At 36.2% G+C, this 72089-nt stretch overlaps 3 protein-coding genes across 5 annotated transcripts; 1 reads left to right on the top strand and 2 right to left on the bottom strand.

Annotated features, from left to right (window-relative positions):
- Positions 1–14243: 14243 nt before the first annotated feature.
- Positions 14244–28410, bottom strand: st8sia1 (ST8 alpha-N-acetyl-neuraminide alpha-2,8-sialyltransferase 1). The gene is made up of 5 exons (XM_051108185.1): positions 27689–28410; positions 24423–24567; positions 20084–20193; positions 17224–17316; positions 14244–16016 (listed from the first exon to the last, which is right to left on the bottom strand). The coding sequence occupies exons 1-5, from the start codon at positions 27865–27867 to the stop codon at positions 15524–15526; spliced, it is 1020 nt and encodes a 339-aa protein (XP_050964142.1). The 5' UTR covers positions 27868–28410; the 3' UTR covers positions 14244–15523.
- A 10793-nt stretch (positions 28411–39203) lies between these two features.
- Positions 39204–43346, top strand: tnni1d (troponin I, skeletal, slow d). Its single transcript, XM_051107031.1, has 6 exons — positions 39204–39303; positions 39413–39454; positions 39537–39668; positions 39774–39863; positions 41868–42050; positions 42394–43346. Exons 1-6 carry the CDS (start codon positions 39292–39294, stop codon positions 42493–42495), a joined length of 561 nt encoding a protein of 186 aa, XP_050962988.1. The 5' UTR covers positions 39204–39291; the 3' UTR covers positions 42496–43346.
- Positions 43347–47680: 4334 nt separating this feature from the next.
- b4galnt3a (beta-1,4-N-acetyl-galactosaminyl transferase 3a) lies at positions 47681–65986 on the bottom strand. 3 transcript variants are annotated; one of them, XM_051107033.1, is made up of 20 exons: positions 65827–65986; positions 64880–64953; positions 64742–64783; positions 62749–62838; positions 62576–62666; positions 62373–62473; positions 59111–59178; positions 58913–58988; positions 58744–58810; positions 58355–58498; positions 58139–58245; positions 55848–55948; positions 55653–55714; positions 55197–55374; positions 53650–53873; positions 51290–51443; positions 51121–51193; positions 50835–50988; positions 49475–49601; positions 47681–48875 (listed from the first exon to the last, which is right to left on the bottom strand). In XM_051107033.1, exons 1-20 carry the CDS (start codon positions 65960–65962, stop codon positions 48782–48784), a joined length of 2163 nt encoding a protein of 720 aa, XP_050962990.1. In that variant the 5' UTR covers positions 65963–65986; the 3' UTR covers positions 47681–48781. The 3 variants fall into 3 exon arrangements, with proteins under 3 accessions (XP_050962990.1, XP_050962991.1, XP_050962992.1); XM_051107034.1 differs by having other exon boundaries at positions 53650–53870; XM_051107035.1 differs by lacking the exon at positions 64742–64783.
- Positions 65987–72089: the final 6103 nt, after the last annotated feature.

The raw sequence follows: 72089 nt of genomic DNA, 5'->3' as shown, positions 1-72089 counted from the left end.
ATTCCAACATAAGAAGAACCTTATCTCATCTGTGAAACATGGTGGTGGTAGTATCATGATTTGGGCCTGTTTTGCTGCATCTGGGCCAGGACGACTTGCCATCATTGATGGAACAATAAATACTGAATTATACCAGCAAATTCTAAAGGAAAATGTCAGGACAAGTGTCCATGAGCTAAAATCTAAAGAGAAAGTGGGTCATGCAGCAAGACAACGACCCCAAGCGCACAAGTCATTCTACCAAAAAATGGTTGAACAAGAACAAAGGTAATGTTTTGGAACGGCTGAGTCAAAGTCCGGACCCTAATCCAAATAAAATGAACCAACATCCCAGGGTTCAAGTGTTTCTGTACTAAAGAATGGGCTAAAATTCCTACAAATCATCGTAGAGGACTGATCAGCAGTTACAAAAACATTGCCTGCAGTTATTGCTTCAAAAAGGGGCCACAACAGATACTGAAAGCAAAGATTCACATACTTTTGCACCTCGCAAATATTTAACACTGGATCATTTTTCTCAATAACTAAATGACAAAGTGATGTGTTGGGATTTTTTAAATTTACATACTTGTACAAGAAGTTATGTATTATGAACTATGCAAATGTTTATGAATTATTATTGTTAACAACTCATAATTCTTATAATGCTGTATTAACAACTCATAAGAATCATATACTAGATGTACTGAACATAATGAGCTCTTTGTGTGACTATGGCACGTATATAATAGACCCGTACAGTCTGTACTTGGCCTATGTCCTTGGGTTAGCTATGTCTAGTTTTAATTCCGGCCTAACATACGTCCTGTGCATAGCTCTGTTATTTTCAGTATTAAGAAACTTCACATGTCTGAGCTTCAGCAGCTTTTAGATATATGAACCAAATGTCCATTCTGCACTTCTGTAGAGTGTAAAAACCACAGAGAAAACCTTCAGCTTCTTCTTCAGCTTCTTTCCCTTTTCTGCTCTGAAGCTCACAGGCTAGCCTACAACTTCTTCTATAGACTTAACCTTCTCAGATTTGTAAGACTTATATGATTGATACAGTTTATAGATTTCTCAGATTTATGTTAACTTAATTTGATTTGAACTGATTAAGTAAGTTTGCGTTATGCAGTTTATTTGTGAAATGATTGGATTGAACGTTCTTATTGAAACTTAATTTTATTTCCTCATTTTTAAGTTATTAATAATTCTGTTACTCATTTGCATTTGCATCTTAAACATTTTGAATAAATTTGTAACTTCTCCAGCCCACCCGTCTGATGTGGATTCGATTTTGCATCACAAAGTATATATTTTTGTCTTGTTTGTTTGATTGGATTCTCTTTGTTAACATTAAGGACTTGTGTGTCAAAATCTAATGATGTTTTGCATTATATTTATGCAGAAATATAGAAAATTCTGAAGGGCTCGCAAACTTTCAAGCAGCACTGTATGTTACACTGTCACATTAAAATACACAAGCGTTACATTATTCTCCTGACTGTCTGGAGACATTTGCAGCTTCTTCAGTCAAACTGACAAATAAGTATTGAAGTATATGTGGTAGATAGCTGCTAGAAACCACAGTGATGTAGCTGTGCAACGACGCCACCTTGTTCGATTGTTACAGAGATTATTGCATTCTGGTGTCATTTAAGAATGACATTTGAGATGTTAGGATGGAAGGAGAGATCTCTGTTTAAGGAGCCTGATTTAACCCTGGATTCTTTAAATAACTACAGAAGGCATAAGAGTGACTTGGCTTGCAATACAGTACATGTAAGTCAGGAGTGACTGCTGACACAACTGCATTATTTGTGTTGTGACCTTTTGCCATCCACCATACAGGATATAGAGAAGTCACAGATAATGTGAGAGACTTCAGCTGACTGAGAAAGATGTCATGTGTCAATAGTCTTTGAAGAAGCACAAGAGTTCATTTCTGCTTCATCATAAAGAGCCCCACTAACCCTTCAGATATCATTGCTATTTACGTCAGAGTGGAAAAAGGGGATTTTTTTTTTAAAGTAATCTAACCTCTGACTATAAAAGTGTATAGTACTCCTGATATGGTTACCTGAGGGTATAAAATAGAGGCATTGTGCCATCACCTTGTTTTGATGAGCTAAAGTCCATGTAGTGAGATATAGTAACAGTCATCATATCGTATAGCATTGGCTTCATAAAGGCAGTGTTGGTTTGGACAACTGAACTCTTTTTCATAATCTTTATCTGTTACAAATGTAATTGTTTTTTTTTGGGGGGGGGGTACGAATGATTAATGATTTTTGGAGTGACTAAAAAGAATTAAAATTCTGACATTTGGGTAACCAAACTGTCGATGGGCCCAATTAAAAAAATTAAAAATACTATGGAATCAGTGGGGACCATCAGTTGTTTGGTTGCACACATGCTTCAAAATATCTTCTGTTGTGTTTAGGTAAACTGAGTAATACACAACTATCATTTTTGGGTGAAGAATCACTTTAAATTTCAAGTGTGATAATATAAAATTCTTTTTTATAAAAGTCCACTTCCAGAACAACAGTTTACAGATTGGTTATTTTATATACTTTTTAATCTCAAATGCTCGTCTTGTCTTGCTGTCCCTGAACTCTGTGTATTCTGGTTCAAGACAGTTAGGGTATGTCGAAAAACTCCAAACATATTTTCTCCCTCAACTTCAAAAATCGTTTCAAAATCATCCTACATCCCTGCAGAAGTTCCGACCCAGTCTTTGCCAAGTGAACATCCAAAGAAGATTAAACACCCTTTAAAAAAAAGGTAAAACAGTGATATAGGGCGATTTTGAAATTGAGGGAGAACATGAGATGGGAGTTTTTCGGCATACCCTAACTGTCATGAACCGGAACAAAAACAGAGGTCGGGAAGAGCAAGCGAAGACAAGACAAGTGTTTGACATTAAAAAGTATATAAATTGTATTATTTTTATGAAAATAACTGATTGTTTCGCTAGATAAGACCCTTCTTCCGATCGTTTACAACCGCATTTGGGATCGTTTGAAGCCACATCTAAGCTGCATTTTGTAAGTTCAAACTCGGGGCACCATATCAGTCCATTATATGGAGAAAAATCTTGAAATGTTTTCCTCAAAAACCATAATTTCTTTATGACTGAAGAGAGAAAGACATGAACATTTTAGATGACAAGGAGGTTGAGTACGTTATCTGTAAATTGTTGTTCTGGAAGGAGACTTCTCCTTTAAAATTCACATTTTTTAATCATTAAAATAACAATTTCGGGTCAAAGTGAACCGGAAAAGGGAATGAAGGTATAGAAGTTTTTCAAAACCATCTAAAACCAAAATTAATACAATAATACAAGAGTATTGGCATGTTTTAAACAAGTTTTTTTTATTTTTATTTTTTTTAAATGATACAAAACTACTAACAAAAAGCTCATAAGTGGACACTCTTATTTGTCATTGACCCTTCTGCCTTGCAATTGCTTAATGCCATCGTACAAATGCATACATAAGTAAACGGGTACGTACAGGGTGACCATACGTCGCCTTTTTCCTGGACATATGCTGGCCAGGATTTCTATATTGCCTAAAATATTGCCAGGTTTTGACTTTGTTTTCCTGTTTAATGAAGTTTAAATAGAAATAAAGCCGCAGTTCTGAGGAAGGTAGTCAGAATTGCAATATGAACTCAATTCTGACCTTTTTTTAAGTAAGAATTGTGAGTTCTAAAGTCAGAATTCCAAGATATAAACTCACAGCCCTGACTTTTTTCCTCACAATTGCGAGTTTACATCTCACAATTCAGATTTTTTTTTTCAAAACTGATATAAAGCAAGCAGAATTGCAAGTTTATATCTCGCAAGATATATCTCGCTGAGAACATATCAGTCTTTTTTTTTCCCTCAAAATTGGACTTTATAACTCGCAATTGTGAGTATATATCTCACAATTCTGAAAAAAAAAGTAAAAATTCTGAAATAAACTCACAATTGTGAAGAATTGCAAGTCATAATTGTTTTTATCTCACAATTCTTACTTTATTTTTTGCAGTTGCGGGTTTTATATAATGCAATTCTGAAGCACATGATACTAACAAGCAAAGTCAGAATTGCGAGATAAAAAGTCATAATAATTGCTGTGGGTAGAAACAGGGTGATCATACGTCCCCTTTTTTTCCCAGACACATGCTGGCCAGGATTTCTATATTGCCTAAAATGTTTTCATACTTGTTAAAGGATATTATCGAAAAGTAGTTTGACCAAAAACATGCAGGCATTGTACATAATCAACCATTTGCATGAGGAGTGTGAGACGATGGGATCTACAGAAAATGGTCAAAGTGATGCAAATACACATACATGTTAGGTGTGTTAGACTTGAAACCGCTGATCGTTTTATGACATGACAACGATTTTAAAGCATAGGAGCCATCTTCCTTCTATAGCTTTCACAATACTTTTCAATCATTACCTTCAGCAAGTATAAAAACAGTCAATACAGTAATCCTGGCCAGGACGTGTCCGGGAAAAAAGGGGACGTATGGTCACCCTAGTTACAAAAGAATTCAGTCATATGACAGAATGAATCAGGAAGCCACAACATAGGCCATCCATCAAAAATCCTAGCCTTATTACAACTACTGTCAGATGCCAACAAGCATCTAAGGAGTTTGTTTGTTAGTAGTTTTGTGTTGTAAAAGTGCATCATTTTAGTGAGACAGTGTTGGTGTACAGTATTTGGCATGGTATCATTCAAATGCCAATTAATTTGCTTCCCCCCCACTTATCTTGGATTGTGGAATAGAAAAAGAGTGCAGTGACTGAAAGAAGTCAGGGCATCTTCCCAGCTACTGAGAAGAGGGTAAGTAGAGCACAAAGTCTGCCACCACCTCTAGGGCAAGTGCTGAGTATTTTAAACTGACCTCTGCCATGATTGGGCACAGAAGAGGAAGTGTCTCTTCCACTTATGCATCCTGTCTACATGGGCATATTATGGTCTGGCGAGGCCCGCGGGGCACCAGACACTTTCTCTTCTTAATAATTTCCAAAGCTGCAATCAGAAGAGTAAACACAGCCATTTAATTTTTTTCAAATGGGCAAAATCTAGCCATTTCAATGGGAATCCATTTGATCAGGTGTTCTGCATGATGTTGATTGGTTTGAAAGTATCTTCTGTGTGAACTCTGCTTCATACATCACTACACTAGTGACAATGAACTTTTTATGTCCTGCACCGTAACATTCACAATCCTACCTAATCTCATGAAGGAAACCTACCTGTGGGAACTTTTTCGCAAGACGCGGAATATGTACCAATATGTACATATCACTGCAGTTTCCATTAGAAATAAACACTAGAGGTGGTAAAACAGTGTGCACTTGTAATTGTTTTTGTACACATTTATGATTACAGCTCCATATGTTACGCTTTCCAGATGTAACAAGCTTGCTCGGTAGCTCAGCCAGCACAGAATTGGACTTGCAGAGTCCTTGGGTATGAATCCCATGAAAAACATGACTTCCAATGAAAGATCTGAAAGACAAGAGACTGAAAAAAAAGCTAAAATGCCATGCTTGTGATTTGCATTTTTACATCACATTCGCTTTTGTTCATATTATCGGGTAGGTTTAGGTGTAGTGCAGATGGTACATTATTTTAAAACGTCACAGAGCGTTAGACCTATAGCGCAATTCAACAGACATTTCAAGTCAGAACTGCGGTGACCATGTACATTGATCTGTTCCGGGAAAAAAAACAGTCTTTTAGCACCACTCAATGGACATTTCACATCGAATATGTCACGAAACGCATATGGCATGTATTTCGGATGAAACACAATGAATGCGGTCATTACTTTTGGAGGTGGATGCCTTCTGTTTAGGAATGCAATCTTGTAAGACAATATACAGAAATACTTTGATGACAGACAACATTTCAGATGCTATGCAACAAGATCGGTACGCTGGTTTGTCACATGACTTTTAGCACAAAGTCACATGACTTTTTTGATTCACATGGAGGATTTATTATTTATCGCATAGAGATTTTATTTCCATCTCCCATTATTTTTAAGGTTTTTTTTGGCATTTTTTGCCTTTATTGTGATAGGACAGTTTAGAGCTGACAGGAAGCAAAGTGGGAGAGAGTTAAGGAGGTGGGATCAGGAAAGGTCCTTGAGTTGAGATTCGGACTCAGGACACCCGTAGCACAATGGCGTTGTGTGTCAACGCACTACCCACCAGGCTATCGGGCCAAGCATTAACTCTTTTTCGGCAAGTCAAAAACCATCTCAAGTTTTTACGAATTAAAGGATTTTGTGGGAGAGAGATAGGAGCCGGATTTGGGACATTCATAGTGCAGTGTCAATGTATGTTAGCGCACTGCCCACAAGGCTATTGGCGCCAAGCTGTAACTCTTTTTAGCAAAAGTCAAAAACCATCTCAAGTTTTTGCAAATTAAAGAATTTGGTTGGAGAGAGATAGAGACGGGATCAGGAAAGGTCCTCAAGTTGGGATTCGAACTTGGGACACCCATTGTGCAATGTTAGTGTATGTCAGCGCACTGCCCACAAGGCTATTGGGGAGAGAGATAGGGGAGGGATCAAGAAAGGTCCTCAAGTTGGGATTCGAACTTGGGACACCTGTAGTGCAATGCCATTGTATGTCAGCACACTGCCCACAAGGCTATCAGCACCGAGCTTTAACTCTTTTTCGCACAAGTCAAAAACTCTCTCAAGTTTTTGTGAATTAAAAGATTTTGTGGGAGAGAGATGGGGGGTGGATCAGGAAAGGTCCTCGAGTCGGATTCGAACTCGGCACACCCATAGCACAATGGCATTGTATGAAAAACCATCTCAATTTTTTGCAAATTAATTTTTTTTTCCAGAATTTGATGTTTCCATCACACGTTTCTGATGCGATACTTCAAAATGTGCATAAAAACAGGGTAATGGAAACATAGCTACAGTCTGACTATCTTGCATGGCTATTGAGGAGGTCTGACCTGAAAGAAAATGTAAATTGAACAAGCTTATTACACAAAATTAGAATGAAAGATCTAGACATGAAAGATGAAAGACCACACATATACCTGGCCAAATACCCTCCTCTTAAAGAATTCAGGAAAGTGGTCAAAAGTGGACAAAAAAGGTGAAATAAACTAACAGGTGTAAACCAAACTGCATCTTAATACCAGGGGTAATGGGTTTCGCATTCACAGCTTTCTAACCTATCCTAACCTCAATTTGCTTTTTTAGGAAACTTGTAAAAAAATTGTAGAAAACAACCAATGGACATTATGATTGTGCTTAGTGTAGAGCAGTGGTTTTTAACTCCAGTCCTCGGGGCCCACTGCTCTGCACATTTTGTATGTCTTCCTCATTTAACACACCTGATTCAGATCATCAGCTTGTTAGGAGAAAGATCCATGAACTGAACTGAGTGTGTCAGATTCAGCAACATACAAAATGTGAGGGCAGTGGGTCCCGAGAATTGGATTTGAGAACCACTGGTGTAGAGTAGTGGATCTTAGGATCAAGATGTCAATAATCAGTATTAAGATGGCCTACTTGACTCTCATGTATGTCATTTAACACTAAAATTTAGCCAGTGCAGTTGTTTAAGTACAAGATAAGTGAATATGCTTGTGCATTCTGTTGCACGGATCCCACACAAGTTGCATGACAGGATTCTCCTTGTCAGACTTTGCTTTTCTCATGCTCTTGCTCATAGATGAAAATAAACCAGACCTGAACTATAAACATTGCATAGACACAAAATGGAATTTATAACATTTTAGCTACATTGCAAGGAACAGTGGCTAACCACAATCATATATAACTGTTAAATGCATTTAACATGACAAAGTGTGTCACTACTTAATAATATTGCCGACAGCAAATGGAAAGGCACTTTAGAACGATTATGTGGGTGTTTAAAATTGCTTCTACTTATTTGCATCGCCATCTTTTCACAGCTCTCAGTTGGCTTATTTAAAAGGAAAAAAAAATCATTATAAGCGTTCACCTCAGTGGAGCCTCCGTATAGCTGCAAAACCTCCAACCTGAACACCCACGCCAGTACGAAACACATTATTATTCCCGAGGACAAAACCATGGTTACAGACTTGGAACATTAGGGAATAAATTGAGGAATGGAACACTGTGAAATAAAGTTAGCTTTATATCTGATTTGTATATGCTGAATAGAAATACATAATTTTTTTGGTAAGCACGTAGATACTTATATACTGATAATCAAGGAGAGTACAAACTATATACAGTAGTTTTACAGTTTTTTTTAGCACCAAAACTGTGTATTAATGTATTGATATCTATTGTTTTTTTATTTCTAGTCCTCTTTGTTCTGTCTCTCAGAAGCCCGTCCAACAAATAGGGCCTTTGATCAATATAATCTTTTGACCATCTGCAAGGAGACAGCTGTGTCCAGACATTAAAAATGTCTTGGACAGGAAATTGTTCCTCTCCACCCCCGTCCGATTTAAAGGATTAGTTCACCCCAAATTAAATTTTCTGGTAATTTACTCACCCCCATGTGATCCAAGATGTTTATGTGTTTCTTCAGTCAAAAAGAAATCAAGGTTTTTAAAGAAAACATTCCAGGATGTTTCTCCATATAGTGGACATCAATGGGAATCAATGGGTTGAAGGTCCAAATTGTAGTTTCAATGCAGCTTCAAAGGGCTCTACACAATCCCAGCCAAGGAATAAGGGTCTTACCTAGCAAATCAATTGCTAAATTTCTGAAAAAACACAATGCACAAATTCTCGTCTTGCACTAGCTCTGCGAAGCGCGTCTTCACGAATTACATAATCACGTTGAAAAAGTCACGCACGGTTAGTTCTTCGTCTGTGTTCTTTGATTCAAAAATGTAGGTTAGGCCGAAAAACTTCATCTCATTTTCTCCTCCAACTTTAAAATCATCTGACATCGTTGTTTTACCTTTTTTTTTATTAAAGGGCGTCTGACTTTCTTTGCACGTTCGCTTTGTGAACACTGGGTTGGTACTTCCGCCTACGTCACACGTGTCCTTTCCAACGTGACTATGTAAGGATGCAGAACTATACGGTGGCCGAGACAGCTCATCGCGCTGCAACTTAAGAAAACACATGCAAATAGAAAAAAACGACAACAAATTAAGAAAACATCTTCATCAGTTTGACAACACAGGCGCTGCAAATCCTCGCAACGCAAACACAAATACAGAAACGCGCTGCAAATTCTCACAACACAACCAAACACAGAAACGCGTTGCAAACACACGAACGCGCTGCAAACACACAAACGCGCTGCAAATAGCACGGAGCACAACGGAAATGTTTCGGGGGGTCTCAAAAAGTGACGAACCCAGCTGGGACCTGATTATTTGTTCAGTGGCTTTTGGTCAGAGTAGAGGTGTTGTCGTTGAACTAAAAGGTGATCATACGATTCATTGGTCTTTTGGATATTATTAGACTAATCTGACGAATTTCACTGAACAAATAATCTGGTCCCAGCTGGGTTCGTCACTTTTTGAGGTCCCCCTGAAACATTTCCGATGTGGTCCGTGCTATTTGCAGCGCGTTTGTGTGTTTGCAGCGCGTTTCTGTGTTTGGTTGTGTTGTGAGAATTTGCGGTGCGTTTCCGTATTTGTGTTTGCATTGCGAGGATTTGCAGTGCCTGTGTTGTCAAACTGATGAAGACGTTTTCTTAATTTGTTGTCGTTTTTTTCTGTTTGCATGTGTTTTCTTAAGTTGCAGCACGCTGAGCTCTCTCGGCCACCGTAGAACTAGTGCTAACTATTTTTTTTTAGAATATGACCAATCGTTTCACTAGATAAGACCATTATTTCTCGGGCTGAGGTCATGTGGAGTCCTTTGACGCTGCATTGAAATTGCAATTTGGACCCTCCACTCTCTGATCCCCACTTAAGTCCGCTATATGGAGAAAAATCCTGGAATGTTTTCCTCACATTTATTTTTGACTTAAGAAAGAAAGACATGACCAGGAAATTACCAGGAAATTTCAATTCTGGAGTGAACTAATAATTCAAAATTGAGTGCTTCCTCTGAGGTCATTTAGACAGACTGTTATTCATAGACTTCACACATACTGCAGCAAATGAGTTGACAGGAGGTCTTTATTGTTTAAAAGCAGTGTGTTTGCTTTTTTTCTTCTCATATTTTCAATATTGGCATAACCCAGGTGGCACGTAAACAACGTCCAGCCTTGTTCCTGTTTATTTTTAGTAGATTGTGACATGCTCAAGTACAAACACCAACTGCTTGAGCCAAGAAGATTGACATGATTGGACACACTTACAGCTTAGTGGAGTAAAACGTACTAAATTGTCTAAGATCCAAGCTCCAGTGAGCTTCATCTATGTTTTTAACAGTGAATAGTACAGTTGAGGTAAGCTCAGTTTCAGCAGGGCACACACCCTCATATGGCTCAAAGGGCAGAACGTAAAATACAGAATTGTTTGTGAGTTTCTCACTCAAAATCAGTTTCAAAAACCAATTACATTTCACAGTCGTGCATGCCTACTTACAAACTACTACCTCACTCATTCACAATACTGAACAGCACAAAAAGGTGCAAAAAATATCATCAGCTCCAGCATTTAACACTTTCCCCAGCTTCATGTATACTAAACTTGTGGTTTTCTGGCAATTAAGCAATGTTAAAAAATTACAGTAATGTACGCTGGTCCTTCTACAACCGCATGCTAACATATTTTGAAACCCACATCCATTCACTTTTCATAAATCATAATAAATTAATAGGTCTTTCCACATTTCTACACATCAGCCTTGCTTGAAAAATCAGTTTGGGGGATAAAATAAATAATTCTTAGATTTGGTTAAAAACTTGTGCTTGATAAAATTATGTCCATAGCCTTTTAATACTGATAAAGGCACTCATTGGCTTAAAGTGTGAAAATATGGAAATGGGAGTTACTGGAAATACTCAAATGAGTGCACATGTTTCCTTTGCTAACAGGCCGAGTCTCAAAAAACTTGCTAAGAACAAGCCTGGGTCATAGTTCACCCCAAAGTCTACCATTAAAACTTGTAAATTATTTATGCACCATTATTTGCCCGTAATTTATTCCATTTTTTAAAATGATCATTTCAAACACATTACGATAATGAGAACGTGGAGGGGAAGTGTGCTCAGTTGTCTTTTTTTTTTCTTTTGATTGGGGTGAAATGTGACCTGGTTATGTTTGCTTGTGAGATTCAACCATTACATTTCCAACATTAATGCACATTATGTATACGCAACACCTTCTAGCTAAAAATGGGTCAGAACTCAATGTTTCAATCAGTTTCAAGTACACATTCTCAGTGTTACCATAGCGCAAGTAATCTTACACTACATTCAGTTTTCTTTTTTATGTCAACTACAGTAGAGGAAATGAAAGAGAAAACTGAACGTTTGAAGAGAATCTCGCAAAGCAAGTTAGTTAAGCTGTCTTATAGCTAGCTACCCGAATACTAACACACCTGCTTTAAATGGCAGACACATTTAAAGGCAACTCTGTTCTCCCTTAAAGGGATAGTTCTGTCCCTCTGAAAAAAAATCTGTAGATTTCTGTCCCTCCACTGAAAGTCAATTATATACCAAAACATTTATGTTCAGAAATTTCGAACAAGAACCAATAAGGTTTGTTTCATGCCATTAAGGAAGTGCCCATTTAACATATTCAATTTGCTCACAAGCTCATGTATGTGCGCTGGTGTGCATATCCTTATGTATAAATTAGTGCTGTCAAATCGATTAATAGCGATTAATCGATTAATATTTCAGAAACATGTAATATATATATATAAATATACACAGTACACATATATTATGTAAACAAACTTATTTCGGATGCGATTAATTGCGATTAATCGATTTGGCAGCATTTGATCAAGCATCTTCAAAAGGACTGGATTAAACTTGATTGCTTTTACAATGTCTTTGATGCTTCAGAAACAAGCAAACAAACAAGATAACGTTTGGTGAAATGGACTTTCACTGAAAAACACTCAGGTTTCATTAAAAGTGAAGATAAATCTGAGAGATTTCTGAAATCTGAGAAATTTGAGAGATTGAGAACCAATAAGATTTGTTCCCAGCTATCAAGAACGTACCCATTTACCAAGTTGAATTGCTCACAAGCTCATGTATGTGCGTTGATGTGCGTATCTTTACGTATAAATTAGTGCTGTCAAATCGATTAATCGCAATTAATCAATTAATATTTATCAAATATATGTAATATATATTTGTATTCATATATATATATATATATATATATGACAGTACTCACACATATATTATGTAAACGCAAACTTATTTTGGATGTGATTAATTGCGATTAATCGATTTGGCAGCATTGATCAAGCCTCTTTAAAAGGATTGGATTAAACCACTTGATTGCTTTTACAATGTCTTTGATGCTTCAGAAAGAAACAAACAAAAAAGATAACGTTTGGTGAAATGGACTTTCACTGAAAAACTCTCAGGTTTCATTAAAAATTAAGATAAATCTGAGAGATTTCTGAAATCTGAGAAATTTGAGAGATTGAGAACCAATAAGATTTGTTCCCAGCTATCAAGAACGTACCGATTTACTAATCTGAATTGCTCACGAGTGCATGTATGTGCGCTGATTAATTGCAATTAATCGATTAATATTTATATATTGATATACACACAGTACTCACACATATATTATGTAAACGCAAACTTATTTCAGATGCGATTAATCGATTTGGCAGCATTGATCAAGCCTCTTCAGAAGGGTTGGTTTTAAGCACTTGACTGCTTTTACAATGTTTGGATGTTTTAAAAAAAAGATAACGTTTGGTGAAATGGACTTTCACTGAAGGGACAGAAAACGCTCAGGTTTCATTAAAAATTAAGATAAATCTGAGAAATTTGAGAGATTTCTGTCACTCCATTGAAAATCGATTATATCAAAACTTTGACATTTCAAAAATTTTAAACGAGAACCAATAAGATTTGTTCCCAGCTATCAAGAACATACCCATTTACCAATTTGAGCGCACAAGCTCACGTACGTGCGTTAATGTGCGTATCTTTATATGTGACCCTGGATCACAAAACCAGTCATAAGGGTCATTTTTTCAAAACTGAGATTTATGCATCATATGAAAGCTGGATAAATAAGCTTTTCATTAATGTATCGTTTGTTAGGATGGGACAATATTTGACGGAGATACAACTATTTAAAAATCAGGAATCTGAGGGCGCAAAAAAATCTAAATATTGAGAAAATTGCCTTTAAAGTTCTTCAAATAATGTTCTTAACAATGTTTATTACTAATCAAAAATTAAGTTTTCATACATTTACAGTAGGAATTTTACAAAATATCTTCATGGAACATGATCTTTCCTTAATTTCCTAATGATTTTTGCCATAAAAGAAAAATCAATAATTTTGACCCATACCATGTATTTTTGGCTATTGCTACAAATAAACCCCAGCGACTTAAGACTGGTTTTGTGGTCCAGGGTCACATATATAAATTAGTGCTGTCAAATCGATTAATCGCGTAACATATTTTGATACTCACATCCATTCACTTATCATAAATCATAATAAGAAGGGTTGCCAGGTTTTCACAACAAAACCTGCCCAACTGCTACTCAAAACTAGCCCAGTCGTGTTTTAAAAATTGCATTCGGGGAGGATAAAATACACGTTTATTGTCGGGGTTCCCCTGGTAAATTCGTATTTCAGTGGTTAAATCTGACATTATTGGGGTCGCTTCAACCCTCAGACATCAAAAACAACCTGCGGTAACAGTGTCAAAGTAGCCCAATTCCGAGGGAAACCACATATCCATATATAAATTACTGCTGTCAAATCGATTAATCACAATTAATCGATTCATATTTGAGAAAAACAGTAATCACACATATATTATGTAAACACAAACTTATTTTGAATGCGATTAATTGCGATTAATCAACTTGGCAGCAGTGATCAAGCCTCTTCAGAAGGCTTGGATTAAAACACTTGCTTGCTTTTTTTGAAGCATCAAAGTTTTGGTGCAACAGACTTTCTCTGGAAGGACAGAAATATCTTTATTTGTGGTTCAAAGATTAAATAAATTCTATGAGTTTGGAATGACATGGGGTGAGTACTTGATGACAGTTTTCATTTTTGGCTACTAACCCTATAAATACTGAGGTTTCTGGCTTTACATCAACATAATAGTGCATCCTCCTACCAGTCGTACCTATTACAACTGTCTGTCAGCGATGATATATAAAGACTAAGCTGGAGTGCAAGTGTTACAGCTAGCACCTACAAATTTAAACCTAATTCCCTGTGCAGTTTAACAAAAAAATAAGTCAAGGAAACAAGTTACTGGGCAGACTACCAAAACGGCTGCCGTTACATTCAGAGAACCCATGATCCTTGTGGAAACAGTAACGAAACTGGTGATTAAGTATTTACACGTTCCGGACCAGGTGTCCAGCACCTTAGCAGGCAAAAAAAGTTTATCTTATGATTGGTGCCCCTTCAACCGTGTGACGGGGGCTCGTTCCACCACTGCGTAACATCTAATGACTGAATTCAAACACATACAATTACACAAATAATAATTAAAGATGCTGCCACAAAAGTCACCGCGAATCGTACTTTTTCCATTTGTACACAAACAGTTCACTCACTCTTCTACAACATTTGGCCTCCATCTGGTTTGTGGAAGTCTTCCAAATAAATGTGGAAACCTCAGCCCACGACTTTCCATTCAAAACTTGATGAAACACTATGGTCGTGTAGGAAATGAGTGTCACAACTATTCTAGACTGACAAAGATGATTCTCAGTAAACGTCCTACTTCAATGAATGTTACAAATAAATAAAACTAGAAAACTGCTCACAATAATACATGAACCGCAGTTTTCACTTTAAACCGGTCTCAAAATTTGAAACAGGTTTTTAAACTGTGGCTGTACATTCAATGCCCAACTTCCCTTTTCCAGGCTAAACCTGTATTTTTACACTGATTTGTATTTTTGCGAACGCTGGCTGAAAGATTTTCACATTATCCCTTATTTCCTCAGAAGAATCAGTGTTCAAGACAAAACAAAAATATACCACGATCAAAGCATTGCTCCCATTTAACGTTCTTAAGACATTGTTTGAAGCAGCCCCTCCCCTTTATATTAAGCGAACAAATAGTCCTTGGATTCAAGGGTTCAACTGCTGGTGGATGCAGTTTAAATAGGTCACATGACACCTGAGCCCCTCATCACCCTGGTACTTCTACAGACGGACACAACAAGCTTCCAGTGAGCGCATACGTGAGGATGGGTACACATGCAAGTCTTTAAAACAGTCCCTTGGCAACAAGAGGGCGGAGTGTGTTGGTAGCAGTTGAGGTTCAAGCATATAGACACCAAAAGAGAGGCCCAGCTTTGGGGGTTTGAGTATCACAACCCACAGTATTCTCATGCTAATCACAGGATGGCCGTCCTGCTCCTGTGGGGATATAATGGAGTTGCCCCTGGCAACACTTCCACTTATTTTTCCCGCTTAGACTCCTGTCCTTCTCTCGCACAATCGCCAACCCGCATACGCAGCGTGCCGCTCTTGTGCAAGTGCCAGAGTTGCAGGAACTCCTCAGGCATGGCGTGAAATCTCGAGGATGGGAGAATGTTGTCGTAATAGTGGTGGCTGACCGGTCGCTCGTCAAGCCCTACCGAAAACGGCCAGAAACCGTAAGCGGTCACCTCTTCACACAAGCCAAGAGCAAGGCTCACCAGAAACAACCCTGTGGACAGCCGTTTCCCATGGACGCCGTGGTTCTTCCAGAATCGACCGACATTTTTAAGGAAGTCCGGGTTGGCAAAGAGGACAGTCTGGTTGGAGGCGGAGTCTGCGAGGGCGTGGTATGCCCGCAGGGAGGGGTCAGTGCCAGGCTTCATGGAGAACGCTGGTAAATAGATGTAGCTGGAACCATACACCTTCATACTCTCTACGAAGGGTTTACGTGACCATAGTAGGTTCTGAAAGCTGATGGGGAAAAAAAGAGGAACGACTTTTAATGCCAATTTAGAGTGATGTGTAAAAAAAAATTGTTCTTTCTGTAACATACTGTTTTTTTAAAGATACTGTGGCTAAAAAAAAAAATTCAAAAATCCCTAACTGAAATCATGAGTCATAGTTAACTAGCTCTTTATTCATACTGTGTTTTGTTAAACATCCTGTTATTTCATTGTGTGAAAAGGCAAGTTATAATAAAGTGTCTAAGCTTGAGTTTATCTCTGAATGTCTTATATATTTTTACGAACATTTACATTACAACACGAAGCATATTAACATTCTGTATTTAAAAATGTAAAAAAAAATGTATAAGTTAGTACTAACAAGGCACTTTGGAGATGTCCTGCCAGCTAATGCAAGAAACAAACATGCTAATCCACTAAGAAAGGTCGACATTCATCCCTTAAGACATGTAGTCAGCTGTCTGGAGAACTGTGTGTCTTTTTCTGACCATTCTGTCTCTGGTTTTCCTGCTGTTGCCGCATGCTGCTAACTTCCCCACAAACCACAAATAGCTACCGGCTGTCTCACATAGAAGGGCTTTATGAACTCTATCAGACAAAAGAATGCACTGTAATTGTAAGCTAGGATGAATAAGACATGGAAAAGTTTGTAATGGAAAATCATGGTATGGCAGAATGAGAGAAATAATTATTTTATTGAAACACAGTATTGCAGAAAAACAAATTTATAAATAAAATTTTTTTTGTTTCCATTGTTATCGGTATTCACTACTGAAATATTGGTATTGTAATTACATAAAGTATAATCAGTAGCGCTGTCAAACGATTAATCGCGATTAATCGCATCCAAAATAAATGTTTTTGTTTAGATAATATATGTTTATTTATTACATATGTATAAATACACACAGATGCATATATATAAATTTAAGAAAAATGTTATCTTCATATATTAAATATATTTATATATAATATAAATTATGTAAATATAAATATATACATGTGTGTATATATATATATATATACAGTATATATATATATACACACATAATAAATATCCACAGTACACATATCTATATTATGTAAACAAAACTTTTATTTTAGATGCGATTAATCATGATTAATCGTTTGACAGCACTAATAATCAGTGAATCCATAACCCCCCAAAATAAAAAAAAAGACAATAAATAAATAAGTGAGGAAAAGACACGTACTTCTTTTCAATAATGCTAGGATTCGCGCTCACCAGGTGTGTTTTTGTACCAACGTCAGTAGTGTACTCTTTGGACAGAGGAGGAAGGTTACATCTAGAAGTAGAAGAGATGGAGAAAGATTGCAGAAATTGTTTTATTGAGAGTGATGTTTCTCAGTCTGTGTCACAAGAAAGCATTGTTAATGTCATTGTTTCTTAATAAAGTGAAACAAACTCCCAGGTCTTACTGTGATGCTACTGATACTTCCAGCTCCACATAAACATCTTAATTTGAGAATATTTGTTCTATCACAGACTAGCAACCATCTAATTAAGGTTTTCAGGGTCACTTAATCTTCTAAGCATATGTGTTGGAGATAAACCCCGCAAGCAAATTTTCCCTCCAAGAAAAGCACTGGACACCCCTAGGTTAGCACTTGCAACACCCTCTAGCCCAGGGGTTCTCAACTCTGGCCCACGAGATCCATTTTCCTGCAGAGTTTAGCTCCAACCTTGATCAAACTCACCTGCCTATAACTTTCTAGTGATCCTAAAGACCCTGATTAGCTTGTTCAGGTGTGTTTGATTAGGGTTGGAGCTGAACTCTGCAGGAAAATGGATCTCGTGGGCCAGCGTTGAGAACCCCTGCTCTAGCGCACTAGTCACCAGACTTGGTCCTGAAGAGTTTAGATCTAACCTTATTTCCAACCCTACTCAAACACACCTGAACCAGCTAATTAAGGTCTAACTAGGAATATTAAAAACTTCCAGGCAGGTGAGTTGAGACAGGTTGGAGCTAAACTCTGCAGGACACCGACCCTCCAGAACCAAGTCTGGTGACTCCTGCTCTAGCCCCTGGTTCGCTGATACTCTCTGTGAACCATCAGATCAAGATCTGAGCTACTGAGATGAAAATGCCCAATTCAAAAGACCAAGCTGACCTGAGAAAGTATCAATCTTTCCTGTCCTCTTTCCTGCTGCCAAATAGCCTTGTCCTTCCCACAACATTTACTGACCACTTTCCTACACCACACCCACAACCGACCAGCATGGAATCCCCTATTCTTTTTTCCCCTCTTCTCCCATCCCTTAGACCAGGGGTGGCGAACGTCGGTCCTGGAGAGCCGCAGCCCTGCAGAGTTTTGCTTTAACCCTAATCAAACACACCTGAACAAGCTAAGCAATGTCTGAAGGGTTACTAGAAAGCTACAGGCAAGTGAGATTTTATTAGGGTTGGAGCTGAACTCTGCAGGGCTGCAGCTCTCTGGGACCGGAGTTCCCCACCCCTGGACTAGACCCTTTGCCATCTTCTACAGGAGATCATCACATCTTTCATGACTTGCAACTTCCCCTCCAAAATTACGTAGGCTTGGGTAACTCCAATTCTACCCTAGTAGTCTCTTTCTTCCGTTTTCTCTCAAAATACCTAAGTATTCAATCAGTTCTGTGACTTTCTCTCACAGGACAAGCTACTCGATAACAACCAATCTAGCTTCATCGATGGATATTCCACTGAGACCACCTGCTTGCTGTCAATAAAACTCTAAATCTGTCAAGAGAGAACTGTAGATGATCTGTTCTCATTCTTTTTGGCCTTAAATACTGTAAATAACCAGATCCTCCTGTCCACCAATTCTGACAAGTATGGCACTAAAGTGTTTTCAGTGTTTGCAGGCAGATCCTTTATGGTTTTCGGGAGAGGAAGGGTGTCTGCGCTAATCACTGGGGTGCCTCAGGGTTCAGTGCCTGGTCCTCTCCTTTTCTTGATATACACAACCTCACCCTGCTTGATCAAAAGGCACATGGCTCTTCCCTACCTGATCTTATGAAGAAAACGTACCTGTGGGAACTTTTTCGCAAGACGCAAAATACGTACCAGTAAGTACATATCACTGCAGTTGGCAACAGAAATTAGCACTCGAGGTGGTAAAACAGTACGTGTTCCACGTCTTGCCAAAAAGTTCCCACAGGTTCGTTTTCGTCATGAGATCAGGTTTGCTCTAACTGTTGTTCCAACCTGATGACCCTACGGTCTCAGCTTGTATCTCTGATTTCCCTTCAGACAAGTCCAGTTCGATGTTGCATTTGTCAATGCTAACAGCAACCAGGACAAGGAATCTGGTGGTAGTGTTCGATGGCCAGCTGGGTAGTGTTCAACTACCCAGATCTCAACAAAAGCCTGGCCATGCAGTTCAGTGCTTTATAATATCAGGAAAATCAGGCTTTTTCTTGTGCACATTGTGCAGCTCCTTGTCCAAACACTTGTCATTTCAAAACTAGACTACTGCAATGCTCTATTGGCCAGCATTCTAGTCAGCACATATATGCCTCTGCAGATGATGAGGAACTTCTGCTTTTCAATCAGACAACAAGGTTCCTCATTCTTATCTTGGTTTTCTTCCACTGTCTTCCTGCCTACTTCAAATTCAAGGATTTGATGCATGCTTTGAGGACTATGACTGTAAATGGAGCCTTCTACCTCAATGCTCCTTTCTGCAATTAAGAGTCAGTGAATAAGGGGCACAAAACGTTCCTTCACAATGAGGTACCTTTACTCTTCTGTGATGGGACGAACTGTCTACCTTCACTCAATCTCCAGAGACCATTACTACTTTTCAAGAGTTTCAACAGTTGAAGACATACCTATTTCTCAAGCACCTTTTTAACCCACAAAGGCACTTGAGTTTTTGCATTTCACCTTTGCTTTAGTTTGTGTGCCAATGTACTAATAGTTATAATAGGTTATATTCAAACTTGACATTATATGTTGCAAATATTGCTGGATATAAGCATTTTCTAAATGAATATATGTATGTAAAGCCAATTCTGTTTGAATTTGGATATGATTTGACACTCACAAGCAAATATTACCATCTTCTCACCTCATGATAAAGTCAGCTTGGTCAATTTCTTTTCCACAACCACTGTGTTTTAGGACCCCTCCATTGCCCACAACCGAACACTTCTTCAGAGGAAGCTGCAATGGTGTATCCTAGCAACACAAAAACAGTGGGAGTTACACAAATGGGTCGAAGCAATAAAGAGTCACACACACACACACACACACACACACACAGAGTATACTTCCAATGGATTCTTTTGATGAATACATATTCAAATCAAGGTTACTTCAATATTCATACGCTTCAAAGAGCATTGAACCTCTGAGTAAAACTGAATTGATGAAAAGACCCTTTTTAAGACCCCCTGGCGATTAATTTGCATTACAGGCCACTAATTTCATCTCGCACATATATAATTAAAAACTCAGACATTTTCCTTCTATAGGAGTTATAGATTTAAACCTAGAAAAACACAAAAAATCAAAAGCAGAATAATACTTTTTTTTTGGTTTGTTTTGCTTTTTAGTTTTTAGAGTATTGTTGGTAGTTGCTAAGCTGCTGAGTGGTTGTTAGTGTATTGATAAGTGGTTGCAATGGATTTCTAGGAGGTTTTTTTTACTGGTCCAGGGCAGAAAGGCTTACCCCATAGTCTGTATCACATTCTGTTCTCTACATATGGATTAGGTCTACTGATTTATATATGTAAATCAACAGACTTGGTGTGTTAATACAGAATTTATCTGTTATGTAGTCAAACATATGCAGATATATTACATATTATACTTGAGAATGTAGGTAACATTTACTGAATATGTGCAGTTATGCTATATATCAGCACTCTCTAAATAAATTAGAGGACAGGAATAAACTACTGTACACTAGCAGTCAAGATTTTTAATGATTTTATAAAAAAATTCTCTTCTGCATTTATTTAAGCCTGCATTTATTTGATCCAAAATGCAGCAAAAGCAGTAAAATTGTGAAATATTTTTACTATTTAAAATAAATTCTGTGAATATATTTGAAATCACCATCATTACATTAGTCTTCAGTATCACACAATCCTTCAGAAATCATTCTAATATGCTGATTTGCTGTTCCAGAAACAGTTTTTTTAATTATTATTATTATCAATATTTAAAATTAATTAGCACTTTTTTCAGGATTCTTTGTTGAATAGAAAGGTCCAAAAATCAGCATTTATCTGAAACATTGCCATTCAAAAGTCAGTATAATTGTTTCATTTTTTTATTTTATTTTATTTATTTATTTATTTGGGTAAAGAAATTATAGAAATTAGTACTTTTTTAGCAAGGATGCTTTAAATTGATCAGAGGTGATTATAAAGACATTTATAATGTTACAAACATTTTCTATTTCAGATAAATGCTGTTCTTCTGAACTTCTTTATTCACTGAAGAAACCTGAAAAAAACTGAATCTGCTCAGCTGATTTCAACATAATAATAATAATAATAATAATAATAATACATGTTTTTGAGCAGCAAATCAGAATATTAGAATGATTTCTGAAGGATCATGTGACTGGAGTAATGTTGCTAAAAATTCAGCTGTTGAACATTTTAAAATATATTCACACAGAAAACAAATATTTTAAATAGTAAAAATATGTCAAAATTTGGATTTACTTTGGATCAAATAAACGCAGGCTTGGTGAGCAGAAGAATCTATTTAAAAAAAAAAAAACATTAAAAATCTTACTGTTCAAAAACTTTTGACTGGTAGTGTATATTTCAACCTCAAAAAATGTCTTCATCTTTTGTTTCAAGGTTTGTGATTCAACACTACTGGAAGATGTTTTTTAATTAATGGAATGATCTAGAGATAAATCCATTTTAAATATCTAATCCTTTGGATACCAGTTTAGTGTTAATGGGGTAGTTTTGGGCTAGTTTTGCATAGCAATTGCACTGTAAAAAACAATATGTTGAGTCAACTTAAAATAATTTGTAACCTGGCTGCCTTAAAATGTTAAGTTCAGTCAACTCAAAAAAATGTTTATTCAACTTGAAATGTTAAATTATACTAAGTGACAACTTAGATATTTAAGTTGAATCAACTCAAAATTTTAAGGCAGCTGGGTTACTTACCCATCTGTTAAGTTTAGCAAACACAAATATCTAAGTTGTTAGTACAACTTAACATTTTAAGGCAGCAGGGTAACAAATTATTTTAAGCTGACTCAACAAATTGTGTTTTTTATTTTTTACAGTGTGGGCAGGTTTTGTTGTGAAAACCTGGCAACCCTGTACCAGTACCACTTGGTCAAACGTCATGTAAAAATCCCTCAGAAAACGAAGCTCTAGTACAGGCGTGGCGAACTCCAGTCCTGGAGAGCCGCAGCCCTGCAGAGTTCAGCTTCAACCCTAATTAAAACTCACCTGCCTGTAGCTTCAAGTAACCGTTTAGACCTTGATTAGCTTGTTCAGGTGTGTTTGATTAGGGTTGAAGCAAAACTCTGCAGGGCTGCAGCTCTCCAGGACCACCTGCTCTAGTAGGATGATATCAGCGCTCTCTTATCTGTTATCAGTAATACGTAATGTACTGATAAACATTACATGCAGATAGCTAAATGCACTTACAGTAAGTAACGTACAGTGTACTGAAACATAACACTGACAATGATAGATGATAGTGAACGTCCTTTAAGACTATGTGTGTAAATGTAACATTTTTTAATGGTGTCTCTGGACACCCATTCACGACTAAATCTACTATGAAAATATTCCCTCTCAGCTAAAAAACCCCCAACTGTGTCCATAGTAACATGGCTGCATAACCCTTAGATCTCATTGAATAAACACACTAAATCACAGTGTAACTACATTGGAGTGAAGCGGGGGTGTTTGTGAGTGTGTGTAGGATATTAGGTTGTGTGCTTGTGTGTCCATTAATAATAAGCGTGGGCTCTGAGACAGTGTAGGAGGAACACTGCGACTGAAAGGCGGCATGGTGCCCAGTACAGGACAATCAGGACCCGTGCGGGTGTCTCTCCCATGCCTGTTTATTTTTAGAAGGCAGAGTGCTGTGCTGAGCTTCATGGAGAGTGGGGGTGGAAAGAAAGAAAAAAAAAGGACCAACTGCTTCACTGTCAAACACTTAAAAAATATTCTAGACACTTATTTGTAAGTTCAGGTAACTTTTAGAAGATACGAAGGTCTTCACGTTAGGGCTGCACAATTAATCGAATTTGTAATTGTGATTGCAATTACAGATGCCACAATTATGTAATCGTTAAAAAGCACAATTACAAAAATAAATAAATAAATAAAAAAATCTGCTTTCTTAAGATGTGTGTGTACTTGTTTTTGCTACAAGGACAAGGACAACCTAAAAAATGATTGAAACCTATGAAACCAGTGGTCCCCACAATGTAAAAACAATGATTAAAAATAGAAAATGATGTTTATCTGAAAATGTAACAATGCAAACATATTTTCTGTAAGGGGTAGGTTTAGGGTTAGGGTTGGGTTAGGGGATAGACAATATCGTTTGGTCAGTATAAAAACTATAGAAGTCTATGGAAAGTCCCCACAATTCACAAAAACAAACGTGTGTGTGTGTGTGTGTGTGAGTGTGTGTATTTTTCCTACAGGTTATCTTAAGTTTTTTTCTTAGTGTTTTAATTTTTACATTTACTTTTTTTATTTAAAGAAGAAACTATATATAAAAAATGTGCCATGCAGTTGCTTCAAACAATAGTATAAAGCTATTAAAAACTGTGATCATCGTAATTAATAATCGCAATTACAGTTCTAAGGGAATAATTGACAGTTGTGATTTTTGTCACAATCGTGCAGCCCTAGTTCACATATAAAAATAAGTGCTATTACTTTTGATTTTCATTCGGTGTACAATTAAATGGACAACAAAATACCTGTAACACTGAAAGAAACCAACAATATTTGCTCTCTTATGATTCAAAACTCTTTGGTTCTGTTGAATTTATGGTTAAACATACTTGTGTTCACACGTTGAGAATATAATCTTAAATTAACAGCAATTTGGCACAGTTTACAGGCCTCTGGAAAAAACTGTATTAGGAATTTAAAGTTGATGACAGAAACTAAGGATTGTCAGAATGTTGTATATAATGTATGACAACAGAAATGCGCAAAAGCAAACCTAATGTGAAAATACAATGATGCCAAGGAAGAACACAAGGAAGTTTTATGTTTAACATTAGCTAATTTTCCTTTTTGAGTCTTATGTTGTTACAAAATCTAAAGCTGATGCCAGTCTTGGATTCAGTAGTAGAATCCCCAGAAGCCCCTACTAGATCTATATCCAAGGATAAAGATGTGTCAGTAAAATCTAGTCATATTTTTTGGCTCATTGACTTTTATTAAAGACAGTACCTGAACAAAGAATGGGTAGGTTTCATTGGTGACCGTGTGATAATGGTAGATCTCCCCATCGTACCACAAGACTTTGCCTAGTGGCGAGTTCTCCTTAGTAACAGCGAACATCCTCTTTGGATCACAGCATTCTGTCAACAGTTTCCTGCCAAAAAACAATTATGACACTGATTACAGTATGCAGAAGCAAAGGCTTTCGGTCCTTTCTAACTGACTTGGAACAAACACACTTACTAAACATACTTTACAAAACAGGGCGTATTAGCATTAGAGCACAATTATATAAAAGCACCGATAGAAAGGGAAAACAGCTGGTGATTTTGTGACAATGCGCACATTAAACAAAGACACAGCCAGATCATTTCCATAATGGCCAGCGCAATCTACCTAGAGCAGTGCAAATTAGCGCCTGCTTTAAGACATGCTTTAAACAATGGCGCAATACCAGTGATTTGACGAGCACAGACGTTAGTAAATCGCATTTGCGTGATTCATTTTATTACTCTCCACCCATAAATTTTGCATCTGAAAAGGAAACTCCTACAAATGCATATTCAGTAAGGTCGGGCGCAAAAATAACTGTGTCCACGCCTTTTCAGCGCTAATTCTTCAGTAAATCCTGACAGTACTATTTTAATGCCAAAAGACAAAAAGAACAACTGTTTGTAAATCTGGCCCAAATTCTTACACTTCAAATAATTTAATTGCTCATATGAAAGCGAGCATAAATGGAAAGCGTTTATTAAAAAATAAGTAAACAAAATGAATAATTAAATAGGCAAACAAGTGAATAAATGAATGAAAGCAGGTTTTGTGAAATATGAAAGCAAGCATAAATGGAAAGCATTTATTAAAAAATAAATAAGTAAACAAAATAAATGAAGTAACAATAAATGAACAGACAAATGAATGAATGAATGAATGCAGGTTTTGTGAAATTAAATTTTAGACTTTTTAGGACCAAGTAAAGAAAATTGTAAGGGGCCACAACGAAATTGATCAAAATTAAGTGCATTTATGATGAAGTCATGTTTTCTTAGAATTTTATGAAAATGAAGAGTTTATGAACAAAGTTTAAGAAGAAATATCTGCCAGTGGGGTCAGAAAAATGACCATTTCAAAGGGGAAAATAGGTTTATTTTTCTGACCCCGTTGGCGGATATTTGTCCGTAAACTTTGTTCATAAACTCCTAAATAAATTTGTACACATTTCTAAGAAAACAGTATGAGAGTTAATATCTTAATTTTGCATCTCAAGCAAATGTGTCTTGACTTAAGAAAGTTTCAACATTTGTAACTGGAAAGTGTAAGATTATTATTATTATTGTTATTATAATTTTTATTAGAATTATTATTCCCCCTGCATGCAACATTTAATGCCATAATTTTGAATTTAAGCCATAATTTTGAATTCAGTCTGTGCCAGTTTAATACCTTTTTAAGGTCTTCATTTATGGAAAGGTGAATAATAGACTTTAACTGCAAAATTTTGTTTTTTTTTTCAATATTTAGATTTTTTTGCACCCTTAGATTTCAGATTTTCAAATAGTTGTATCTCAGCCAAATATTGTCATATCCTAACAACCCATCAAAGGAAAGCTTATTTATATGATTTTTTTCAAGATGTATAAATCTCAGTTTCAAAAAAATTGACCCTTACGACTGGTTTTGTAGTTCAGGGTCACATTTTGCAACAGTTGTCACAAAAGCAAAAGAAAATATAGCTGCAAGCAGTGATGACGGGCCCTCGCACCACCGCAATCGCCACGCCAATAGAACTAGGAAAACGGTGCACAGCGGGCAACATCACACAGATATAAATATATGGACTTCTCTCTCCCTGTCTGACTCTCTCTCTCGTTTCCCCTATCCCCCCTCCTCCCTACAGTCAACCTAACAGTCAACACACACACACGCACCCACCACAAACACATAGAGGCAGAGTGAGATAAGATGTCTAATTGTTTTTTAATTTTCATTTATTCATAAAGTTTTGGATTTTCATAAATCTTAGCTTATTTCCTCAGAATGACTAGTTGTCTGTATGAAAAATGTTTTGAAGTGTTTGGGATGCTGCACTTCTAAAAATATAAGAAAATGACGGTTATCTTTTTTACTGCTACTTTAATCAATCACCACGTCAAAACCATTCAAGATATTCCAAATCCACTCACAATTTAGCATCTTTAGTATCTTAGCATCATATTGACAAAGTTTGGTGTAAATTCCATGATCTTTGAAAGACTAGTACACATTAATTCACAGCTCTATTTTTTTCTAAAAATCCACATTCAAATCAAAATACCTGGCTTCCTGTTGGTTGCAGCTAATTAGTGTAAATTAGAAAGTTGTCCGGCTTGATGAGAACCATATATATACCACGTTTGGTGTCTGTAGCTAAAACTAACCCCCCCACTTTTGACAAAAGGTGGTGCTATATAATGCCTCCCCCACGCCCATTTATGAGCTTTTGCCAGTGTCTAACTATCATTAATACTGATGTGTGTTGAGTTTCATGAAAATCTAAGCTGTGCCCCAAAAGCACGGGAAACAATGTTAAAGTTTGACGTTGCCATGGCAACGGCATTTAATGTATCAACGACCCCTTTACAGATTCTCATCGCCCGTGTTTTGACATTATTCTGATGAAGTTTGAAGCAAATCGAGTAAAATTAAGAGGCTGATTTAAAAGCATTTTGAAAACGACACACTCCCTGCTGCCAGTTGGTGGCGCTATAACCTTGACTCCTAATAGTCACATCTATGTGACTGGCATCATACAATGAACAAACTCCTGAAGTTTCATCAGAATCAGACAATGTGTGCAAAAGCCCTTTTAGGGCTCGGGCCCTAATAATAATAATAATCCTTAGAAAAACAACAGGGCTCTCGCCCTTTTAGGGCTCAGGCCCTAACAATGTAACTTTTTTAATGTAACAGATCTAAGAACAGAATTAGCCTCTTTGTGACGTCACAAAGACCGGCCTTTAAAGAGTTCAGAGCGGGGACAGATAACGTATCAAACGCGTCTACCTCTCTGCGCATGCGCGTTCTCTTAATCGGTTTTTCTAGGGAGATGTCTGCGCTCTGCAATTCCCATGTCTGCATGGGAGCCAGATTATATGAACGAGATCCTGATTGCAACAGCTCCATTTACTTAAGTGCAGCTAGAAAGAGCACCAATTAATCTAATATATGTTGCACATTATAGATACGCTCGCAGTGATTAATAACGGAATGCGACGAATCTAAACGCACTGAAATACCTGTACAGATCCACTCCTGTTTGGTTTCTGGTCCACGTTTGTCCCTGCCGCAGAACCTCGTCCACCATTTCTTTGTCGGTGGGTATCCGGTACACGGGGAAGATGTAGAGCCACAACAACGCCAACACACCCAGAGTGGCCCATATATACTTGCTCCGGTGACATCTCAAAAACATCATTCCGCCGAATCTGATCAGACAAATGCCTAGTTCAAAAACACGTGCTCACGGCTGACCCGTTTATTTCGGTGCCGCTGCCATTCGGAGCAAAAAGCCGCTGGAATACCGTTATCCTGCTATTTCCATTACGCGGCGTGAAAGAGGCCAGCAGTGGTGCACCAGTGTCAGATTTTCATGCATGCATCAAATTCCTCCTCATTTCATTCACTGCTGCTTTGCTGATGGGTGAGCTCTCAATCACGGTCGAGTTATTCTGGGATGCGGCGGATGCGGTCGCCTTCATCGGTTCCGTCTGACCCAGCAGGAGGAATCTCACGGGTTTCAGAAATCTTCTGCCCCCATCACCCCTAATGCAAACGCTCTTGAACTCTCCAGCAATTCTGATCCCTGCGCTATCCAGCTTCATATCGCCTTTAACACCACATCACGGCCCATTTCTGCGTCCCGCTATGCAAATTAATTTGCAAGGCCTTCCCTCCCAATCTGCCCGTCTCGGATGTAATCTTCCGAATAGGTGAGAGACAAACCTCAGATTGTGAATGCTTTAGCACGCATCATTGCCCTCATTATTTGTTACGGTGCTGCCCCCTTCTGGTTAATGTAGACACATGACAACTGCTGTGTAATAAATACTAGCATACACACTGCGCGATTTACACAGTATGTTGTCTACAAAATGGTATGTGTGAACAGTACGTTCATATTTTCCTAAAGTAGATATACTACTTTTGAGTCATTCTACAGTTTAGAGTAATACCCCCCAAATCCCCCCCCAACAACATATACATGTTTTTGTTGTTTGTGAAGTAAAAGTTGTAGTTTTTTATTTTGAAGTAACAGAATTGGCAGATGAAGGCCCCAAAGTGTTTTTAAATTGTAATTAATTACTCAAATACTGTAATTAATTAAATTCAACATTGTAATTAATGGGTTATTACTTACATTTCAGACATCTTGGTTTTTATTGAAACCTACAGGTTGAGTGAAATATTAAATATGCTTTCATACTATTACTATTATGACATATTCGATTAAAATATGGGCATTAAATATGTAAATATTCATATGCCTGTATATGAGTCATTTGTTAATTATACTTTTCAAGATAAATCTCTTTTACTAGGATTCTGGTTTGTACGTCGTAAGTTATTTGATTATTAACTAAATTGTCGAAATAAACCCGTCAATGACGCTTTAAAAATGTACAAATATTAACAGGAATATTTGACGTCATTTATATGATTATACAGGGGGAATGTTTACCCAAGGTAGGAGGTATATTTTGTGCTATAGCAACTAAATAAGCAAATGTTTCTGGTTATTTTCTATAGTAACACATTGGATGATGCATCGTCATCCTAACATGCTAAACATATAAATATGTTCAAATTTCAAAAGTAAATCCACATTGTTCCTACATTTTCCGCATCCTCCCTACTTTTAATATTCATTGATGATAATTATACTTTTCCATAATTTTCTTTAGAAATGGGCTTATAAAAGCATATTATAATCTGTTTTAAGCACCGTACAATGTAAGAAAAAAATAGAAAAATTCCTTCTTGAAGAACCACTTCCTTAAATAATATAGTGTAGCTGTCATGACCCTATGTGTGACTTAATAATTAATAATAATTAATCACCTATCTATCTATCTATTTATCTATCTGTATAAATAAATAAATACATCTTAACAATAGTTTTAAGCTATCACTGTACACATGACGGAAAAAGTTCTTTTGTACTTTTTGTTTGTTAACGTGAACCGTTCTCCCAAACATGAGGCCCACATGGACCCACAATGCAATACGCTTATTAAATTACAAGTAGTATATACTCCTTGCTGCACGCTACTCAAGAAGTTTTAATTAAATAAATGAGTAACAATAACAAATGGAAGTTCAACTGAAGGGCAAAGCATTGTGAGATATGCCGGTAGGGTACAACGGGGCTAAAGGCGTAAAAGGCACCTTTTATAATAAAAGGCACCTTTTATAATATTTTCCTCTAAACCACTTGATGGCAGAAAAACGTGGCGTAGCACTTTCCAAAACATCCGCTTTTCAAGATACACGTGCCTGATCTTTAGGCAATGATTTTCAGTCAAAAGGCACAATAATTAACATGATAATTAATAGAAGACTGACTTTTCCATTTGTTGACATGACATTGTTAGATTCAGATTGCAAATATTATGTTATGTTGGGTGTCCATCTTAGAAATAATCACCATATTTAGAATGAAACCATCATATTTAAAAACATGATATTTATCACATCATATAATAAAATATAATTTGTTGTTACTATTGTAAATCAATGCTTTCAGAATCATTTTGTTTCTGTATTTTAAAATATTGATTGAACAAAAATGATCAAAATAAGCAGAAAATAGTACAAACTTTGCTAAAGTTTGATTGTTTTTTTAACAAGTATTAACTTGCTAAGTATTTGTATCAGTACTGTGTTCTTTTTACCCCATGCTGGTGAGCCTCTTACCCTATGTGTGGAGTAAAACACATACAATGTATTTTTGGCTATTGCTACAAATGGTTTTGTGGGCCAGGGCCACAAATAGTACAAGTAATATGTTACTGTAAAACTTTATTGTGCACACCCTTCTCCACCAGCAGAAGGAGATCTAGGACTATAATGTGACTTACATGATATAATAAACATGCTGTGTAAGGGCTTCAGATGATCTTTTTAGTCTATGTTAATAATCTTCCCCTCCACTGAAGAGCTCCTAAACTTAATCTGTACAATTTATTATGTGCATATTCAGTACACAAAAGTATTCATTTACATACATTTTGTACATGAGATAACATTAAGTTGTATTTAAAACCCAATAGTTTACCTTACTTATATAATTATATAATATATATATAAGATATAATTTCACTGTTTTTTTTTTTTTTTTTTTTTTTTATAAACAGTGTAAGATGCTTTTAACTGGGTTGATATAATCTTTTAATTTTTGGGGTGATGTGCATGGGTCACACACAGACTTCAACATTCAGCATGTGAATCACAACAATGGTAAAAACTCAGTTTTATTTATTTTTATTAACTGTATCAATAACCATTTTATTAACTTTTTGTTTGCTATTTGTTGTGCTACTGGTGACACAAGACAACAAATGAAATTGGCAAATACAAACAACAACAGTAAAGCAAAGCAAAACAAAGCAATTGCATAATTTTTTCATGTCGCAATGCATTCTGGGAGTCAGTGAGTAGCTATACCAAGTCGAATAAACGTAAAGTAAAGAAGTTCTTTGTTAGTTACTACAACTCTTATGTAAGTAAACTATACTAAATAAGCATTTGTCAGTACAACATACTATTCCTATTTCATTTTACTTAGTTTTTTTTAGTGCAATCTGTTTCCACACTTTTTCTAAGTAAAGTCAACTATTTACATTTTACAGTTCCATTTCAGTTTTGGGACTACACCCTGAAACTTGGCAGTAACAGTCTAAACCACAACTATTTTCGTCATTAAGCTGTACAAGATAATTTGTGTTAATGTCATGCTAACATGTCAAAGTGTACAAACTGAATCTAGGCGAATGGATAATCTAAAAGCTGCCTGCAGATGATCGTAAGAGCCTGATTAGCAACAGGAATTTTTTTAACAAATCTGAGTGTTGGTGGGAACTCTCTTAAAGAACCATTTTTGGTACCACAAAGAACCATTTCTTGCTTACCTTTTTAGAATCTGAAGAACCTTATTTGCCACAAAGAACCTTTTGTAAAACAGAAAGGTTCTTCAGATGTTAAAGGTTATTTATGGAACCATTTAGACAAAAAGGTTCTTCTATGGCATCGTGAAGCACCTACGACGCGAAAGTAAACAAATGTTGCTAAACTTGTCAGGGTTGGGGTGTAGGGAAGAAGCGAGGACTTCGTGGTGCAAGAGAAGGGGTTTTTATTAATAATGAAATAAACAAAACAAGCAACAAAAACTACCCAGAGGGGAAAAAAGCTAGCTGGCTGGCAAGACAGGACAGGGCAGGGCAGGGCAGGGTACAACCAGGGAGCGTACAATGATGATTTGGCCCAGGACTGACAACACAAGGACAATAAATAGAGAATAGCAAATGAACCAATAATCAGGAAACAAGATGGGTGGGATCAAGACAATAGACATGAGAGCACATCGCACAAGGACTAGCAAAACAGTTCACCGACCATGTGCAAAACAAGACATAAACACGCAGCTAATGAGAAAACTCATAAGCTGCGTGTTTACACTAGAGGGTGACAAGGGAGTGGATTTTTAAACCTCTCCCGTCCCACTCCTACAAAAAAAAAATTCCGTCCCATCCTAATCCCATGAAAAAACTGGGAGAAAATCCTGTCCCATCCCAATCCCAGAAGAATGACTCCCATTCCCTCCCACTCCCATATTGTGTTTTTTTGGCCAGAATCTGCCAATTACAGTAAAGAATACAGTACAGATCACATGCCCACATTAGTTAAATAAAAATCCAAAATGAAGGATTTTTTTTAAATTATTGAACTGAAAGCCAGCTTAAACAAATGTATAACACATGTAGCTAAATCATCCATGCAAACACACTTTTCCTGTTTGAATTGGTTCATTTAAAAGTAAACATTTCACGTTCTATAAATATATTTTTCATGTCTCTAAAGCAAGACAGACAGCAGAAAGCGCGTCCTTTTTGCTTTAATTAGTTTACACAAGAGCAACGATTCCTTGTTTTTCTGAGTGCACACAAATAAACGTAGAGTCTTTATGGATTCGAAAGATGCCTATTACTCTTATCTGTATGACAAAAATGATGGTATTTTAAAGGAGAAGTCCACTTCCAGAACAACAGTTCACAAAGAATTTACTCACCCCCTTGTCATCCAAGATGTTCATGTCTTTCTGTCTTCAGTCATAAAAGAAATTATGGTTTTTGAGGAAAGCATTTCAGGATTTTTCTTCATATAATGGACTTCAATTGTGCCCACGATTTTGAACTTCCAAAATGTAGTTTAAATACAGCTTCAAAGGGCTTTAAATGATCCCAGCTGAGGAAGAAGGGTCTTATATAGCAAAAAGATCTTTTTTTTTTCGGAAAATAAAAATGTGTATACTTTTTAAGCACAAAGATTGTGTAGCACAGGTTCTGGGATGTGCGTTCACTACGTATTATTGAATCATGTTGAAAGGTCACGCCGAACGTAGGCGGAAATACAGAACCAGTGTTTACAAAGCGAACGCCGCAAAGACTAAGAAAGTGCAAGTAAGTCAAACGCTGTTTACAAACAAAAAGGTACAACGTGTCGGACGATTCTGAAGTTGTAGGAGAAAATAAGATGGAGTTTTTCGCCATACTCTACCTTTTTTAGCCGGAGTACACAGACAATGAACTTGGACGTGATTCATAGTAGTGATGGGAAGTTTGGATCATTTTACCGACTCTGACCTTTGAGTCTCGTTCAGCAAAATGAATGAATGAATTAATTTTGGAAAATCAGCACCACGTGACAGCCCCATAAGATGAACAAATGACTCGAAAAATCCTGAACTAATTCCAGTACAGAACCTAATAGGATGTTGCGCATGCGCGACTGAACGAATCACTCCCTGAGACGACTTGTTCTTCGCGAGTCACATTAAAGATTCATTCAGAATGAACGAAACGTTCAAGAACGACCTGTGGACGAGCATCCGAGAGCCTGTGCTACGTGAGCTTTTGTGCTTAAAAAGTATACAAATTTTTATCTATTCGTTAGATAAGACCCTTCTTCCTCCCCTGGGATCGTCTAGAACCCTTTGAAGCTGAATTGGAGTCCATTATATGAAGAATAAATCCTGAAATGTTTTCCTCAAAAACCATAATTTCTTTACGACTGAAGACAGAAAGACATGAACATCTTGGATGAACGGGGGGGCGAGTAAATTATTTGTAAATTGTTGTTCTGGAAGTGGACTTCTCCTTTAAGAGCAAGTGACCGCACCGGCGCCTCTGTCATGCATTAGCACGCTACTATTCAGCTTCCACACTTGCACTGACACTTCAATAGCACACGTTTTTCTAGGTTAACATTAGACTGAGCAGCCATGTAAAGTTGCTACTACATACATCTTTCAGATGAAAAGCCATATCTGAGGTTGATGAATAACAGGTGAGCATTTGGATGTCCTGTCTGATGTACTGTATTACCACATAGACCAGCTGTTAATGATCTGTCCATCACAATCTCACTCACTTAACCAGCCACACCAAATCTAGAAAACTAGACATGACAGGAGTGCCAGGGCTCTGTCACAGAACCACAAGAAAACTAGGCTGAAGTGACAGAACCCTGACAAAACTGGTATATTTAAAATCTGCTAAATTGGAACAACTAATTTTGCACTTAATGCACTTTCATTGTGCTGAAGTACTGCTTAAGTCCACCTAAAGATATACTTAAGTATATCTGATTGTGCTAAAGTGGAACTATTGCAAGTATACTTTAGGTACACTTTAAATATTTTGGATTACAGTTGGTCATACAGTCCTCATCAATAGTGACATTAAAAGATATTTTAACCTTAATATTAAGAAATGTGCATTGTGCGCTAGTCCTCCAAAATAAAGTTTAACTACGATTTTTATCAGTAAGTCTTGATATGTCAGTAAATATGTTAATAGGCTTGAACTACACTTAGTAAAAAATAAATGCATTTTAGATCTATTACTTTTTTACTAGGGTATAATTTAATGACTTTTAAATTATGATTTTATTTTATTAGTAAAAATGTACAGTCAGCCCAGTAAGGTTTATTTTACAATACTGACTGGCTTACTTTTTAAACAGCTAATTAAACTTAAACTTAAAATTAACCAGGTAAATACAGCTTAAACTGTCTGCTAAAATAAACAGTCCATTATAATATAGACAAACATTTGTATTATGTGCCTGAAAAACTATAGTATTTTACAGTTTAATAGAATAATATGCAGAAACATCACATACACCAAGAATCTTTTTGGAATTTTCGTGTTCAAATAAATGGTGATTAAACAGAGTTCTTGGTAAATCTGAGAAGGTTTTAAAGAATTGGCCAGGTCGAGTGAAACTGGTTATGTAAATGCAAGTTAGGTTAATGTCTATTAAAAGCTGTCTTTAAACAGTAAACCTTTTTGAACAAAAGAGTATTGACATAAATCCAGTTACACTGGAATAGGTAGATTGTAAATATGCAAACATGTTATCTCTTGTGCGATGGATTTTGCACACATATGCTTTGTACATTGCAAACTAAAATTATATGTGTTAATGATATATCATGAGCACATCACAGTGCAATGGAATAACTTTTGAGTCAGAAATAAGTTTTTTTCTATAAAGAAGTAATTACCTGTCAATATGAGAAGATAAACAATAAAAGAGTTTTATGTTTTATTTTGCATAGATTACAGGTGACAGGTGTTAAAAGGCAGTGATGCATTGAGCCATCAGCGGACATTGAGACTATAATAACAGTGGTGAGCAAGTTCTCTGTAACTGCGTTGGGATCACATTTCGGAATAAATAGCTGAAGCACCTGCTCTGGACTAGTGGCAGCATGTCAGCAATGTCATTTTTCTGCTTCCACCTATTGTTTTCTTTCTTCTGCAAACATGCTCTTACATAATGGCAATACAAAGGAACAATAAAGCTTATGAAGCAGAGCATCGTAAATGGTTGCCTGTACTAATGGTTTCTTGCATTCACAGTGAATACGGTAATGCATTTGTTGGTAGAGCAGAAATGGTGGCTTTTTATATACTACAGACATTTGACCTCTAAGTTGATAACTTCCTGCTCAAGCATAACATTAGAATAGGATTGTGGTTGGGACTGTATACCTTTCTGCAAGATCATTATCTGATAGTTTGGCAGGTGAAAACAGTCACGTTGTCTTTAAATATGAAAGCCTTTTCAATGTTCTTGAACATCTTGAAACATTGTTTTAATTTACATTACTTTATGATTTAGTTAAAAATCGATTAACTGCTGAAAAATACCATTTTATGTTTATTACTTATGTTCAGTTTTTTTTTTTTTCAGAATTGTCATTTTGATTGAAATTAATGATGAACAGAAATATCTTTAAAAGATAACTTTAAAGAAACAAGCTGGATTATGTATGAAACGTATTAAAGAAACAACATGTATTATGTATGATTTATTATGTTCTGACAACAAAATGGCTGCTGCATGTAATACCAATGGAACAGACTGTTTGAAAAAAAAAAAAAAATCATCCAATCTCACAGCAATTCGTACATATTTTCCGAAGTGGCAAATTCATATGAAGGACCCCCCTAAGCCCACGCCTAAAACACAAACTTCACAAATCGTATGAATTTGTACAAGTGACGTCATATGAATTTGTATGATTTGTGAAAAATCGCATGTGTTTTACGAAGTGGCAGATTCGTAGGAATTTGTATGAAGGACCACCCGTAACCCCGCCCCTAAATCACAAACTCGTCCGAGTGAGGTCATACAAATTCATACGTTTTGTCAAAAATTGTTTGTATTTTACGAGATGGCAAGTTCAGAGTCATATGACCTTATTTGTACGATTTGTGAAATTTGTGATTTAAATTTGTACTTATATTACAAAGTGACAAATTAGTAGGAATTTGTATAAAGGACCACCCCTAACCCCGCTCCTAAATTACAAATTTTGTGAAAATATGGTTGTGAAAACTCATACATATTTTTCAAGGTGGAAAATTAGTAGGAATTCATATGAAGAACCACACCAACCAACACCAACTAAATCACAAATTTCACAAATCTTAAAAATTCGCCCGAGTGACTTCATATGAAATTGTACGCATTTTATGAGCTGGCAAATTTTTAGGAATTCATATGAAGGATCACCCCAAACCCAGCTCCTAAATTACAAATTTCACAAATTACATGAATTCGTACGAGTGAGGTCATACAAATTCATACAATTTGTGAAATTTGTGATTTAAAGTTATACGTATTTTACAAATTTGTAGGAATTCGTATGAAGGACCACCCCTAACCCCACTCCTAAATTACAAATTTCACAAATTGTACGAATTCGTATGAGTGAGGTCATGCGAATTCGTACAATTTGTGAAAAATTGTATGTGTTTTACAAGGTGGAAAATTCGTAGGAATTCGAATGAAGGACCTCCCGTAACCCCACTCCTAAATTACCAATGTTACAAATCATACAAATTCGTATGAGTGAGGTCATGCAAATTCGTACAATTTGTGAAAAAGTTGTAATTTTACGTGAAAATTTGTAGGTTGTATGTGTTTTACAAGGTGGAAAATTCGTAGGAATTCGAATGAAAGACCTCCCGTAACCCCACTCCTAAATTACCAATGTTACAAATCATACAAATTCGTATGAGTGAGGTCATGCAAATTCATACAATTTGTGAAAAAGTTGCACGTATTTTACGAGGTGAAAAAATGCGTGGGATTTCGAATGAAGGACCTCCCATAACTCCACTCCTAAATTACAAATTTCACAAATCGTACAAATTCATACGAGTAAGGTCATACGAATTCGTATGAATTGTGAAAAATCGTATGTATTTTACAAAGTGGCAAATTTGTAGGAATTTGTATAAAGGACCAACCTGCCCCTAAATCACAAATTTCACAAATCTTTAAAATTTGCATGAGTGAGGTTATTTGAATTTGTACGATTTGTGAAAAATTGTATGCATTTTATGAACTGGCAAATTTTTAGGAATTCTTATGAAGGACCACCCCTAACCCCACTCCTAAAAATTTCACAAATTGTACAGATTCGTACAAGTGAGGTCATACAAATTCATAAGATTTGTGAAAAAGTTGTACGTATTTTACGAAGTGGCAAATTTGTAGGAATTCGCATTAAGGACCACACTTAACCCCGCTCCTAGAATTTCACAAAACATACGAATTTGTATGATTTGTCAAAAATTGTATGTATTCAATGAGGTGGAAAATTCGTAGGAATTCGAATGAAGGACCACCCATAACCCCACTCCTAAATTACAAATTTCACAAATCGTACAAATTCTTATGAGTGAGGTCAATTTGTATTAAGGACCACCCCAACTCCGCTCCTTAATCACAAATTCCACAAATCGTACAAATTTGTACAAGTGAAGTCAAATGAATACGTACAATTTGTGAAAAATCATTCGTATGAAGGACCAACTCTAACATGCCCCTAAACCTACCCCTCACAGAAATCATACAAAAACTAACAAGTGAGGTCGTACAAATTCATATGAATTTTCCACCTAGTACAATACGTCCGAGTTGGTTGTAAGATAGCATTGCAAAATTCATAGTATTTTTGTGTACTAAAGAATAAAGCCATAAATTGTATGCCACTATTAATAACTAATAAAGTACCATAGTGCCAAATACCACAAGAATACCTGAACACACTGTCTGAATGGGAAGACAATCAGTAATATGGAAAACTGACAATACCCTTACTACGTACAATAATATAGTGTTACATTTTATCATTAACATTACATATCATTACAATGTTTTTCCCTTCTGTCTGTGACCCAAGAGAATAGATGTGCTATCCATTTTTGGGTCGCGACCCATCAGGGAACTATTTTAAGAGGGTGTATTCAGCATGTGGATGATAAATGTTAATGGAGTCAGTATTGTATTTGTTTATGTGGGTGTGTGTGTTTATGAACTCAACTGCAGTCCAAAGAAAAGTCATTGTGTATTCTTATGTATTGCTGTATTGTCACAGCTTCGTGGTTAGTGATATTTCATTTGTAGAATACTGCCAAGGCATTCCTGGCGACAGACACTATATCTGCCAGCCAGTGGTGGCTGGACTATAAAATCCCTTTGTCTCAACACCCTGTTGTTCTGACTCTTGTCCGTGACCATTAGCCAGACAGAAAGCAGGTATGACATCCACACTTTAAATAATGAACTTGTAAAACTGCTGTAAAATGATAATTAGAGTCTGTAAAGTTTATTGTGTTTATTTTGTACGTTTCAACTAAAATCTCTGGTTGAATTTCTTTTTTAGTAGCTCAGCAAGACGGCAAAATGGGCGAGTAAGTACAGCTTTTTTGTATTATTTATTTATTATTTTTAATCATCATTTGATGTACACAGCATTACATTCTATAAGTATTTCATCATGCATTTCATCATTATAAATGTTTTGAATTGCATAGGTCAAAATACTCAAAATACTTTAATAAATGCTTAACTGATGATTGTTTCCTCTTACTTTTCTTCTTTACCAGTCCGGTAAGCAACTGTTTTCAATACTATTTTCCAATACTAGACATTGCATTTAGTATTTACACAGATATCAAACTAATGCATAATTTTCGCATTTAAATGTTGCTGCTTGTTTTAAATTGTCATTTGCCAGTTGCGAAGGCCTGGAAATCCAAAAATGGACATCAAAGTAGGTCTTAATCATTTTAAAAGCAATGCCAAACAATATTTTACTCAAAAATATAGTTTTTTTTTTTTAATCTACATCTCATTTCCCTTTCTTTTCTTTTTCCCCACAGCCTAAATCAAAAATTTCAGCATCTCGAAAACTTTCGCTGAAGGTTGAATTACCTATTTTGTTGTACCAATATTATTTCCTACTTTGTTGTGAAAATGTTATTAAAGCTCCTCTTCCTTCTTTAGATAATGCTTCTTAACAGAGCAATAGAGGATTTGGAGAAAGAAAAACAGGACAGGGAAGAAGAGAAAGATCGCTACCTCAAAGAAAAACACCCACCATTGCAGCTTTCTGGACTCTCTCTGGGGGAGTTACAGGTAATGCACTCTGTCAGAAAGAAATCTCTGAATGTGCAGTTTGGCTTCATTTAGTATTTCTCAAATCGTACACCAGTTGTATTTATGGTGCATATTCATCTTTAGAATCTGTGTAAGCAACTCTACACCAAAATCGATGTAGTAGATGAAGAGAGGTACGACTATGAGGATAAAGTCCACAAGCACAACAAAGATGTAAGTATAAAACCAACCAATAAGATATTTTTGACTATACAGGGGTGGGCAACTCCTACCAAGCATTTCATGCTGTGAAGCAAATGCAGGCATGATTTGGGTTTAAGGTATTGGCCCCAAATAGGTTTATGCTACCTGATGCCAAACATACCTGTGAGAACTGTTTTGCAAGACCCGAAATATGTATCAATAAGTACATATCACTGCAGTTTCCAACAGAAATTAACACTAGAGAACATATGTTAACATATTAACACTCCATATGTTTCGCTTCCTGGTGTTGTGCTGAATTCTGACCTTCGCCAGATTACTACCTCCCTTGGTAGGTTTAGGGTTACGTGTGGAGGAGGTGTCAGGGGCACAGGGTGGCAGGAGGTCGAAAATGGGCACAATACCAGACACAACAAGCTAGCTCGCTAGCTCTGCCGGCACAGAATTTGACTTAGGATGTGGAATCCTTGGGTACGAATCCTGTGAAAAACATGACTTTCGATGAAAGAACTGAAAGATCCAAAAACAAAATGGCTTGCTTGCGATTGTTTATTTAATGTCACATTCGCTTTTGTTCATATTATTGGGCAGGTTTAGGTGTGCACTGTAAAAAACAATTTGTTGAGTCAACTTAAAATAATTTGTAACCTGGCTGCCTTCAAATTTTAAGTTCAGTCAACTCAAAAAAAATTTATTCAACTTGAAATGTTAGATTATGCTAAGTGACAACTTAAAATTTTAAGTTGATTCAACTCAAATATCTAAGGCAGCTGGGTTACTTAACCATCTGTTAAGTTTAGCAAACACAAATATCTAAGTTGTTACTTAGTACAACTTAACATTTCAAGTTGACTAAACTTATTTTTTAAGGCAGCAGGGTAACAAATTATTTTAAGCTGACTCAACAAATTATGTTTTTTATTTTTTACAGTGTAGTGCAGACGGTACATTATTTTTAAAATGTCACAGATCATTATAACGCCACTCAATGGACATTTCAAATCAGGCCTGCGATGACACGTACAAAACCAATGTCAGATAAAATGTACATTATGTATGTTTATCTGTGCTGGGGGAAAAAACTAACACTCTTTTAGCGCCACTCAGTGGACATTTCACCTTGAATATGTCATTTTCAATATATTTCGCATCTTACGAAAAAGTTTCCACAGGTACGTTTTTTTTCATGAGATGAAACATAGAACCTGTGGACAATTCCAGTTTGCCTTTATTATATATATTTGCCAAAGCCTATATTGTGTACACTTGGTTCCACCAAGAAATGCTCACTAGTTTCGGACCCTTAAAGTCTGCTGTACTGTAGAATTTGCCTCTAACACTGGGGAGGATTACTAGAAACTCTAAACTCTCTAAACAAGTTATGTTTTCAGAAAATCAAGCTCTTATACTTTTATACTTGATTTGCAACTAAATAAATGAATAGTGTAAACATGTTTAAAAATCATGTATAGTTACATGAGATGAAGACAAGTGGAATAAATGTATGATTTTCTGCAATAGCATTTGGAGCTCATTTCAGAAGCAGCATAGGACACCCCTGAGTTTAGATGATTTACTACAGTAGCATTCTTGGATAGTTCTCAAAAACTGCAGCTGCTTTATCTCTCTAGGTTCTCGAAAATCATTTGTACTATTATAGATATTGGCCTAGAATGACTTGTCATGATTATATAATGCCTAAGACTAACATTTTGCAGATTTGTGTTGGGACTGTGGTTTTGGGAAACACTGAATAGTTAAATTGGTTTCTAAACTTACACAACCCGTGACCGCACAGTAGTTGGCTAACAATAATTTTGTGAAGTGCAAACAAAGCAGAGGATCATACCATACAAAGCAGACGGGAGACAGGATTCCACTGGTAAAACCGGCCAGAGACACGACATGAAATACAAGTTCTGCTTGTACTAACCAAGGGACTGCCATTGAGATTGGCTTTTTTGAGTGATGTACCTCACTGGTAATAGAAATGTTGTATTCCCTTGATTTTAGATCAATGAGCTTAAGTTAAAAGTTCAGGATTTAGGCGGGAAGTTCAAGAAACCTGCCCTGAGGAAGGTGCGTGTGTCTGCCGATGAGATGATGAGGGCTTTGCTGGGCTCCAAGCACAAAGGCTCCATGGACCTCCGTGCAAATCTGAAGTCAGTCAAAAAGGAGGATATCAAGCAAGAAAAGGTAAGGCCATGAAAGTAAAACTATCAATACAAATACCTCAAAACATAGTACTGCATTTGTAATGCATTTAACTTTATGTGATGACTTTGTGTGAGAAATTTGTATTCATCAACACAAGATTGGATGCTGAAAAGTGAGCTGAAATACTGTTACATTATTTTCCCCACCTGTACTAAATGTCATGTTGTTTACATGCTGTTTTTTTATACTTGAGTCAAGATTATTTGATCGTTTTTAATTTTGATGGGTCACAACAGACGCATTAACTCATCTCCACACTATCGCAGTGAACAAAATTCCAAAACCGCACTGCTACAATCAGTCGTTCCTTTCTGTCAAACAGGTCTTGACCTCTGAAGTAGGTGACTGGCGTAAGAATGTGGAAGCCATGTCTGGAATGGAGGGTAGAAAGAAGATGTTTGACGCTGCTGGGGGAGGCCAGTGAGCCCCTTCATGAAACCAACCTGACCTTCTGGTTGGTCTTCACAGAGAAGATATAAAATGGAAGGGATGAGACTGAAGTGTTTTCTGGCTTTCCTGAGCTGCTGTCTTTCAGAGCCAACTCACAGTGCTAAGTATTAGCTGACCCAAAATTTAAATCCTAAAAGTTCACCCAAAAATGAAAATTCTGTCATTAATTACTCATCCTCATGTCATTCCAAACCCGCAAGACTTTCGTTCACGCAGTGGAGATTGATCCGGAAGAGAAGAAATTGTTGAATAAAGTTGTTATTTTTTTTTTCTTGGAACACAAAACGTATTCTCATAGCTTCATAACATTACTGTTGAACCACTGATGTCACATGGACTATTTTAATGATGTTCTTGCTACCTTTTGGGCATGGGAACGTTTTAGTTGCATTGCTGCCTATGCAGGGTCAGAAATCTTTCGGATTTCATCAAAAATATCTTAATTTGTGTTCCGAAGATGAACGAAGGTCTCACGGGTTTGCAGCAACATGAGGGTGAGTAATTAATGACAGACAATTTATTTTCATTGTATGGAAAAATAATATGTGAATGATGACAGTATTTTTATTTTGGGTGATATATTCCTTAAAAAAATATGATTCGACATATCTTCATTAAAGAATCGACGGAGACATGAAATAGCCCTTAGTAGTGCTTTTGAGATCTATGTAGTTTGTGGTAATTTCATTTCATTATGATGAATATAAATGTGTCAAATAATAACAAAAAAAATAACTTATATGGTATACATTTGACTGGGATATATGTATGTTTTTGTGTGCTACAATGAAGTCTTAAGTTGGCATTAAAAGTATTATTAAGCAGAAAACGACTTTATTCTGTTTTTTTCAGTATTCACAACTACAGTTGATTTAGCTGAAGAGCTGGCAATGACAATATATTTTATTGCTTTTTATAATTTTTCATAATTAACACATTAATGCATTGAATTTCTGTTTAAGGACAGAGAAATAAATAATAGGACAGAGAAATAAATAATAAATAAACTGCATCAAAATGCATGTATATGCAAGCACAGTACATAATAAGCAGCTGGTCTTTAAAGATGACAAATGATTAATTGTTTTGTTCTGTCATGTTACACTATGACAATATGATTCATCACCCATTCTTACTTTCTGGCTCAGATGTGACATTTCACTATAGCGAATATGAGAGGACAAGCTAAGCTAGCAGGTTAAGGGATGGGCCATTTTCCATGGTGACAGCAGTAAATAAACAGGTTAAGCAGGCTATTGTTTCAGTGTTGCACCGTTCACACTGTATTTTTAGTCCTGTTGTACCTCGACTCAACCTTGAAGAGATGAACATTAAAAAGTGCGCACGTCATTACGAACTCAAAGCGTGCAGGGTTAAAGAGCTTTCCTGTTGTCACCTAGATGGGTCATTCACACTATGAGATGCACAAGAACACTGGAAGTCTAGGCATATTTGTCTACATAAATAGTGAGGTTTAAGCTAAAACCAAACAAGCAATAACAAATATGCTTGTCAAGTAAACTGATCTTGTTTTAAGGATATTTCTACTGGAAAACAAGGGGAAATAAAATATGGATTAAGAAAAATTGTTACAGTTTGTTCTTTTAACCTGAGCCGGAACCTGAGCAACAACACAGCAATCAATCACTACATCTGCCTTTCAATGCCTGATGAATGATAGCAGAAAACTCTAGCCACTGCCTTCAAACTACTTAGAACACACTGGCAACCTGCAATACCTGAGCAACAATTCAGAACAGCAGGAAACATGCATGACAGCACCAAAATTGTTTTGCATTAATGAGAATAACTTTAAAAATGCAAACTCAATTTGCTGATATTAATTACACATTCTTGCAAATAACAGTATAAAAACCAAAGATACTTTCTCAAAATGATGAAATTTGTATTGCCTCTCAAACCTTTATTTTTATTATGATCACAAATTATAATTCTATCATGACAACTCATGACAGTTTTAGCATGGATATGACAATGTTAATGTCACGCTACGTTGTTGAGTAAACTCGCACGAAGAAGATGATGAAGTCAAATGGTCTTTAATTAATCCACATAAAAATAATTCCATAAACAGGCAGGCAGGTCACACACATATACAATGGACGTTTAAGACCGGACAACACACACTGAACAGACTGGAACTTAAATAGACCGGCAAATGAGGATAATAAGACACAAAATGACACAATTAAGGGGACACGTGGGGAAAACACACTTGGTCCATGGTAACTGGGTGGAACAGAACATAACTGTGACAGTACTTCCCCCTCCGGCCAGGTGCGACCTCACCTAAAGGGGAAGGAGTGGATGTGGGATGGTGACAGGGGACGGCAAAGCTCAGGCAGACAACCAGGGTGGTGATAACGGAGGAAGGAGCCACAGAGGTGTCCGGAGGAACCACGGGGGAACAGATGGAGGGAGGAGCCAGGATGGAGACAGGAGTAGCCAAGGCAGATCAGATGGAGGGAGCAGCCAGGGAGAAGGAGAAGCCAGGGGCGACCCAGACCCCAGCCAGGATAGTGGCCCAACAGTGGATCCGACGGATGGTGGCGGAGCAGGTGGTGGATCCCAAGGCAGAGACGGAGAGCCAATGAACCAGGGTGATGCTGAGGATCCAGAGGGCAGGATGGCTCTGGCGACTGAGGTGGAAGTGGAGGCAGGGATCCGGAAGGCACAGTGGAGCCGGAGTGACTGAGGACCAAGGTGGAGCTGGAGAGAAGGAGGAGCCTGATAGAGTCAGAAGGACGGGGGGGATGGTGGTACAAGGTGCAGCCAGAGGAGTGGAGTCCCGAGGCGGTGGATGGTTGACGATTGACCAAGCAGAGCTGGAGGGATGAGGGAGCCCAGCAGAGCTGGTGGACTGATGGGCCAAGGCAGAGAGGAGGGAGCTAGGAGCCATGGTGGAGCTGCTGGTTCAATGGGCCAAGGGCTGAGTCCAGGACTCAGAGGCCAGAGGCGGAGACAAGGGATCCTCCAGCCATGATGACGATGGAGACTGGCAGCTCCGTGGTTGTTTCAGGTCCGATAGACCAGTGGTTTCCAGAAGGCCCAGAAGGCCCCCAATCACTGCATATTTTGCATCTCTCCTTTGTCTGACACACCCATTTCAGGTCTTGGAGTCTCTACTAATGAGCTGAAGATCTGAATCAGGTGTGTTTGATTAAGGAGACTTGGAAAACATGCAGTGTTGGGGGTCCTCCAGGAACATGGTTGGGAACCACTGGTAGACGGTTCAGGGCAGACAGATGATTCCAGACAGACAGACAGTTCAATATAGACACATAGTTCAATCACGACCTCTGTGGTCGTGTCGGGACAAACAGATGGTTCACAAATGGCCTCCTTGGCCGAATCAGGATGGACAGAGAGTTCAGTGCAGACTGACAGTTCAGAAGATGGTGGGAGAAGAATGGGCATATCCACATATGTAACTCCCCTGGGTCCTACTCGCACCCACTCCAAGCAGTACTCAAACCCAGGTCTTCGACATGGGAGGCCGGCGCACTAACAAGGAGACTAAAAACTGCAGCCCCTAGCGTCAGTCGCTAATGCGCCTCTTGAGATCAGCAGAGTGAGATTTATCTGCACAGCACCTTCCTACTGCCCTCCGTTACACATATAAATCCAAGTTCTCTGAGCGCAACTTCAGCTCACCCCTAGCGGTGGTGCAATGGGCGGGGCTTCACTCACAACTGACACTTCGTCACGTGTCTAGCAGCCGTCTCGTGCACCTGGTCAGACAATTGGGGCTCTGGCTCCAGGGCGATCCTCTGCTCAGTCGCTCCTTTAGTAGCTGGCTGGTCGATTGCGATGGGTTTTGGCTCCCTGTCTGCGGTGGGCTCAAACTGCAGTTACGTGTAGCAGGGTGGTAGTAGGCTGGGCTCTGGGAACATAACTTCAAAGAATAACGGACAAAAATGGAAAACAAAACACGGGAATACACGGCACTCTACTTTGACTTCATGGTCTGGTCTTCTGTCATGCTACGGTGTCAAGTAAACATGCACAAAGAAGATGATAATTAGGATAATTAGTAAGACACAGGTGAACCAAATGACACAATCAAGGGGACACGTGAGGAAAAACTCGAAGTTCATGATAACTGGGAGGAACAGAACATAACTGTGATAGCTAATGTATTTGGTCTTGGTGGAATAGATCTTCTATGCTGCTGTATTGCTGCTGCTGTAATAATCTACAACAATATAAGATTTAAGACATAACGCTGCTGCACAAATAGCATATATAATAATAACCCGTAGCAGATCTTTACAGGTGGAGCTGGGGAGGTGGAGGGTTTCAGAGGAACTCTGAAAGCATGCTGCAAAATGCTCTTGTGCCAAATAGTTTAACGCTTTAAATATCATCAGTTTGCAATAAGGACCCATCAGCCTGCACCATCTAGAGTTATTATTATTAATATAATTATTTTAATTAAAGTAACCTTGTAATAAGCCGTCAGGCAAATCTGGAACCAAATCGTTTAGCAAAACATTACCACATCTTAATCAGTGTATTTAATTAGAATGTAATTAGATGAGAAAAGTTTATTCTTTTTTCCCCCACGTTTTTATCACCTCCTGTATTTTTTTCAAAATAAATTTTTAGAAATTATTTTTGACAACAGGATGGTGTTTGCCTTTAAGATGTATGCAGTCTGTCTTTTGCAATTTATAATTTATACAGATTTATATCCCATGGAAATAAAATTCTTGTTATTGGCTGACTGACTAATGCTAGTGCTACTAGATTGTGATTGGATACTGAAAGTCTTACTTCGGTCAAATAAAGCCATGGATTAAGATATTGATGTTGGTCTAAATATGGTAAGTGGGAAAGGGACATTTCTACAGGCTTTAGTAGTAAGTTGAGAGGGTAGAGACATCTAAAGTTGGCATCATCTAAAGTGGTTCACACTATATTTTTAGACCATTTGTCCATTGCAACTAATCTCACTCAACCTTGAAGATCATTTGAGTGCACAGCCTCCACTATGAACTCAAAAGCAGAAGGGACCAAAGATGGCTTTTATGACAGCTATAAAAGACCACAGGCCATCATACATTAAATATACTGTCACAGCTTCTTTGCATAAAGCACACATACAAAGATGAAGATACAATAAACAAAAATCTTTAATATAATAACTCTCAGGCAGATACAAAAAATACAGGATAACTCATACACTGCTAGGCTGAGCATAGACAAGGTTGGACAACAAAAACTGAAAAGGCATAAACTTAAATAGAGATGGTGATGAGGGCACACATCTGAACATAACACCATCAAATCAGTGACTGTGACAACAGATGAACTTAAAGGCGGGAAAATAGTGCAAAACAAAGTCTGCATGGAGAATACGTGTGAAAATAACATTACTGTTCAAATGTTCAAAATCATGTGACACTGAAGACTGGAGTATTGGCTACTGAAAATTCAGCTTTGCCACCACAAGAATAAGTTACTTTTTAGAATATATTAAAATAGAAAACAATATTTTATTTTAATATACCACAATATTACAGTTTCACTGTATTTTTAGTCACATAAATACAGCCTTGGTGAGCATACAAAAGACTTCTTTAAAAAACATTATGACAGCTTATCGACTCCAAGTGTTTTTTGAGTATAGTAGATTTTCAACACTGGGGTTCATTACAACATTGTGCCCAAGGTCATTTGCTAAACATATAACAAAAACAGATCTGGATGTACAGATGTGTAACTTGTGTCGAAGCTCAATAAATAACTGCTAACAAAGGATAAATCTTAGCCCTCAAATGTTTGTATGTCGTTATTTTTCCAGGGTATGAGACTTGAATATGACTTAAACTTCAGTTATCTAACAATTTCATTCAAAGGCCAATAATAAATCTGCTAGTAAAGGCTGCCATCAGTGCTAGCATTTTCTCCCCACTAAACCAGTGAAACTCCACCTCCGCAGCCATTTCTAAAGATTTCAATGTTCGTGTCAGGCACAGAGCTGATTGTCTACACAACGCTTAAACAAATGCTAACCTCTGAACATAATTTAACCCTTAGTATAGTGTTGTTAGCATATCGTTACAGCTAGCAATACTGTTTGTCACAATCAGATCCATCCATGGTTTTTCTGAGAATCCATGAAGTCTTTTCTTGACAGATCACTGCGTCATTGAGTTGTGTGACTGACCAATGAAATCGGCTGTGGGCAAGGTATACCTATACTTATATAAAAAAAAAAAACATCTGCTTTAGCCTTAATTGTTTTTCCACATTCCACGTTTGGAATGAAATTGATGGAAAAAATTGCGGAGGTGGAGTCGTTCCACCTCTAATCCATTTCCTAAGACTCTAAACAAGAGAGAAAAAAAGAGAAACAATTAATAGTTATTCAAGTGTTTTTAAAACTCAATGTGTTTACATTCACACAACGATTGTACTAAAAATGTAAGGTTTTCCTTTGTGTCTTTGAAATATTATGCATACAGATGACAACACTGTTAAAGCAATCCCCGTTCACACTGATTTGTTTAAACAATAAAAACGCTGTTATTATGCCAGGCCAGTATAAAGCAATGACACTTTGTAAAGAAACAGTATGTGCCTGCACACATTCAAATTCACATCTTTGTAGTACACATGGTCAGAGACCACAATGATATTGTTTCCAAAATCTTTGAAACCTATTTTCATAAGTTTTCATACCCCCAAAATGCTGTTGTGTAAATGAACGGCCAAAAAGCACAAAAAGGTGTAATATAAATGCCACTAAAACAGCTTTTTTCCCCCGAAAGACTATTAAAGTCTTCAACGCCATGATACTTCCCAAACGTACTATTATTTCTTTCTGCAAAACTCTTTTATTCAGAAAAAAATACTGGGTGCACTGATGTAATGAACAAAACACTATAAAGTTAGTAATAATTTCAAAGTGGATGGGCTTTCATTACCTGTCTAATAACTCCCAATCTTCACCACCCCATTTGTCTGTGAATTCTCTGGTGTTCATGCCACCAATACGGTCCATGTCTGACTTGTAGATTCCCATCAGACCGTAACCAGCAGCCTCCCAAAAACCTATGGCAGAAATATTTGAACTTACTTAACTTAAATAAAGAGTACATTACCAATATTATCATGACATACAGTTGAAGTCAAAAGTTTTCACACACCTTGCAGAATCTGCAAAATGTTAATTATTTTACCAAAATAAGTGGGATCATACAAAATGCAAGTTATTTTTTTTATTTAATACTTAATACTTTAATATTTAATACTGACCTGAATAAGATATTTCACATACAGTAAAAGCAAAGTGCACATACATTTGAAGAAACAAGATGCACACTTTTTGAATTGGAAGATCAGGGTAAATTAAAGTTATTTTGTCTTTTGGGAAACATGTATGTATCTTCTGTAGCTTCTTAGTAGGCAGTACTAAACGAAATATGATATTTCAAAATCTTCATTTTGTTCAAAAGTTTACACCCCTGGCTCTTAATCAATTGTTTTCCTTCTAAAGCATCAGCAAGCATTTGAAGCTTCTGTAAATATTGCATATGAGTCCCTCATTTGTCCTCAGTGAGGAAAGACGGATCTCAAAATCTTACAGTCATTGTTGGAAAGGGTTCAAATACACCAAAAATTAAAAAAAAAGGCAGGTAAATTGTTCTGGACAAATAAGGGACTCGTGAATAACTATCCCAATAACTATCATTTAGGGAACAACACATTATTAAGAATTAAGTGTATGTAAACTTTTGAACAGGGTTTTTTTTTTCTTTTTTTATAAATTCAACTATTATTTTCTCTTGTAGACTATATGTAAACGGTGAAATATCTTCAGGTCAGTACTACATAAAAAAATAATATGCATTTTGTATTATCCCTCTTATTTTGGTAAAATAATTAACAGTTTGCAGATTCTCCAAGGTGTATGTAAACTTTTGACATCAACTGTATCTTAACATGCACCAAAAATGTACCAGTGCCTGCAAGCCAGGAAAAGTATAGTTTAAATGTTTTCAATAATATAAAGTCCTGATACTTTGCTATTGTAATGACATGCTGCCTCATAAAGTCAGTTAAGATTAAATTTGCAAATGAATGCAAAATAGAAAGGCCAAACAAGATAACTAATTCAAATTTCACAATGCCATCACTGTCAGTAGACACTGGGTGTTTCTCTACTGGCACAAATTGTGGAGGTTTTTTTCATCATCAAACTAGTGAAATTGTAAATCTGATTACTTAAAAAAAAAAGAGATTTGATGATTTTGATGAACACTACACAACATTAGAGACTAGTACCAGCTGGGGCTCTTGGAGAAGCACCACAATTCAGTCTCATCACAATTGGAGCATAGACCATTTTTCCTTCAACACAGTGTTTTCGGATACTGTTTATTATATTCACAGGATAGTAGAGGTGCAGGTCACAGAGGAACAATATACTGTGCTCATCCTGAGAAAGAAGAACTGAAATTAAAATATATTCCGCATATCCATTTATTAATCTAAAACGGCATATTCGAAGGAGCAAGAAACATGAATCAGAAACATGAAGAGCTTTTATTGTTAAAATCAGGTTACCTACTTCAACAAGATCTATTCCAGCTTGAAGGCCACCTGATCTTTGAAAATTACCATCCATCTTCTTAAACTTGTAACTGTATATTTGTACATGTTGAAATCGTTAGCCGCAGGAAATGTGCACTGTTGAACACACTCATTTGTACAAAAAAGTTAAAAACAAAATGTTTTACCTTGGTAATTTTGCCTTTTTGAGTCTTTTCTCAATATCTATGTCAGTGCTGCTGTAGTCTACAATTATTACATTAAAGTTTTTGTCCCCAGTTGCTCTGTACACTTTTTCCATTTCCCTGATGAACTGTATGATCCATCTAGCCTGATTTTTCACTGTTGGAAGATAAATGAAAACTGCATTCATAAATCACATGGACAGACAATTTCTGATGATACAAATAAAAGCAAAGAACTGTCCCATTCAATTTAGTAATAGTGCAGTTACATTTTACTGTTGGCATAAGTTTTTGACAAGAAGAAAACTTCACATGTTTGTCAAACCACTTATTACACTGTAAAAAACAATTTGTTGAGTCAACTTAAGATGATTTGTAACCTGGCTGCCTTCAAATTTTAAGTTCAGTCAAAAAAGTTTATTCAACTTGAAATGTCTGTTAAGTTTAGCAAACACAAATATCTAAGTTGTAACTTAGTACAACTTAACATTTCAAGTTGAATAAACTTATTTTAGTTGACTGAACTTAAAATTTTAAGGCAGCAGGGTAACAAATTATTTTAAGCTCAACAAATTGTGATTTTTATTTTTTACAGTGTACAAGGTAATTACAAGGTAATAACAGTAGTTATAAGGTAATTAAAACAGCTTTGACATCATATACAGCTAACAGTGTTACAAAGACATAGAAATGCAAGCTTTCATCATGCAACCAAAACTTTTGGTAACACTTTATTTTAAGGTGTCATAATTCAGAGTAATTAATTAAGTACTTAGCAGTAAGCATTGTACGTACATGAAAAAAAAAGTTATGGAAGAGTCTGTAGTTACAGTTAACTACGGTTACACATATGTAACATACCGAGTCTGTTACACAGCTACATATGTAACCAAAAGATTGTTACATATGTGTTGCACGCTTTATACAACATAATTTAAAATGTAAGTACGCAGACATAAGCTACTTAAAATAAAGTGTATTTAGAAGTGTACTTCATGTGTATCTATACTGTACACCTTAAAATAAAGTGTTACCCATATTCCTTTTGATTTCAACCTGAAAATGGCTCTTTCCACATGCACCCTCTCAATGAATTGTACATATTCCTATCTGTTAAATGCTAAGCATTCTCAACTCTTAGAAAACAATGAAAAAAATGTGCCTTCAAGGAAAACAGCTAACAGGTACAGTTTTTTTTTTTTTTTTTTATCTGACAGTTTTTAATGTGTAGGCACCCATTCACTTCTTTGACTCGCTGCCTATTTGACAACTGAATTTAGCTTGATCATAATAGAGTTTAATATAACCATGTATTTGGTAGTGTATTCATTTCGGACATAAATAGTTCTTATTCGAAAATCAAAGTTGTTGTTTTGTAATCATAGCAATTCCAACAAGACTCGAATGCAGCATGGTTAAAGGAGAAGTCCACTTCCAGAACAACAATTTACAGATAATGTACTCACCCCCTTGTCATCCAAGATGTTCATGTCTTTCTTTCTTCGGTCGTAAAGAAATTTTGTTTTTTGAGGAAAACATTTCAGAATTTTTCTCAATATAATGGACTGCTATGGTGCCCAAGTTTGAACTTCTAAAGTGCAGTTTAAATGTGGCTTCAAACGATCCTAAATGCAGTTGTAAATGTTCCCAGCCGAGAAACAAGGGTCTTATCTAGCGAAACGATCGGTTATTTTTATTTAAAAAAATACCATTTAAATACTTTTTAATCTCAAACGCTCATCTTGTCTTGCTCTCCCTGAACTCTGTGTATTCTGGCTCAAGACAGTTAGGGTATGTCGAAAAACTCCAATCGTATTTTCTCCCTCAACTTCAAAAATCATTTCAAAATCATCCTACATTGCTGCAGACGTTCAGACCCAGTCTTTGCAAGGTGAACATGCAATGAAGATCATTAACAAAAAAGGTAAAACAGCGATATAGGACGATTTTGAATTTGAGGGAGAACATGAGATGGGAGATTTTCGACATACCCTTACTGTCATAAAAAAATCGGAAAAAAAATGCGCATTTGACATTAAAAAGTACAGAAATTGTAGTATTTTTATGAAAATAACCAATCGTTTCGCTAGATAAGACCCTTCTTCCTCAGCTGGGATCGTTTGAAGTCGCATTTAAACTGCATTTTGGACGTTCAAACTCGGGGCACCATAGCAGTCCATTATATGGAGAAAAATCCTGAAATGTTTTTTTTAATCTCAAAAAACATAATTTCTTTACGATTGAAGAAAGAAAGGCATAAACATCTTGGATGACAAGGGGGTGAGTGCATTATCTGTAAATTGTTGTTCTGGAAGTGGACTTCTCCTTTAAAAGACAAATACTGATAAATCTAATTAGTTTACCTGCCACAATAATATGAACAGTAGCAGATGGGTTCCAGCTGAATGCTTTGGGACTGCAGAGCAAAGGTGGCTCTTCTAAATGCCCAGCTAGTGCATAAACGTAACGCGAAACAAGAACTTTCTGACCCTGCGGGCCCACAAGTTCAAGTTCCACCAGATAACGGCTGCCCACATCCTTGTCTTCACGCCTTACAACATTCACGACATGCAACAGGGAGTAGCTACTGTGAAAACAGAAAATTACATCAAATACTATAATGCCACCACACCTCAAAAAACATCTCTTTCTTAAGAAACAGTATTGTATCCACATGGGTGTATCAAAAAGAGCCGGACATATTAATCAGAATATTGTGTACACATACTTTTGAATAAAGAATTTAAGCTTTCACAAATATGATTAAGACATTTAAGGATACATGATTTATGTTTCAAATTTTGATACACTCATTATAGAGAAATTCATAAACCAGCCAGTAGGTTTGCTATTCTGAATATTTATCATTTTATAAAGAAAAGTTACATTCTTGATAGAATATTGAAAGATTTCACCAACTTTGTGAGGCTGAAGTAACATTTTTCTGGACATCCCTTACCAAAAAATAGTATACTTCAAGTTTATTTTATTAAGTATACTTAAGTGAAGTTCAAGTACATTTTTAGTATACTTTATGTAGTAAGTACACAAATATCAGTGTACTAGTAGTATACTTGTAAGTGTACTAATTAAATACTTGTAGTAGCATTTTTAGTAGACTTTGAAGTATAGTCTCAGTAAACTACTAGTTTAATAGTTTTATACTGCAAGTACACTTGTAAGTTTTCTTCAAGGGAATTTCCCATCATACTTTAAGTATACTACTATGTCCCTATTTAGGTATTAATTTGTAGATATTTTGTTATATGAATATCTGAACATACAAAACATTAAAAGAAAGAACAGGGCATCAGTATTGCTCAAAATGAATAAAAACAATGAAATGCAAACTCAGAATATGACGCAACCCTGCAATAATGAAATATGTTAAATAAAACAAATATCCTTTATGTATTTACTCCCATTTTATTAACCAGTGTCTTTGCTGCTGACCTCCGATGATGCAATTCAACCATACTAATGTAAGCAAAAAATTATTTTAGATAAACTAACATTTGTGCTTCTTTTTTTTTATAGCTGAAGAGTGATCTCCTGCATAAATGTACTTTTCTTTCAGCCTGAGGTGAATTCATTTCACTTTTGGTGTTATATTAGAATTGTTTTATATTAAAAACAAAGAAGCAAACCCTGCCCAGATTTAAAAAGTAACGCAAAAGTAACACAACGCATTAATTATGTAACTAAGTAACGTAATTAGTTACCTTTTCGAGGAGTAACGCAAATTTGTAATGCATTACTTTTAAAAGTAACTTTCCCCTACACTGCTAATAGCACACTTGAATAAACTTCTGTTTTCGTAAGGGATAATGTCTTCCATATATTTGTCTTTTAATTGACAAGACATTTTAAATGAGAATGGTTGAAAGAGGTAAACACTGGACAAGCTTACCGTGTCTCTTCTCTTGAATGCAGTGCTTTTAAAAAAGCTCTAACGATGGGCATGGCATGACTTTGGGACATCACAACGTTTCCAGATGTTTTGCAGGAATCTACCACAACGCTGGTTTGTTTTGAAGCAACATTGAGGGGTTTCACGTCATAGACGCGCTGCCAGAAAGGACCTTCATCTATTTTGGATTTTGGAAAAAGTGTTAGAGTGAGTATTGTATTTGCACTATGTTTAGTATATAAACTGAGCCTACAGCTACAAAACAAAATGGTGTGCTTATAAGGTACTTTGTGAATACAAATGTCATGTGACTGAACAATGGTTAAATAGCAATTTGACTATTAACATTAACCAACAGCCTCGTGGCCTAAGTGACATTTAAGTAAATTTCAGTTGTAAAATGAGTTTCTTTTGGAATCTTGATTTTTAGGATTACTTTTAAAATAAGAGTTTTACCTGTATCTATCTTTTTTACATCAGGGTCTTCAACCTCAGTCAGATAAGAAGCAAGTCCTTTACTAAAAAAAGTGGTGACGTGTACAATACATGCACAAGTAGAATGCAGTTAGGTGCAAACTGGAAATACTGGAAAAGCTTGCTTATTGACTAATGGAAAGATATGAAGCAAGACTGTGTATGTATGCTTCATACTCTGCCTGAAATGATGTATCTTGTCTGTAGAAGCACATTTCATCATCTATTGCAGTCGTTTGCCTTGTGTAGTCATTTGGAAACACTGAAGAAAGCTGAATCTGCAAGAACAAGAAACATAGCCAAAGATACTCATTAACTCTTTATGGTTTAGTTATTTTACTGTTTATTAGTGTAGGTCAAAGTACTTTAGAAGTATACTGATGTTCTTTGTTAACCCTGCTGAAAACAAAACAAAACAACAGAAACATCATGGAATTTGTAATGCTGTCACAGTTATTTTCAGTTTAGTCTACATCCTGTTGTGCCTGTCTGACTTCTTATTAGTTTTTATGGTTACTTATTAGTTAATCATTCTATTCATCTGCGGTTTTCCTTTGTTTAATCTGTGTATATATACTCCCTGTGTCATTTAATATCTTTTGTGTGTGTGTTATGGTTGTGCTTATGATTAATTTAATAAATACCATTTGCATTTCCTACTTCCTCATGTTGTGCATTACTACAGCAACCCAGCTGTGACAAATGGTCTCACTGGTCATTCAGTGCACTTCAGTAATATTGACACCTTTGGTAAATATGAGCGAAGGTGGCTGTGGAAATAAATTTGCATCGTTTATCTTTTTGATCTTTCGTCTAAAAAATGCACATAATTCTACCCTTTCACACTGGCCACAATTATTGGCACCCCTAGAAATTCTTATGAGTAAAATATCTCTGAAGTATATTCTTATTCATATGTACATTTTTTAGCACACCTGGGTGACTAGTAACATGAAATTGTCCAGCCATGACGTCCTGTTCCACAGGTTTATAACTGATTAACACAAAGGCAAATTCCCTTAACCGTCCATTGCAAGGAGTAAAACCAAAGAATATACTTCACAACATAGAAAATGGCATAGAGAATAGCTAAAACATTGAAAATCCCTATTTCCATCATCAGGGCAATAATTAAGAAGTTCCAATCAACTAAAGATATTACTAATCTGACTAGATGAGGACTATATGTGTCTATATCATTCTAATGCATAGTGAGGATGAGAGTTTGAGTGGCCAAAGACTCTCCAAGGATCGCAGCTAAAGAATTGCAGAGATTAGTCTTAGAGTCAGGAAAAAAAAATAAAACCAAACAGTCCCTACATCACCACATGTTGTTCGGGAGGCTTTCAAGAAAAATCTCCTCGCTCATCCAAAAACAAACTCCAGCATATTTAGCTGTCAGACACGACTGGAACTTCAAATGGGACTGGCTTCTATGGTGAGAGTTTTTTGGACAAGGATAAGTACCCCATGCCATCCTCAATTACCCCAAGCACATCTTTCAACAGGACATGATCCAAAACAAACATCAAAATCAACACAAATGAGTTATTGAGCACAAAATGAAGCTTCTGCTTTGGCCGTCCCAGTTTCCAAACCTTAACCCTTTAGAAAATGAGTGGGGTGACTTGAAGAGAAGAAGCACCAACATGGAGTTGGGAATTTGAAGGATCTGAGATCCTGAGATCCTGAGAAGAGATTCTGTATAAAGGAATGGTCTCTGATGTATTGACGGGTGTTCTCCAAACTCATCATGCATTATACACTGTAAAAAACAATTTGTTGAGTCAACTTAAATTGATTTGTTACCTGGCTGCTTTAAAATTTTAAGTTCAGTCAACTCAAAAAAAGTTTATTCAGCTTGAAATGTTACATTATACTAAGTGACAACTTAGATATTTGATTCAACTTAAATTTTTAAGGCAGCTGAGTTATTTACCCATCTGTTAAGTTTAGCAAACACAAATATCTAAGTTGTTACTTAGTACAACTTAACATTTCAAGTTGACTAAACTTATTTGAGCTGACTGAATTTAAAATTTTAAGGCAGCAGGGTAACAAATTATTATAAGCTGACTCAACAAATTGTGTTTTTTTTTTTTTTTTTTTTTACAGTGTAGAAGAAAGCTCAGAGCTGTTGCAATAATATGTTGGGTTGTTGCAATAATAATTGTGGCCAGTGTGAACTAGAAAAAAAAAACAAAAAAACATTTATTTCATAATGAGATTCTCCCACCGCTTTCTATTGTTTTACTTCAGTGAGAGGTTAGAATTTTGTGAATTTTTTTAATGAAAGATCAAATAGGTTAACCATGCAGATTTATTTTCACAGCCACCTTTGCTCATGTTTACCAAGGGTGCCAATATTAATGGAGGGTAATGTAATGGGAATTGTATTGGTTTTAATGGAAACTGTATTGTCTCTACTGTTTATTTGGCCTTTTAAAAATGCAAAATGTTTAACTCACCATATTCACACCCTGATATCGTCCAATTTGTCCTTTGAGTATGTAACTTGGACTGTAATGGCATTCGCGAAACAAGTCTTTCAGCTGAGATTCATCTAGCAACTTGTCTGTTTAAACAGAGAGAACATATTGGGTCTATTTAAAAAAGAGAATGATTAAAATGTCATTTAGGCAAGATTATTTCCATTTCCATGTAAAATTTTTGATAAAGCTGACATTTATAGGGGTGATCACGTGGGTCTTCTCTGATCATGTCTCCTGCAGTATGGTGTGACATGGGAATCGGCTCAAGGAGCCTATCATAACTTGCTTTTGTCTGAGGTATGTGATCAATATCTCCCATTTGTAGAGAAGATTCATCTGACAAAAGAAATGGGGCTACATGTTATCGACATGTCCTGTAAAAGTCACAAATGTCAATATTTATACACCTACCCACACTTCGTGTTTTAATAGGAAATATATCAACACAGCTATATTTATGCTTGACAAATGCTTTACAGATGCCTTTATGCCTCTAAAACCAGGCATCAACAACATTCTGTGAAACATTTGACCATACCTCTTACTGGGTTCATAATTTAGTCATTTTGTGACAAACTTACCTTCATACAATGACAAAAACTCAGAGGCTATCACAGAAAAAGTGCCATTGTCACGGTTTAAACTCCACTGTAGAAAAATCAAACAGAATCTCGGGTTAATGAAATGTACAATTTTAGGTTCATTGTACAAGCTAAAATGTCAAACACACACATATACTGTTATACATACAGCTATTTCCAGATGATCCATTCCGGTATTCTGTTTTAAAAGGACTTCAAAAAAATATTTCATGTCTTTCACTAACCTAGGAAAGAGAGAGACCCTACATTATGGCATGATATAGTCTTTAACTCTGAAATAAGTACATGCATACATACATAACAAAAAAAAAAAAAAAAAAATATATATATATATATATATCCTTACAAGACAGGTTTGGATATCTGGGATGCAAATTTCCAATACTCGCCTGGAGCGGCCCATTCATTTCCTGTCTGATTCAAAACAGAAACATGCCACAATTATAATCAAAGAAATTCAGTGTTTCCTTTAAAAAAGTATTGAAGTCACATTTAGTGTCTATATATAACTGTAGCTATATATACTGTGCCAAAATTTAAAACCAAGTGTGATCTGTGAACAAATGATGCAAGAGCTGTTTTTCTATATTTATTGCATATTTTTAATAATGAAAGCATGTTTAATACTAACTGTATCATTAACAAAAATGTCACTTGGATTCAGATGTTATAACCAGTTTTTATACAATAATTGTACAGGGACAGTTCACCTAAAAATGAAAATTCTGTAATCAACCCTGATGTCGTTCCAAACCTTTGTGACTATTATTTCTTTTGAGGTCATTAAAAAATATATTTTGACAAATGTTTTAATGTTTTTTAGTACTTACAATGTTGATATATCAATATTATAATGTCAGTGTTAATATAACTTCTTCTGAAAGAAGAAGAAAGAATAAAGCAAAGAAATTCAAAAATGATGACGCATGTTCAGCTGTTTCAGTGTGGACAAGCAATTTTTGGAAACTTCTTTTAAACACTAGTACGTCTGAACATGCCTACTTCCATACTATATGGCAACCAAAAACGAAACATTCTACACTGAAACTGCTTATTTGTCCAACAAAAAAACAAGCTTTTTAAAGGAGAAGTCCACTTCCAAAACAAAGATTCACATATAATGTACTCACCACCTTGTCATCCAAGATGTTCATGTCTTTCTTTCGTCAGTCGTAAAGAAATTATGTTTTTTGAGGAAACAATTTCAGCATTTTTCTCCATACAGTGGACTGATATGGTGCTCCGGTTTTGAACTTCCAAAATGGAGTTTAAATGTGGCTTCAAACAATCTCAAATGCGGTTGTAAATGATCCCAGTTGAGAAAGAAGGGTCTTATCTAGCGTAATGATTGTTTTTTTTTTTCATAAAAATTATACAATTTATATACTTTTCAATGTCAAACACTCGTCTTGTCTTACTCTGCCTGGACTGTTTTATTCCGGTTCATGGCAGTTAGGGTATGTCGAAAAACTCCCATCTCATGTTCTCCCTCAACTTTAAAATCATCCTGTATCGCTGTTTTACCTTTTTTGTTAAGGCTGTTTGAACTTCTTTGCATGTTCACTTTGCAAAGACTGGGTCAGTACTTCTGCAGCGATGTAAGATGATTTTGAAATGATTTTTGAAGTTGAGGGAGAAAATACGATTGGAGTTTTTCAACATACCCTAACTGTCTTGAGCCAGAATACACAGAGTTCAACAAGAGCAAGGCAAGATGAGCGTTTGAGAATAAAAAGTATTTAAATTGTACTTTTTAAATGAAAATAACCAATCGTTTCGCTAGATAAGACCCTTCTTTCTCAGCTGGGATTGTTTACAACTGCATTTGGGATCGTTTGAAGCCGCATTTAAACTGCGTTTTAGAAGTTCAAAATCGGGGCACCATAGCAGTCCATTATATGGAGAAAAATGTTGAAATGTTTTCCTCAAAAAACATAATTTCTTTACAACTGAAGAAAGAAAGACATGAACATCTTGGATGCCAAGGAGGTGAGTTTTGGAAGTGGACTTCTCCTTTAAGATGGTCTCCCAAGTGATTAAGTTTAAATAATGCAGTTCCCCTAGTAGTGGACGCTACAGGGACTGCCGCCAGCAGCACTGGTGTCTGAAGCACATGTGAAACAACTCCAATCCTATTGGCCCACGTAGCCAATGATGTCACAGACACCTGGAAGTATTAAGAGGGTTTGTTTGATACGTGTGAATGCGTTATGGAAAAAACCAAGGCAAGTGAGTAATTTTAGAAAGTGTGTGCTGAGGTTTCTGACCCTCGAGGACATACTTGTTTCGTGTTTCGGTGAGGAGCGTCCGTGTTCGGTGATTGAGAGCTGTGAATGCGCTCATTGTGAGAATTTCCAAAAAAAGCTCAGTTTGTGTTTCCCTCTTCTTGAGGGATGAAAGACAAGTGTCTGCGTCTAGCGGTTTGGGTTCTGCTGCTGCCGAAGCACGGCAAAAACAGATCTTGGGATTCGCAGGTCGAGCTTTTGAAAGCTTCCTTTGCAAGGACAATTTTGTCTTCTGAGGCAGTTGAGAAACTGCGTCACACCACAGACTTGTCTCTTCATGTCACTAAGCAATGGTGGTAACGGAGGTGCATTTATGGTTAAATCTCACAGATATTGAGAGAGAAGTGAAAGCCTTAATGCTCTGCTGTGGCCTTGTGGGTTTTTCGGCACCTCCACATAAGTTCAGGGAGGCAAAGGCGCGGTCCCCTGACTTTCAGGAAGTTCATTCCTTGCCGTCCCCGTTCATTCCTCTTCGTCTAAAACCTGGTCTGTCTCGATCTGAGGATCATAGGCAAGATCAGTAGCGTGGCCACTCACACCCCTCCTTCCTCTAGGAGTCGGGTGCAGAGGTGGGCAAGGCGCTAAGAGGAAGAGAGCGGATCTCAGGAAGGTCGTAGTGTTCTGAATGGCAGGGTGTATGTGGCAGCAAGCTGGTGCAGCCTTGCATGCAATGGCTGTTTTTCAAGCTTACCAATCTGACTTTCTCAGTGACCTAGATGAAGGCAAGGGTTTGGCCCCTCAAGCAGTTGAGAAACTTGCTGCACCACATACTTGGCTCCTTATGTTACTAAGCAGTGATGCTTGTGGGACACAATGCTTGGTCACACGTCCTTTCCTTTCCTTTCCTTTCCTTTCCTTTCCTTTCCTTTCCTTTCCTTTCCTTTCCTTTCCTTTCCTTCTATACCACTTTCTAATTCTAACACTTCTTGATGCCCCCCCCCATATATATCAATGACATCAAAGGTCAATTTAAGACTAAGAATTAATCTGTTATTATTAACGATAATTAACTAAAAATGAAGTAAATAATGACTGCGAAAATTGGTTAAAGCCAAGCATAAAAAGATGGGATTTTTTTTTAAAGCATGTTGCTGAAATGTGGAGGGTTATAGTGGTCTTGTCATGCTGTTTTGTCCTTTTTAGAGCTTGACAGCATGTGACCCATTGCAAATGGTCACTGTATGGAAAAGAGATTAATCAATTCTCATCAATTAAAAAACAAACAAACAAAACAAGACAAGACAAAAAGCGTATGAGTTTGGAATGACATCAGGGTGAGTAAATAAAAACAAAACACATGTTCATGTTCAGACCAGACATTACCTCACCAACATAGACGAGAAGTTGAAGGTTTTCTGGACTTTCATTTACACTGAGCCAGAACTCTGAGTTATCATCAGAGGAAACAGCAAAAATATATTCATCTATAAGAAGAATGATATCAGTGCATGTGTTAATTGCCTCTACAAATGTTTCATTAAATGAAATATATAATAAAACACTTTTTATTTTTATGCTGGACCCACCAGTTACTGCAGGATGGAGGTAGCCAAAGATTCTCAGACCGTAATTGCTCCAATGGGGGGAAATAGCAAGTCTGCTTACTGTAGTACGCACCTTTAATTAAACCAATGATATTAAATTATACACTGAGACTATCACTGACATCAGTATACAACTAAATATGTATAGAACTAACATTGGGAAATAGCGGATAGAGCAGGTTATTCCTAAGTTGTTCAAGGGATCCACCGCAACAGTCTTCAAAAATGTGCATGTTCACTCGACCCTGAGGAGGAAAGATAAAATGGTTACAACTGGGCAGTTGTGTGTACTTGTTTGTATACTGTATAAAATGATTGTGATTTTAACAGTAAAGACTGTAAAAATGCTACACTGTAAAAAATAAATAGTTGAGAAAACTTAAAAAAGTAAGGCAACTTCACTGTAAAAAACAATTTGTTGAGTCAAATTAAGATCATTTGTTACCTGGCTGCCTTAAAATTTTAAGTTCAGTCAACTTAAAAAAAAGTTTAATCAACTTGAAATGTTAAATTATACTAAGTGACAACTTAAAATTTTAAGTTGAATCAACTCAAATATCTAAGGCAGCTGGGTTACTTACCCATCTGTTAAGTTTAACATTTCAAGTTGACTAAACTTATTTGAGTTGACTGAACTTAAAATTTTAAGGCAGCAGGGTAACAAATTATTTTAAGCTGACTCAACAAATTGTGTTTTTTTGTTTTTTACAGTGTTGATGCAGTAAGACTTTTGAGTTCTCTCAACAATAGTTTTTTTTTAGTTTTTCTCAGTAAAGATACTTTGTTTAGCCAACATAAATTTGTGTGTTCATGCAATGCTGATTGTAGTTTAGTTTAGTTTAATATAGACAACATTGTTTTTGTTTGTAAAACATCTTGCAAGACTAAGATATCCAGCAAACAGATATAAGTGGTTGAACATACTCTAGGCCTCGAAACTAGACACACAAACCTCAAGAACATTTGCAATCAACAAATATTAAAAAAAGATGAGCTCTTTACATCACAGTGCAACAAATAACTAACAAAAATGACAAAACAACAACAAACAGTTTCAGTTAAGTCAGCAAACAGCAACACAATAATCCTATAACAGTAACTGCATAATTTATTTATGCTGCAATGCATGCTGGGAACTCACAAAGCCTTAACATTTCAACAATATGAATCTCTTTGTTTAGACAACTGTGTTTCACTGTAAAAAATAAAAAAAAACACAATTTGCTGAGTCAGCTTAAAATAATTTGTTACCCTGCTGCCTTAAAATTTTGTATTATTTAATTTTAATTGTACTTTTTTAAAATTTTAATTGTACTAAGTAACAACTTAGATATTTGCGTTTGCTAAACTTAACAGATGGGTAAGTAACCCAGCTGCCTTAAAATTTTAAGTTGATTCAACTCAAATATCTAAGTTGTCACTTAGTATAATTTAACATTTCAAGTTGAATAAACTTTTTTTGAGTTGACTGAACTTAAAATTCTCAACAAATTGTTTTTTACAGAGTAGTTGGGACAACATTTGGGGCAATTTTGTTGGTCTGACAAGGGTTTTTATGTCGTTTTCAAGAAAAAAGCATTTTTTAGTATTTGAGACTCAAAATGTTTCATAAAATGCGTTTGCATTTTTTACAGTATACAATAAACCTCTTTTAGAAAACTGTTTTTAAAAACAGTTTCTATAGTATAAACAGTGATTAAAATACTGTTAAAATTACATTTTTTGAAGCGCAAAAGAACAAGTCATTGTATAATTTACACTGAAAAAGTGTAAATTTACATTCCTAGAATCCCCTGCATGGCACTTCACATTTGATGTTTTGATGGTTTTTTAACAGGCGGTGTTGATATATTAATTAAATGAACAATAATTATTTTTGTGATTCCTTACATTTCATGAACTGTATGTTAAAAAATAAAATATATTAAAATTAAATAAATAACTAACAAGTTGTTGTATTTCGGCATTTCAGTTAAGTTATGTTATTTTAATATATTATTCATAGAATGTTAATCTTTACAATTTAAGGGAAAACTATTTCTTGAAAGGTAATGTATTCTTTCAAAACTTTACTAAAATATTAGGAATTCTCTTTTTCTCTTTCTTTTTAAATCACAACACACCCTATGAAAGTAATCTGAGACACACCTTTAATGTTTTGATTTGCTGTTGGTCATCAGCAGCCCTATTCTGGGGGAACGTCACAGGAAGATTACAATTATGTAATTGTCTTGTATCTTGTTAAACTATTTATTCATAAATGACAAGTCATGTCAACAATCTTACCTGGATTTTATGTGCATCAGGAGGTTCATCATCTATAGGCGTTTCTCCCTTTTTGATGTTTGTTTTTGAAGGCCCTTGAGGAAGTAAATACACAAAGCAAGAGTATGCAAATGCTACTGGATTTGAATGGGTGAATTCACACATTCTGTGGTGGCATTGTACTATATTGTGTGCTGCATAGTCAACCTGTACATGCAAAGCCATCTTTATATATGTTTTATTAATTCAGAGGGTTAACAGGGGCATATTTCCCATTTTCAAATACATCTAGCTATAAAACACTACAACATAAAAATCAAATGTCCTATGGGTGGCGCCAAAACGAGAGTTTTCTTTAGTACAGTACAGAAGGAAATCCCTTTCGAAATAATTTGTTTAATTATAAGTAAATATTTATTAAGAAATTATTTAATAATAATAATTTTAAAAAATACAATAAGTAAAAATGTGCTACGGAAAAGAGTACATTACAAGAGCAACAGAAAAACCTCCAGCAAACATTTGAACTGGGATAACTGACACAAACAAATACATAAATCCTAACTACAAATCCTAACATGTCATAACCTTCCATTGTAATCTTGATTTGTAAGTGAGTGAAAGTTTTTCTATTGTAGGATATCCTACACAGGCTCTCGCAAATAGAGCAAAGACAACTAAAATAGGTCACTTAGGTATTTAAAGGGAGGAGTTGCAGAAAATGGTAAAACTCGTGAATCATTACACCTTGCATAGTCTTGTTCAGTTAACACATGATAGATCTGACATTTTACAAATGGTTCATTTAAACAAATCAATCATATTCTTGGATTTGTGCCTGCAAACTGTTACTAACTGATCTGGCATGAGCTCTAAGAATATTAGACAATTAAAGTTTGAAGAAAGACTAAAACGCATAAAACATAAGCCAAAAATGAAATCCACCATTATAAACAAAACTAACTTACCAGCAGGCAAAATGTTTTTTTGTGAGTCCACATAATATGCTCCGAAGGATATGAAAATATAAATTATAATACATATAACGAGTGGAGAGGAATACAACATCACTTTACGATGGTGAAGAGATCTCAAAGTAAACATTCTGCTAGACACTAAGCGCGGTATATGATGCCCAGGGTGTATTAGGCAAGTTTTTAGCCACTATTGCCTGACACAAAAAACCGGCTAAACAAGACAGGAGCAACTTCGTGTGACGAGGTTTAGTTAAATGTCCTGTTGGCTCTAGTCCAGAATCTCTATGTTTTGCGCTAGATCTAAATCTGCCCAGGTAAGAAAAGATGCTGAAAAATGGTTATATAAATCTCTTGATTTATTTAAATGAAAAGCTGAATGATTTAGGTTGAAGATCATGTTATGTTGATCTGTTGTCCTTCAAGAATTTCCATTTCTTGTTCCCATCTTTAAAAGCTGGTTATTGAACAAGCCACAAGCAAAAAGTATTTTCTTCTGTACTGAACAAAAATGTTTGTTTTGCATACTCTTGCTTTGTGTATTTACTTCCTCAAGATCCTACAAAAACAGCAACAAAGATGTCAAAGCATAGCTTGCACATATTATTGCACATACACATTTTTTTTTCTCCGAAAATTCTCACAATGCATATTACTAGCATAGTGATTTTGCCCATGAAAATTCACTTATATATAGTAAAGAGGCCACTCCTTAAACAGTAGCTTCCTAATGACAGGAAACAGATAAAACACTTGCATGGGAGAAACATTATGTATGTGTTCACTTGCGGAACTGGTCTGAAGAAAATGAGGTGGGAGGAAAAAGTATATAAGAAATGCAAACGAGCAAACAAAAATGTTCTTGTTTTACAAGTGATAACGACGTCTGACTGATATGTCAGTCTCATGTTAAGAGGCATGAAATGTTAATAAACTGTATATTAAATATAACTCTCTTCAGATTTTCTTCACATTTCTGTTGAAGAGGATGAGGGTCATGTATATAATGATTTATACCTCAATTTCTAATTCACAGCTGACCGTATGTTACAGCCAGTTACCTATTACTTTTGGACAGTGACAAATTCTGACTTGTGTACACACATGCTAATGCTTTCGATTAGGGAACACTATTTACAATTAATTAGTTGTTATGTATTAATGCATGAACATATTCTAGATACCTTAATCTGACCCCATAACTACTACAATAGCTATCTTGCTATCAATAAGCAACAAATTACCTGAGTTTCTTGAAGGAAAACAGTGTTTGTACAAATATGTTACAAAGCAATATCTCGTTTTGAAAGTACTGCAATAATAAAAATAGAATTGACAACAGCAAAGAAAATTAAATGTTGTTTTGCATCAGAGGATTTGTTCATTCATCAGATATCAAACAAAGCTGATGTTCTGGAGCCAAGTGACTAGTTAGTACATGATGAATAAATGATGACAGAATATCTCTTATATCTCACGGCATTTTTATTGATTATGGAATATGATAAGTGCAAACGAATGCAGAATTGGAGTAGTTTGCCTGTAGTCAAATATGTGCAAATGACTTCTTTATTTAAAAGAAAACCACACCATGCTACCTGACTTTTGGAGAGCTAAGGGCTCTTAATTTACAGACAGTGCATGTCCTGCACATCCAATATCATATTTACTATAGAATAGTTCATTAAATGAATATGGTGAATATAACTATTCTTGTGATCACTACACTGTAAAAAACAATTTGTTGAGTCAACTTAAAATAATTTGTAACCTGGCTGCCTTAAAATTGTAAGTTCAGTTAACTCAAAAAAGGTTTATTCAACTTGAAATGTTAAATTATACTAAGTGACAACTTAGATATTTGAGTTGAATCAACTTAAAATTTTAAGGCAGCTGGGTTGCTTACGCATCTGTTAAGTTTAGCAAACACAAATATCTAAGTTGTTACTTAGTACAACTTAACATTTCAAGTTGACTAAACTTATTTTAGTAGACTGAACTTAAAATTTTAAGGCAGCAGGGTAACAAATTATTTTAAGGTGACTCAACAAATTGTTTTCTTTATTTTTTACAGTGTATGTAAACTCTTAAACTATTAAAACTATTTCAGGCTTCCCACCCTTATTGCCTGCAAGAAACAAGATACAGTTCAATGAAGTAGATGAGTTTCATGACAGTATCTGGGACAATGTTGTCACAGTATATGAGGTAGGTTGTCTCAATGGGAAATGTCATGAAAACCAGTTTTGTACAGCCTTTAAACAGTGACAACAACCAGTTACAGCCCTAGTAACTATCCTTCGTAGTTTAAATGGGAATTCAGTAAATTCATCTTCCCGGGAATCCTATTGAGATTTCAGTTCTACATCCTGACACATTTAAATTCATCCCATGAACTGAAAAAGAGTTTGTTTAATTTGGAATTTTGCTCAGAACTGTTAAGAAAAGGCTTTTATTTAATCAGGAGTTTTGCCACTGTATACTTTTCAAATTATTTCCAAAGAAAATATTTGTCTGTGAAACTATATAGCTGCCTATATCGTGTCTGCTTGGAGAATTGTTTTACTTTGTTCCTGTTCTGTTTTTGTAGTTTTTCTCATTTGTAGTTCCTTGTATTGTCCTTGTTTGTGTGTGTGTGTGTTTGTGATTTAGCCCTGTCTGTATATACTGTATAGCCTTGGTTTCCTATATTCTTTGTCAGGCTGTTATGTGGGTTTGCTTAATAATTTTTTTCTGTTATTTGGTTCCTGGCCTTCCTTTGTATCCATTTATTTGTTTATCTTGATTCTTTTATTTCCTTCTTAAACCATATTTTCCAACCCTTGCTAGTCTCTCAGGCCTAGTCCATATTTTCTAAAAGAGTTTTTACTTCTTCATAAAAAAAGAATCCACATGTAAATACAAAACCACACCATGAAGCGCTATCAAGAGCATGCCAAACCAACAGGTGGCGATATAACTGTAAAGCCAAAATCTCCAGTTTCGCCAGCTACATGATAACACTGCAACCAGAGTTTCTGAAAATCTTCACCCTGGCAGGAGTTTCCAATTAATTAATACTGCATTTGCGTGTGGACGAACGGCCAAACTGCACAGAAAAAGCTGCGGTTTTGAAAATACTTGTGTTTGTGTGAACAGGGCCTGAGTTCACCCAGTGTAACAGAGCACCTGACCAAGCATGGATCCAGCAGTAAGCTTGATCAAACTCCCACAGGTAGGGTGACCACCTGGCGATAAACCTGTTGCGGGTAACACTAGATGTATTTTTGCAGGACAACACGGGACACATGTGAGACAGATACATTTACTACTGTTATGCTATGTAAATACTGATTTACATGTAAGCGAGAGAAAGTGCGTCCATTTTGTGTGAGAGTGTAGAGAATCCATTTGTGAGAGAAGAGATTTGTGCTTGCTCATTTTGATGCGTCCTCACATTACAATAATGTGCTCTGGACATTTGTGACCCTGGACTACAAAACCAATCATAAGGGTCCATTTTTGGAAACTGAGATTTAAACTTTCCATGGTTTGTTGGGATAGGACAACTTTTGGCCAAGAGACAACTATTTGAAACTCTGGAATCTGAGGAATCTTGCCTCGAAAGTTGTCCAGATGAAGTTCTTAGAAAGCATATTGCAAATCAGAAATTAAGTTTTGATATATTTACGGTAGGAAATGTACAAAATATCTTAATATCCTAATGATTTTTGGCATAAAAGAAAAAATGATCATTCTGACCCATACAGTGTATTGTTGGCTATTGCTACAAATATACCTGTGCTACTTAAGACTCGTTTTGTGGTCCCGGGTCACATTTGTCATTAAAATAGTGCCATAGAGTTGGCGCGGATACCCTTTTGGGCAGCGCGCCAGAATACAGCGCTGTTGCGCTATGGGCGTCCCGTGTTCGAATCCCGATCTGTCCTGTTGTAATAAAGGCAAAAATCCCCAAAAATAAATCTTTAAAATAAATAAACAAATAAATAACGCCATAGAAACCGCCTCAAACTAACTATTAAAAGAAGAGCCATCCAAGAAAGTTGTGTCTGAAAGCAGCATTGATTTTTTAATGGGTTAAAATGAATGAAGAACATTGTGTTTTTCTGTGTGCGCTCAACCATTTTTGTCAGTGGTGCTACACTGTAAAAAATAAAAAACACAATTTGTTGAGTCATCTTAAATTAATCTGTTACCCTGTTGCCTTAAAATTTTAAGCTGAGTCAACTAAAATAAGTTTAGTCAACTTGAAATGTTAAGTTGTACTAAGTAACAACTTAGATATTTGTGTTTGCTAAACTTAACAGATGGGTAAGTAACCCAGCTGCCTTAAAATTTTAAGTTGATTCAACTCAAATATCTAAGTTTTCACTTAGTATAATTTAACATTTCAAGTTGAATAAACTGTTTTTGAGTTGACTGAACTTAAAATTTTAAGGCAGCCAGGTTACAAATTATTTTAAGTTGACTCAACAAATAATTTTTTACAGTGTAGATTGGCACTGTAAAAAATAAAAAACACAATTTGTTGAGTCAGCTTAAATTAATCTGTTACCCTGCTGCCTTAAAATTTTAAGTTGAGTCAACTAAAATAAGTTTAGTCAACTTGAAATGTTAAGTTGTACTAAGTAACAACTTAGATATTTGTGTTTGCTAAACTTAACAGACAGGTAAGTAACCCAGCTGCCTTAAAATTTTAAGTTGATTCAACTCAAATATCTAAGTTATCACTTATTATAATTTGAATAAACTGTATTGAGTTGACTGAACTTGGCAGCCAGGGTACAAATTACAGTTACAAAGTTGATTCAACAAATTGTTTTTTACAGTGTGGAGCGTAAAAACTACGCCGCAAAAAGAATAAATAAAAAGCTTTCTTAAAAAAGCAAAAGAACATATGTGCGTTTTCTTAATATGACAATTGACAACAGACCAACAGACTGATAAAAATGTGGGACATTTTCTTAATATGCGACGTGCGGGACAAAGGGTGAAAATGCAGTGCGGTACAATGCAAAGCGGGACGGGGATCATCCTACCCACAGGTGAACGTTCCCTCGTGCACCACACTAGATACTTTCTGGGCATTGCTCATTTATCAAACTTTCCAGAAATTGCTGTCATAGTTTTCTGTTGGATAAGACTAAACACAAACATCTAAACTCACAACTTCACTCACAGTTACCTATGATGGTCTTCAAGGGACCCTTTATGAGTATGTGGTTCCTCCACCTAAGCAGATCTCCTTTTATTGTAGGAGTGGTAGAGGAGGAACCAAGCCACAGGAAACCCTAAACGTGGACCTTGGCTGTCACTGCAGGCCCAAGTCTGGAGGTCCTACTGCTTAAAGGCTGTAATTTGGTTCCTAGCCTTGTATCTGTTTATTTGTTTAACTTGTTTTTTTTTATTTCCTTATTAAACCTTATTTTGCAGTTGGATCCAACCATTGATAGTTTCTGAGTTCACCCAGTGTGACACTCTATGTCTATCTGTCTATCTGTCTTCTATCTATATACTACTGTATATGACAGTTAGATTTCTAACCGGGGCCATCTAGGGGCCAATAAACCTTATGACAGTTTACTACAGTAAACATACAAAGCCTAAGAAGCAAAGTGAACCGGTTTGTTCCATGCAAAGTATCCTTCTTATTGTCACTGCATTGTTGTTCATTGTTATATAAAGTCATTTCTGGCAAAAAATACAGACAGAGATATTACTGACTTACTATATGTATCATGTTTACACACCTTTCCTCATCCCTATCTAATCATTGTTGTCTTTTTCCTCCAATCACAATGCCACACAAAAGGATGTTGCCATTCATCAAGCTATCTCCATGGAAACAACAGAGATGGTTTGGGAAAGTCCGCTTACATTTTTGTGATCTGGACCCATAAACAAATTAACTAACTAAACAGGTCCAAGACTTCATCTGTAACCTGCACAACACTTTAGAGGGGCGGCAGGTGAGAAGACAGAGCCATTTTTCATGGGGTTTCCTGAGACAGCCTGGAAAACATGAATTTCATCTGAGGTCCTTGGGGGGGAGGATGAGGGGTCTGACAGTAAACAATTACCAGCGTCTCTTTATGTGGTCTCAGTTCATTTCACCTTTGGAGTCACCAGCAAGTAATGAAAAATGAGAGGTTTACACAGCAGGATGACAGCCACATCATCGTTCTGTTGTGTGTGTCTGGGTTTGGGCATGCAGGCTTTGGGACTGTCATTCAATAAAGACTGTCTTGGAATGACAA

This window comes from Labeo rohita, chromosome 4 (assembly GCF_022985175.1).
Source record: "Labeo rohita strain BAU-BD-2019 chromosome 4, IGBB_LRoh.1.0, whole genome shotgun sequence".
NCBI lineage: Eukaryota > Metazoa > Chordata > Actinopteri > Cypriniformes > Cyprinidae > Labeo > Labeo rohita.
This window is presented reverse-complemented; position numbering and strand designations above follow the sequence as displayed.

Coding starts and splice junctions, on each gene's coding strand:
- tnni1d (XM_051107031.1), top strand. Junction 39,455..39,536: donor CTCGAAAACTTTCGCTGAAG/GTTGAATTACCT, acceptor TTCCTTCTTTAG/ATAATGCTTCTTAACAGAGC. Junction 39,864..41,867: donor TCCACAAGCACAACAAAGAT/GTAAGTATAAAA, acceptor CCTTGATTTTAG/ATCAATGAGCTTAAGTTAAA.
- b4galnt3a (XM_051107033.1), bottom strand. CDS start 65,962: ATGTTTACTTTGAGATCTCTTCACCATCGTAAAGTGATGTTGTATTCC. Junction 50,989..51,120: donor CTGGAATAGATCTTGTTGAA/GTAGGTAACCTG, acceptor CTTCTTTCTCAG/GATGAGCACAGTATATTGTT. Junction 48,876..49,474: donor GATTGGGAGTTATTAGACAG/GTAATGAAAGCC, acceptor TCTCTTGTTTAG/AGTCTTAGGAAATGGATTAG.
- st8sia1 (XM_051108185.1), bottom strand. CDS start 27,867: ATGATGTTTTTGAGATGTCACCGGAGCAAGTATATATGGGCCACTCTG. Junction 20,194..24,422: donor CCTACCCATTCTTTGTTCAG/GTACTGTCTTTA, acceptor TTGTGTTGCTAG/GATACACCATTGCAGCTTCC. Junction 17,317..20,083: donor CAAGCTGACTTTATCATGAG/GTGAGAAGATGG, acceptor TTCTACTTCTAG/ATGTAACCTTCCTCCTCTGT.